This window comes from Colias eurytheme, chromosome 21, assembly GCF_061535395.1.
Source record: "Colias eurytheme isolate Ceu_HAF_F1 chromosome 21, ilColEury1 Martin Lab GWU primary, whole genome shotgun sequence".
NCBI classification, from domain to species: Eukaryota; Metazoa; Arthropoda; class Insecta; order Lepidoptera; family Pieridae; genus Colias; species Colias eurytheme.
Genome location: NC_143000.1, coordinates 1,729,052 through 1,801,140, shown reverse-complemented (window position 1 = coordinate 1,801,140; position 72,089 = coordinate 1,729,052). Strand labels below are relative to the sequence as shown.

At 33.4% G+C, this 72,089-nt stretch overlaps 2 protein-coding genes across 3 annotated transcripts; one reads left to right on the top strand and one right to left on the bottom strand.

Annotated features, from left to right (window-relative positions):
* Nucleotides 1-12,064: 12,064 nt before the first annotated feature.
* LOC149898921 (uncharacterized) lies at nucleotides 12,065-55,098 on the top strand. 2 transcript variants are annotated; one of them, XM_090114318.1, is made up of 13 exons: nucleotides 12,066-13,564; nucleotides 30,191-30,307; nucleotides 35,870-36,002; nucleotides 43,315-43,511; nucleotides 43,901-44,047; nucleotides 44,620-44,732; nucleotides 45,507-45,621; nucleotides 46,108-46,222; nucleotides 49,628-49,765; nucleotides 51,109-51,284; nucleotides 52,427-52,565; nucleotides 53,020-53,125; nucleotides 53,648-55,098. In XM_090114318.1, the coding sequence occupies exons 1-13, from the start codon at nucleotides 12,449-12,451 to the stop codon at nucleotides 53,847-53,849; spliced, it is 2,814 nt and encodes a 937-aa protein (XP_089970444.1). In that variant the 5' UTR covers nucleotides 12,066-12,448; the 3' UTR covers nucleotides 53,850-55,098. The 2 variants fall into 2 exon arrangements, with proteins under 2 accessions (XP_089970445.1, XP_089970444.1); XM_090114319.1 differs by lacking the exon at nucleotides 49,628-49,765 and having other exon boundaries at nucleotides 12,065-13,564.
* Nucleotides 55,099-56,671: 1,573 nt separating this feature from the next.
* LOC149898920 (uncharacterized) lies at nucleotides 56,672-59,834 on the bottom strand. Its single transcript, XM_090114315.1, has one exon. The coding sequence runs from the start codon at nucleotides 59,830-59,832 to the stop codon at nucleotides 59,305-59,307; it is 528 nt and encodes a 175-aa protein (XP_089970441.1). The 5' UTR covers nucleotides 59,833-59,834; the 3' UTR covers nucleotides 56,672-59,304.
* Nucleotides 59,835-72,089: the final 12,255 nt, after the last annotated feature.

Sequence of the window (72,089 nt, the reverse complement as noted above, 5' to 3'; positions counted from 1 at the left end):
AAGGTTTGTTAGGATGGATATTGGATATATTATGCAACGATGTATATTGTGTATGTGGATGTATATGTACGTTTGTTACTCTTATAGGATAGGTTCTATCCCAGAAAACCCACGGGAACGAGATCTATGCGGGTTTTTCTTTGAAAACGCGGGCGAAGCCGCGGGCGGAAAGCTATACAATAATAATGAGAATACCAATTTTAATATGGTTATATGTTAATAGATAGAAATAAATAATCTCAATGGGTTGCCTGGGAGTGATCACTGATAAGGCTGGCCTCTAGTTATAACTTTTAAAGGATATAATATTAGTTATACAATAAAGTGTAATAAATAATTAAATTTCATTTTTTTACAATTTCAATGTAAAGTAAGCAAGAAATTTTGATGTTTGTACGACTTTACTCTATATATCAGATATTCCATGTATTATATTATAAGCAAGTAAATGAATATATGTATTTGTATAATAATCAACATTTCTGGCAGGTATTTAGTGTATTGAAAAATTTTAATGTATTCAAAATGTAATAAATTTACACGCTTCATGAATATTTATTTTTCTATAAAACGGTAAGCTTCAAGGTTATTTTGTGCCTGCAATGAACTACAATAATTCCTTAGTATATTATAATTATTATGAAACTTGTAATAAAATCTAGATGGAAAAATAAATTTGTACATACCTACTTAAGTAATTAAAATAATAATATGTCGAGTAGGTACATACTTTAGGATTATTGAGAAAGATATTTACATTTTTCAATGATACTCATGATAGTAGTTACACATGTAGATATTATATACCTACTTACTTGAATAATAAATTACTATTAACTATAAAAGTAGATTATTGAGAGAGATTAGAGAGTTAAAATTTTAATAAAAGTTAAAGGTAGTTAGGTACAGTTTACATCATGATTCTTTTGCGAATTGTTTCCGTGCTCTTCCAAATTTCCAATCCCGCCAAAGTTTAAAATTTTTGCGTATTCTAAAATTGTAATATTTTCTTATTTCTTCATTTCGATTTACTGTTAATAACATATAGGTAATTCACAGAAGAGACAAATACTTAGCGCCATCTAGCGTAGCACTATAAATTACTCATAACTTTAATTTTTATTTATATTTATAGGTACTTAAAATTCTATCCAGGCACAAATTTCATTCGTTTTTTCTTGTATTAGAGATAAAATATTATGTAGTATCATCGTAGTATGAATCATGATTTTGTTATAAACTGTATTTTCTTAATTACTGCCATCTAGCGGATGTCGAGATAGACTCGACAAGACTTTAATGAGTTCATACCATTCATTAAGTAGTACTGGTTAGCGGTGACAGATGGCGTTAGTATGATTACTTGAAAATTTTTGCTCGAAATAAGTATTTATTATATTATTTTTGTTTATTGTGTTAGCAAAAAAATATTTATTACTGAGGACTAATGCCGTTCCTTTTTCATGACTATAAACCATTTCCAGTTTACAATATTTGTATTGTTTGTCTGTAAATTGAAACACTGAAAACTAGAATACTTTGCAGTATTTTAAATAAGAAAATCCGTAATTTTACTTATATTTATAAGAAACCTATAATTTGCATTATTTTTACTACCTATTTAATTTGAATAAATTGATCCCCCATTCCATTCAACAGTTATATTGGTGTCAATTGATATGCATACGGGCAATTCTACGCATAAATTATTTGTAATTGACTGATATCAAAGCATTTTAATTGAATGCATTAGATTTTGATAATATTTATTGGTCCATTGAAAAGTTACATTTGGGGTCGCATTTTTTAGAGGACGCAATTTTATTTTTTTGATGTGTAGGGGGGGTCAGTGTGAAGCTATCACCAAGTTTGTGGGGTCGCCACCCTTGTCCCACGGCCACCATCTTGAAAATAGCGGTTGAAATCATGTTGAAATGGTTTTTACGATATATCTCTTAAACTATTTATCTGATAATAAAACAATGTTAACATTATTCGTTGCAAATTAAATTTTCTACAACTTAGGTTCAGTAACTTTTTGTCGTAGAACTATAAACAAAAAAGTTATAAGCGAAAATGTTCAGAAATTAGAGATGTTTATATTTTTCAATAAAACTTTTTTTTATAAGTTTACGAAGAAATTATATCAGACCATTTTTGTAGATTGTTTTTCGTAGAACAACTTTTATTTACAACATTTTTTCATTAAGTAAATAGCCCCCTACACATCAAAAAAATAAAATTGCGTCCTCTAAAAAACTCAAGGTCAGGCCTAAAAAATGTAACATTTCAATGAATCATAATATGAGCTTTTCAATGTGTGACATAAAATATCGTCAGTCGTCACTATTATCTTAGTAAGTATTATTTTCAGGTATAAAAATCCTGTAATTATTATTAACAGTGTCACAGAATAATAACTAGTAGACTAACAGTGTTCAGAGCTTATTACTAATCGATTGAATAAAATCAGGCCCTTTTTTGTTATCAAAACATTAGGTACTTAGAATTTGAAATGTCCTATGAAAATACATTACCTATCCTGTGGTTACTTCATAATAATTTTTAGTACATATTATAAAATTTACTTGAGCCATCAAGAATCATTTCAATGTTTTATTGCACGCGAATAAATGGAACCTTCAAAAATACTATTTCAATCTTATTTTTATTAAAGTTTTTACGTAGTTAGTACACTTTTTAGTTTGTATTATTAACCCTAGAACCACAACATTGGGTCATGGGTGACCCCACGCACACGTATTTTTATTTTAATTTAGCGATTTTTTCACCTACAACATTGTGCATCTAGGTACCTTCCGTAATTGGTAATCAGTGGCCCATGACCAATGGCGGGGTGCCCACGCCCATTAGGTTCGGAGATATAGCAGTTTGGGGTCGCCCGCGACCCGTGTTGTGGTTATCGAAACTATTTTTTTGTGATTATTTTTGTGAGATTTCACGTTTATTTCACGAATAGTCTTTCAATATGGCCTCAACGTCACGAGCCCTTGAAAGTAATGAAATTGAGCAACTTTTGGAGGAATATGAAGGTGAAACCTCCAGTTTTTCGGACGAAGATGGATCTGAAACTGCAAAAAATGAACACTCCGATGAAGATGATTTGTTTGATGTTGAATCTGGATCAGATGATGATGATGTTCTTCTGTCTGATTTCTGTATGGGCAAAAATGGTTATACTTGACGAAGAACTCCGTTCACTGTTCCTAATACACGCACTGCAAGTAGAAACATCGTGATAAATCAACCAGGTCCTAAAGGTATCGCACGCGACGCAAATACCGAGTTAGAAGCGTGGAAGCTTTTTTTTTCCAGACTAAATATTGGTTATTATTGTGATGCATACCAATGCACAAATTGGCAGACTTTCTGAAACCATAAAAGAAAGTCATTCTAAGACAACAGTAAGAAAAACACGAAGGTGGCCGCCAAGATTTTACTACGGCATGCTTGATGCTGGAGGTGTAAATTCCTATGTAATACTCAAGGCAAACATTCGCAGGAGTAAACTGAAAAGGAACTACTTTCTAAGAAACCTAATCCTTCAATTAGTACAGCCCTACGTGAAACGCTGCCTTGATGAGGTCAAAAATTTGCCCCAATTTCTTAAAGTGATAATGCTTCATGTTTTGGGAGTAGATGACTAAAACAGTGCTCAGGTAGCCCAAGCTCGATCAACTTCAAGTTCCCACTGCTATTTATGCACTAGAGCCAAAGATAGGAAGGGCAGAGAGAAATGTGTAAAGTGCTCCAAAAAAAATATGTGCACAACACAGGTTACCTATTCGTCACTATTGTATCTAGATTTTCAGATTTGTACTAAATTTTTTTTCCTTAAACATTCCATTAATATCCAAAAAACCTTGTAATAATTATTTAAATTTATTAAAGTTTAATATTTTGTAAGTAATCATTTTTTTATTTTGGGGTCACCCAGGACCCATGTTGTGGTTCATTTAATTAAATTTGGATGTTGTAGTTCTAGGGTTAAAAGAATGCGTTTCTGTTTATATTTTAGTAGGTACCTAATCCCATATAAAACCTTTGAAATCTTTTGACAAAATCCCATTTCAAACATTCGCAAAAAATACCTAATCCTAAGAACACTAAAAAGCTTTATCTCTGTAATGCGATAACATTTTCATTGAAACTAAAGTTATTTGTTAATTACGTTCTGAGAATAAAAACAAAGCCTATTGTTATAATATATCTTCATAATTGCAATTATGTAATTTTTGTTATATTATCTGTGATATTATTATAGAATTAATGTGATCGAAGGAAATTAAATTAAATCTTCACTAATATTGTAAAGAGATTTGTTTTTTTGTTTTCCTTGAAAAAAAACCGACTTTGATGAAATTTGAAATAAAAAAAAAATGGAGACAGTTGCAAATAAAATAACACCCACTATCGGAAATCTAATTATTATCTATATTTTAAAAGCTGAAGAAATTGTTTGCTTGAACGCGCTAATCTCAGGAACAACGGGTCCGATTTGAATAATTACTTCACTGTAGTTAGAAGGCTAAAGGCACAATAAGACTAATAGGAGCGGAGCAACCGCGGGGCGCAGCTAGTAGTCATATATTTTTAAATGTAACAACATTTGCAGACATAATCGCGGTCAAGTGGTTGTCGTGTTAAGTTTTTTTATCTCTTCCATACAACTTGGAGATCAATCAGTATTCGCCTGACGTTCCAATAACCAATGATTAGCATATGAACTATATTGTTATGATAGGGTTGTCAAATTTTATTTAAAAATATATTTATTGAGCTTCTGCAGAAGCCAATGTTTTGTTTGGAATTTGATACTCTCACTTTATTCCTGAAAGAACACGGGGAGTTTTAAGAAATGCGCCTATTCGTTTCTAAGGCCAGTAATACATACCTACTCTTTTACTATTTTATGAGAGCCTAGCGGTTCTTCCCGGCTTCGCCCGTGGTACATATTTACGTTTTCTGGGACAAAATATAGCCTATTCGGATTCGGAAGAATCCATCTAAGTAATGGTAAAAGAAATTTTGAAATCGGTCCAGTAGTTTTTGAGTCTATTCAATACAAACATACAAATATACAAAGGTGTCCTCTTTATAACATTATAGTATAGATTATAGGGACTGGAAAACGTTCATATTACCTAGTTATTATCGCAGCCAATCAGGTAACGCGAAAGCTCGCGTTAGCTGACCATTATTATTTTAATCATATCAATTCCTAAACTAAAATCATGTGAACAATATTACAAAACAGGCTTATAGTTTAGTTGTTTTAATAATGTATGTACTGCATGGAGTTCCGACAACTCTACATTTTATTCTCTTTTATATCCTACTTCTTACCTAGAACATTATAATTGTGAATTTTCCGTGAGGATGTATAATGACTCTTTTTGCTGTTGATATGGATGAATTTGGAAATCCATGAGTGAAGTCAGGAGCTGGTATTAATAAAAGAAAAAAAAAATAGGTTACGAGGCAACCCTACCCCACATACATAGTCATACGCCACGCCTCGCCTATCGTCATGTTCCACTTCATAAGACGAATGATTTATAACAAACAAATGTATGTTTTGTGCGGGATATTTGAATAATATATACAATGACCACGATTGCAAATCTCAGATACGTAGCTGTACTAGTTTCTTTGTATTGTTTGAGTAATATTCAATTTGTAAATGAAATATCTACGTGTTAACTTTTTATTATGCAAATATAAATTACTGGAGCAGTAAAACGATATATTTGTTTTATTTCAAATACTCAAAAGAAAATTATTATTTTAACCAAAGAATCGGATGTAGCTAAAAAATCTACGATATCTTATGTAGGTATGTCATGTTAACATCTAACACTACTTTCTTCCTCTTCTTCTTAATAATAGGACCGCCCAACACAGAGACTTCTCTCATAATTTGGGAGAGTCAGGAATCAGGATTCAAGTTGTAGTCACCGGCTTTATGCAGACTATATTTTACCCTATATATATATACGTAACCTATCCTTCTAAACAAACTTTATAAAAGTCATAATTAGTGTTCAAAGTTTTTTTTTAATAAAATAAACCTTTATTTCACCTTTTGATTGTACAAAATTGAATATGAGGCTCTGGCTCTCTTGCTAGGCATAACCTGTGTTAAAAGAGTCAGTCTCTTCCCTTAATACTTTATTATATTATAATTAGTTTGAATTATCTGTTCGTTTAAAGTGAGTTAAAATCGATTCTAAAGGAGTCGGTTACACGTACATACATACAAACATAGATGATAGAAGTGAAACTAATAAAACCGTGCTAATAATAAAATAATATAGTAACAAAATTGTTTACGGTTACAAGAAATCATACGTCAATATGCCAGAGACAACGGTCTCCGAGATCCGGTGAGCAAATCAAAGAGATAAAAATAGTCACGTTAAATTACTTATTACTTCCGTACCGTGGGTTATTGCAATGTACCGGTTTGTTACGGCTTACGTCAATATTATAATGGCACAGATAATGAAATAATCGCTGTTTATAAGATACAGATAAAATAAACTATAGATGTTTATTTTTTTTTTATAAAAAGGCACTGTCTTGAAGGAGATTATTTTTTATGTTCTGTGAATCATAATTTTTGTAAGTAGTAATTTTTATTACTATTAATAATTTATAAAATGGTACCTACTTAGGTAGGCCGTACATATTTTACATACTAGCTGTGCCCGCGACTTCGTCCGCGTGGAATAGTGACTGCATAGTAATTATCAGTTACTTACTACTTAAAACACAATTATTGAGTAAACACGTCTTGAAACACGTACTACCATAAACAACTAAATTATAAGTACTTACAGATTATTTTACAGTTAAGAAATAAAAAAAATAATACAAAATAACTGTTAGTAAAATTAAAACTAAACTGAGCTATAAAACTTTGTTACAGAAGAGTTCAAAATTTCCAGGGTGTGGCTATCCTCTCGCTCCCATGTCCCCCTCTTCTTTCACAGCCTTTCAACCCTTCCCTTTCCATCCCTAGTAAATGGCAGAACCGATTTTGATGTAAATAATATTATCTAATTGTACCTATATGTACACGTCATATCCTATCGTTTGATGCTCCATTTGGTTTATTTATCTAACCACTGTCACCCCTAAAGTGCCCTATATGTAATAAACGGATGAACCGATTTCGATAAAACATTACTAATTGTAATTCACCCGTTATGCACATTCATTTGATATATCACTTAGGTAGGTACTATCACAATATTTGACAACATTCGTTTCTTTCATTCCCACTTATACCTATACAGTAAAGTAAAAAAAGTAGTCAAATTTTATCAAGATCGGTTCATCCATTTATTTGATATAGAAGGTATAAAAGTGGTAGATAATAAAAAAAGTGAATTTTGACTCAAGTGACATACTTATGAAATGACAGAATGAAATGAAACGTGTAAAGTATAATTAGACATATTTAATCAAAATCGGTTCATCCATTTACTATACCTATATACAGGGTGTAATGGTTAAGTGTGCACAGGCGATTTTTCCGTAAGTATTACAGATAACAAAAAACTTTAAACTGATATCGAAAGTACTTAACCTAATGAGTAAAATGGCCGTAATAAATTTTTAAAAATAAATCGAGAAATATCAAAAAAATTATCTTTAAACCCTCCCATACATTAAGTCTTAACTCTTAAGTATGAAATATGAATATCCCGTATACATTTAATATGAAAGATTTTTAGCTTTCTTTTTATTTTTTGGTTTTCTGCTTTAATTACTTCGCAAATTTGAAGTGGCATTTTCCACGCTTTTTCCGGACATTTTCACGCATTTTCCGGATATTTTCCGGGGATTTTCCGAGCATTTTCCGGGCATTTTCCAGGCATTTTCCACGCATTTTCCGGACATTTCCACGCATTTTCCGGATATTTTCCAGACATTTCCCTGGCATTTTCCGGTTATTTTCCGGGATTTTCCAGACATTTTCCGGGAATTTCCCAGGCATTTTCCGGGGATTTTCCAGGCATTTTCCGGATATTTTCCGGGAATTTTCCAGGCATTTTCCGGACATTTCCCTGACATAGCCTGTAAATGTCTGGAAAATCCCCGGGAAATGCTCGGAAAATCCCCGGAAAATGTATGGAAAACCCCCGGAAAACGCCAGGGAAATGTCCAAAAAATGTCTGGAAAACATCCGGAAAATCCCCGGGAAATGCTCGGAAAATCCCCGGAAAAAGCCTGGGAAATTCCCGGAAAATAACCGGAAAATGCCTGGGAAATGCTCGGAAAATGCGTGGAAAAATCCGGAAAAACCGTGGAAAATCCCAGGAAAATGTCAGGAAAATATCCGGAAAATGCGTGAAAATGTCCGGAAAATATCCGGAAAATGCGTGGAAATGTCCGGAAAATGCGTGGAAAATGCCTGGAAAATGCCCGGAAAATCCCCGGAAAATGCCAGGGAAATGTCCAGAAAATGTCTGGGAAACATCCGGAAAATCCCCGGGAAATGCTTGGAAAATCCCCGGAAAATGCCTGGGAAATTCCCGGAAAATGTCTGGAAAATCCCGGAAAATAACCAGAAAATGCCAGGGAAATGTCTGGAAAATATCCGGAAAATGCGTGGAAATGTCCGGAAAAAGCCTGGAAAATGTCGAGAAAATGCTCGGAAAATCCCCGGAAAATATCCGGAAAATGCGTGAAAATGTCCGGAAAAAGCGTGGAAAATGCCACTTCAAATTTGCGAAGTAATTAAAGCAGAAAACCAAAAAAGAAAAAGAAAGCTAAAAATCTTTCATATTAAATGTATACGGGATATTCATATTTCATAAACTTAAAGATAATTTTTTTATATTTCTGGATTTATTTTTAAAAATTTATTACGGCCATTTTACTCATTAGGTTAAGTACTTTCGATATCAGTTTAAAGTTTTTTGTTATCTGTAATACTTACGGAAAAATCGCCTGTGCACACTTAACGATTACACCCTGTATATAGGTATAGTAAATGGATGAACCGATTTTGATTAAATATGTCTAATTATACTTTACACGTTTCATTTCATTCTGTCATTTCATATGTCACTTGAGTCCAAATTCACTTTTTTATTATCTACCACTTTTATAACTATATCAAATAAATGGATGAACCGATTTTGGTAAAATTTGACTTATTTTTACTGATACGTCGTTCACTTTCATTTAATATATCACTAAAGTATATTCGACAACTTTAGTTATTTTCATTCCCACTTTTACCCCTATATACCTAGTTACAATAAATGGATGAACCGATTTTGAAACAGTTTATTTAAGAACCAGCGTCGGAAAATATGCTGCCTAACAAAAAAACATCATCTAATTCGGATTACCTGCTAGCGAGCTACGGTGGCACAAACACACACACACACACAGCGGTCAAACACTTATCACCCATATTTTTGCATCGGGGGTTAAAAATATAATATAATACGACATAATTTAAAGGACATTTTATGTATAAAATTTACCTAGAAATAAGTATAATTTTAATTTGACCCCTCCCCCTACTACCTCAGCTTACCCCTCCCCCTACTACCTCAGCTTACCCCCCCACCCTTGGGGACTTTCGATATGATCACTTGGACATAACTGTAGCGTATAACAGATAACTTACGTTTTATCGTACACTGTATGTGTACCATATGCCTAAGCAAATGTTCGCCGTGAGTACTTAAATGGTCATAACTTTTTTATTTATGAACCGATTGACATGAAATAAACACTAAATGTTAAATGAAGATTACCACAATATATTAGTGAAAACTGCATCGAAATCGGATAAGCCGTTTCTGAGATTAGCGTGTTCAAACATACAGACAAACAGACAAACAGACAAACAGACAAACAGACAAAAAAAATTTTAACTACAGTTTTGGGTTTGGGATCGATTTAATAATAACCCCTGCTAATTTTTTTTTACATATTATCATTGTACAGACACCACTTTTCTAGAATTTTATTATATGTATTGATTATGTATTATTATACTAGTATAGAACTATAGATATATTTTATTGATGTGGTAATAAATAATTATAGGGGGAAATTATCATATTTTATAGATATTATATTTTTAGGGTCAATTAATGTCATCATTAAACATGCGGGTTGACAGCTGGTTTTTTATCAATCCACATCGATATTAATGATTTTAATATTTTGTATGAGGGACCGTATTATAGGTTTTACTGACATGTACCTAAAGTGGTCTTTGACCCATCTTATTTATATGTATTGAATGGTACCTAAATATTAAAAATATTATGACGATTCAAAAGTGCTTCTAGAAGAAGTCTTATTGAATAAGTAAATGTTTAAGTTTGAGTTTGATTCAGGTACCTCTGAACTTCCCAGAAAGTTCGCTCGCAGCTCACCTTATGTTGCGACAGCCCTTTTACAAATTTACATGCCGTATTTCACCACCTTTTTCCTCGAAAAAAACTAAGTAGCTTGATTCCTGAAGATTGCTTACATCTATTTATACAAAATAATTACAATGAAGATATTACTCTACCATTATTTTTTATGTTAGTAAAACTTAATTTATACTTTATAGTAGGTATGTTCTAATTATGACGATATAGAAGTCTGATAGCCGAAATGTTTGAGTAAGTATATAGAACATAAATTAATTTTCACACATAATTAAATATTTTAATGAATTTGGCGAAATTTTCTAGAACTATATATGTCAGCTATCAATAATTGTTATAATATCATGTCTACGTCAAAGTTAGAGCCGAAAACGTCAGTCGTTTAATAAATTGGAGTCCATTGGGTGCAATTAATAATTTAAGTCGGCTGCCTGTAAATTGGCTAAATTGGTACTCATCATCCTAATCATTTTTATATCACATAAGAACAGAAGTAGAAAGAATGTATTTCATGTTCATATGTTCATACAAATGTAAGAAAAACCTTTAAATAGAATGAAACAGCGTTGGGATACTTACCTTATGTCTTTATACCAGCTACATGATGTTTGTATAATTATTGAATATCAATCAAATAAAAGTAACTATTTCAAATTCAAGAAAAAACTTTTAAAAAGAAATCTCATGAGGTAGAGTTTGCTCTATCAGTAGGTTTTAAATAATAGTTAGAATATGCGAGAATATTCTACGTACACAGTAAATAATGGAATGTATTTTCAGACAGTAGCCATTGAGGTTCCCGCCAAAACTGAAATGTCATATCTTCCCGCGCATAGATTCACAGAATTTAAATGCAAAAGCATAGAGTACAAATTGCAACGTGTCTTTGGTGTGTTGAAAGTAGAATAATTTTATGAATGAAAGCGTTGTGCGTACTTTGGTTTCATTCATTAGTAGGTTTATACCTTAGGGCCTATACCGCAAATTGGAATGGTCTATTTCTTTGTAGCCGTATCAGAGGAGTGTCGAAACAGTAATGGGAGCGAAAATAAATGCTTTTAAATATGCGTGTTGTAATTTTAATGGAACTACCAGAGGTTAGAGTTACGTTTTTGAACGTTATACAAAAGTTTTTATAAGTTTATTTTCGATAATTGTTCTCAACATTTAACATTATTATTTACATAAATTGAGTCATAATAATGCGCCAGTAAGTTCTGAACAAAGCAAACCACAAGTTCACTAGAGTAGGTAGGTATTATTAATTATTTACTTAGCAGAGACACGATAATGCTATTTTCCTTGATCATTCATTTGAATATAATTAGTTTCACAAATTATAACAACACTTTAACGGGTTACAAAATACCGAACAACATCACAAATATGCGGGCATAGATTACAAAATATTGGAATGCATTAATGTTTGAACTACGACTTAAACTCGCGCGCATATTTATGTACATAGATCACACAATATGATCTGCTTTATCTAATGCACATTGCATTTGCTTTAAGTATGTAGTGCGATTACGCCACGCCTCGTCCTACAGAAATAACATAGAATATCGGTCACAGACTCCGTGGAGAATGAACGCATCGCATTAATTGATGCTCTGTACATCACTATCGCGCTGGTCGGCCCGCGCGCGGACGTTTCCGTTCGATTTTTAAAAGAAAAAAAAGCGCGAAGCGTCGAACTTGACAGTTTAATTTTTTTCGATCTCTTGTTTTCATGTTGGCACAGATTCATAATAGCGAATTTTATCGGACCATATCAGAGAGGTTAACAATGGGTCTGCGGACGAGGTTTTGTAACGTTTATGTTAGGAAGAAAATGTCACGATAAGCAATCGCGGCCGAGTGCAAATGTCGCCGATATCGCTAAACAGACACTAAATGCGTTCAATTGGAATACAGTTACGGTGTGCGGAGACGTATTGAGGCTTGTCCTTTCGCGGAATCCCGATCGTTGAATCATACACCGGTTATCGTGTTTTGAAACGAGCGGCAGAATGGTTGAGGTCACAAGTTGGATTCCGCACGCCGTAGTAGAAACACTGCGCGATCGCTCTGCGCAGCCGGTCATCGCGTGGCTCACGGCTATCCGGGGCTCCATAGAAGAGTACGATCCGCTCGTGCTGGTCCGCCCGGCTTCTGTGGTCTCACACGCATCAGAATCGGATGGCGCGTTCGATGAGATCCTATCGCAACTAGGCAAGGAGATCTACAAACTGGATGAATACCAAAGACACCTATCCCCGCAGCAACCAAACGTATCTCACAGTATTTTGAACATTTTCGACGAATGCCTCGAAAGCATAAACGTCCGCGACAAGGAAACAATGCCAAATATTCAACCAAAACAAAACAGTGTAAACAGTGACAGTACATTGACGCAATCGGATGTCCCTTTCGCGACTAGCACGCCGTCCAAAAGTGCAAGCGCGATGGAGAATAGAGTTGTAGAAATAGTGCCGCCGATACCGTCGCGGAGGAAAATAAAAGCGGCTTCAATAACATCATCCAATTACGACAACGTGGACTTCAAGGACACGATCATAAAAATGGAATCAGACAGCGATTCGGAGAGCACCTGTTGGAGTTACAAGGAGTGCAATCCCGGGGAGGTGAACAAGGATACATACGCTGTGGTGTGGTCGCACTCGAGCGGCTACCACAACTCGGATGAGATTCTGCTGCGGGTGCTGTCGCAGGTCGAGCAGCACGCGACGATATCTCGGCTGTCGTTCGACACGGCGAGCGACTTCACACCTCCGCCGTTCTCCGTGTACGCGCTGCACGAGGTGGAAGACAGGTGCGCCTCAGTCGCCGCCATGACGCCGGACAAGCCGTGCGACGACGGCTACGAGCCGGTGCGAGACGCGTTGACAGATGAAAATATTTACGAGGAAATCGAGTACGGTTATAGTTACACGGACGAGGGGTGCTCCTGTGGAGGCAGTGTGGACGTGGAAAGTTTAGTCAGTGCTAGTTCTGAGGGTGTGGGTCGCGACAGTCCCTTATATGCGAATTTAAGGGATAACGACGCGTATGCGATACCACCTGATGTGATATTTTGGAAGAATCAGCTTCTTGATCCCTTTTGTAATGAGGATGAAGAGGATGAGGTGAGTTTTAAGTCATAAAAATTATTTTAAATGGTTTAATTGGTACCGATTGCCAAACATAACGTATCTTTATTAAAAGTATCAAGTTTGACATTGGTTTTCAACATGTAGAGACGTTCAATATTATGGAAAGATTATTATTTGATGAATATTCACTTATATTAATTAATGTTTGTAAAATCGTCTTAGTACTTAGTTCCAAGATTACTAAGAAACATCAGGTACAAATGCCGTAAACCAATACAGTCTACGTTACTCGCTGATAATTTAGCTTTACATAAGATAGAGTTATTAGAATCGGTCCAGTAAATGGGTGTATACTGTATACGTAACAAACGCACATCCAATTAATTCTAATATAAGTTATGCCTTTTCCATTCTACAATGGCTTGATAAAAAGTTAATACTAAAGCGAAAAACAGTATTTTTGCGACGAGTAAAGCGCATATATTTTGTAATGCCACAGATAATATCAACGTAATGGGTTTGGCGCCATTTTTATCTCATTTATTTAACAAAGGATTGAATTATTGCGTCTGAATAATTGCAAGAAACATATCTAAATGATAACGCGGTGTTGGTTAGAGACATGATTGCTTGTTTTGCTTGTAATTCAATAATGTTCAATTATTTAATTGTTATCGTTAATGTTAATGAATAGATAAGTACATAGTGGGTATAATTGTCTCCTAGTTAGTAAAACCCTAAACATGTTTTAACTTGTTAAAATTATTGATAATCCTTAAATAATGTTCTTAATAGTGCTCTTAGTTAATGTCGTTATAGGAGAACTAGCTGACCAGAAAATAATTGATCTATCAGGACATTGGACACCCAAAAAATTTGTTTACGAACTATATGCAATCCTTATCACCGAAAAATTTCATAAAAATCTGTCAAGTCGCTTCAGAAGAGTCAGGCTACAAACATTATGGCACGAAAATGTTTAAATAGATTTTAAAATATCAGGAGCCGTGTATGACAAATTCATATAATAACCATAATAAACCATGACTGGTTATTGCGATCATGATATGAATTCGGCAGTCAGTTTATTCAAAATATCTGTCTGGAAATAAGAGGTCCTAATACGGCCCCAGTAGACACTTCAAACAAAATTGATGTAATGTTGACATCATTCTAATGGTCCAATAATGGGATTGCGACACCCGTTATGTACAACAAATTAATATTCTAACAAAATACATTACCATAAACAGTGTAACGAGGCTAGAGCCAATTATAATAAAAATATAGACGCTAAATTGAATTGTAGGTACTGAAATATGTCTTGTGGTTTTACAGTTTCGTGATAGATGGTCGCAAAAATATTTAAGTTATAGAGTTTTGTTGTGACTCTACATTATAGTACCCACGTGTAATTATAATATTTTAAACGAATCTTACTGAGAAATCTATACTTATATTGTGCAGCTGAAGAGGTTTTCGTTTGTTTGGTAGAATGCGCTAATCTCACTTCTTAGGCAGATCAGGATCAGGATTTGAAAAATTATTTTAGTGTTAGCCTCTGTGGTTAGCCTATTTAATGGGTAGGTAGGCAATAATATGTCATCACGCTTAACCCAATAGGACCGCGTAAAACAGTGAGGCACAGCTAGTGTAGAATAAATAGGTACATCTATTTTTTTCGCTTACACGTATTCAAATATAGCATTTCCAAGAGAATTATGTAAGTCGTAAAAAGTTCAAATATCAACCCATTGTTTTGTTACCTGTGTGAGGTAATTGTGATCGTCTTTTTCTTTCTCCATGCGTGTGAGAGGGATGGAAGAGAAATGCATTGTCTCAGGTTATCGTTTCTTGTAAAAGCGAGACGGCGATAGTAGAAAGTTTGAATGAACTTTATAGGCGCGGTAAAGCCCATTCATTTCTTGATATTATTTTACGAATTCCCGCAATATTAATAAAACTTAATATTAGTCTATATTGTCTGTTGTTTTAAATGGGATTAGGGATATTTCAATTTTTAATGCTTATTTAAAAAGTACTTGCTTTGATTTTCGTAATCTAGGATTACTCAACCCAGTTAAAATTTACTTAACAAAAATTTTTATATTAGTCCACAAGTTAATTATAACATGTGGCAATATATATTATGCGCATTGCAACAATTTCTGTTAATATTTTACCGGTTTCCTTTATTAGAAGGTCATTTCGTAACAAAATAATAGTTGATCGTAGCTGACAGTGTAAAATGTGACTAATTTTTGTTTGTAATCCAAACAATTATTTTGTAAACAATATTAGTCGTTATAAATAATAAGATGTTCACAAATGACTAATTTCTGATAATATTACATGTAATTTTAATGATTCATGATTATTATATAACAACCTTGCCTTTCAATGTATCTCTAACATTGAAGAATAGAACTCCTATAAGCTCAGAGACCTACTATTTCTCGAGACATTTGAACATTTAATTGTTTATAATTTTACTGGAAATTGAAATACAACGATGAAAATTCAGAACACAGATATTAATATTCAGTTTTACATAAGATCGCGTGAACACAAAAATGTTTACACAATAATAGTTTTTCAAAACGACGAAAAACCTTTTTAGTCCAATGCAATTACTTTTCGGTTCATTAAACACAAACATATCTGCTGATAATTGCGACATTCATGAAAAGTTTTTATTGCATGCTCATTGGAAACTTGTATTTCTTGTTATTACATCAATATTCCCTTGTATTCTGCGGATTCCATTGTTGACTTCTTTTTATAATTGCGGCCCGAGGACAGACCCCGGGTGAATTTCGGTCATAAGTGTTTATAAAATCATGTTTTACTGCAATATTTTTATAAATTTTGTTGTGGTTTGTGTCTATAGATATTATTAAAATAAAATACAACTTGAAACTGTAAATAAAGACTGTACATGTCATGGCAAGGAAGAATAATATATAAAACGTCTTAAGAAATATTATTATCTATTTTTTCTCCCTTTTGAAATAAAATAATTAATTATTATTTATCCCAATGAATTATTACTTATTACCGTAAATTACTTTTTTATCTGTCGAAGATAATGTAAGATGGATCGAATTGGGGTCAAATGTTCTTTTTTGAACTTCTTCATCATATTTATCGTTCTTTATGAGACAAATATTGATATCATTTGAAATAATTTAACGAAATTTAAAATTAAAATTTAAAATCCTCTTGATTTATTCATAAGATTATTATTTATTACCAAGTTTTGAAGTAACCAAAAATATTATTAATTAATTGTTATATGTGTATTGTGTAACTACCTAATACTCGTGTAAAAGTCGTAAATTAATCTTCTAAAGGCAAATAACTCGAGTCGAGTAAATTAGGGTTCACTTCAATCATTTGTGATTTCGATTAGATGTCCAATGAACCAAGACAAAAACATCTATTATATTTTGTATGGTTCTGTATGAAAATCGTAGCATTATCAGTAACTAATTTCGTCGATATCGTTCATAAATTTATGGCAGGTACCTATTTTGATTAGAAATGTCATCTTATTCCTACACATTTGTTGCAATGCACACTGCACACTACATAATATATTATTTATTTAAGATCTGTTCGATATTTTTTAAGTTTGTAGGTTTAGCATAACAGTATGTACTATGTACCTAGGTATATTAAACCGATTGAACCCACTATAATAATCTATATCTATTGTACTCGTAACATTATTGAGATAAATAAAGCATTTATTAATAAAAATAATAGGTACTTATTCCTGATTATTTTTCCGACCCGAATATGGACCAATAGAATTGCACCATTCGACGTCACGTGGTACAACCTACATGGTATTATACTGATAATTTTTTGAAAATTTTCTCTGGTCGTTGACGTCAAACTGACAGGTTGAATTCAATTGTGAAATTATTGGCCGACATTTGGGACGGAAAAATAATCTCCCGAATACAACACGAGCTTCAAAATTATCTGGCATTTTCCTCAAGGTTCCCTGCAAACAAATAAAGTCGTCAAGTTTTTCAGGAAAAATCACGAGCGCGAAGCGCGAGTGATTTTTTAACCTTGACTAAAAACTTGACTCCTTCATTTGTTTGCAACGAACCTATCGGAAAATACCCGATAATTTTGAAGCTCTTGTGGTATTATAAGTGAATATTTATTTACAAAGGTTTTATATGAAACCAATAAAACAATAATCAACAGATCCCTAACTAATGATTAACGACGTGACCAATTATATGAAGAACCAATTACTACGTGAAAAAACTGTTTATTCTGAACAATTATGCGTAACTGACTCAATTATAAACGATTACAAGATAATTCGATGCACTTTTTTAACAAAAAAGAGGTTCAAAAATCGTCGGAATCTCTATGTATTTACCACCATTGCTTACAGCTGCATATTAGCTTAACAATATTCATTTGAAATCAATTATTATTATGTTGTAAGAAATAACATAGGTATTTACTAGAATTTAACAAGGTTAGGGATCAAATTAAATCCATGGCATGCCAATCATGATGTACCTACCTCTTAAAATGTTTTAGGCTGAAGGAAGTTGGGTGTTCTATAATAAAGTTATCTGGTAGTTAATTAAATGAAAATGAAATGAAGCTTTTTGTATCTTTTGTTGCATTTTAAAAATAATGGGTCATTTGGGAAACATTGCCATGTTGATAAGGAATAAAATTCTGGATTGTAATCCATTTTTAATCGTAAAGCGGATTGTTAATTTCCAGAATCAGTTTATCGAACATTGTTTTATAGATTTGGATCGTAGTAATATGTAAAAAATGTGTGCGTGTACTAGTGTACCTACACACGTAAGAAGTGAAACTTTTTTATAACCTTATTTTTCAAAACATAATAATTCACTATATGAAACTTTACAGAAATACGTCAATCACGCGTGGTACGGATAAAAACAAGATGGCGCGTAACGGAAAAACGTTACACTAAATTTTTTTCCAACGCCGATAAGAAGTTTCACTTCAAAAATTCTAATTTATAGTACCTATTCGTTGGTAATTGGGATACTATAATAAAGATAATTAAACTATCAAAAAATATTGAAATAAAAAGTTTCTATAAGTGTTCTGGCCATCTGTTTAAGTGTTATTGACTATAAAAGCAATGTGTGGGAATCGATATAAAATCAATCAAATAATTGTTATGAAATTAATATAAAAAGCTAAACGATATATTCATGAGATTTTACTTTCACCTCTTATTGCGTGTCAATTTCATGATTTATTCGGATTGACAGTTTAAATTATTAATGTGTTGTTTACCTAAGTCTGCAATTACCATTATTAATTATAAGTTCAATAACCTCTTGTTATTGTGCTGTACACCTATCTATACGAATATCACATGTAAACAAAACACACACCCACCTACGCGTGTACAAAATTAACTTTTTAGGTTATTTAGGTTAGGTTGTAATGTCAATCGAATGTTATCGTTTTTATGAAAACAAAGTAGGTATCTCTTACCGATAAATTTTGCGGCTGGGAGTTTAAAAAACAATTTATTTTATTTAAATGCTTTAGCTTTACGTATACGAAAGAAAAAATCATAAGGATTATAAAAAAAAAACATTTTTATCTTATACAACGACGCGAACGGCAATAATACAATAGTCACGAAAAGTATGACGATTTTTACGGTTTCAAAATGACGTCAGAAATCGGAACTAAGACATATTTCACCTTTTTTCGTAATTGGTGACTAATGCATGTTTTACTATCTGTCGAATGGTCACATTTAAAATGAGCTATAAATTTTATTTGTACATCCACGCAGAAGTAGGAATGTTTGATTAGCGATTTAGATATATAATATGAATACAGTAATACAGTTCATTTTTTTACACATCTTCATGAAAAGTGAAAACTTTAAGGTATCACAGTCTACATATTATAAATATGGCCTGTTTTATAGTCTGTGGAGCAATCGCAATAAAAACAGTATATTTGAGCATAAAAAGTCTTAGATAAATATAATATGTACTACATATTACACTTATTATTTGCAATTTTTCAATATACGTTGTGACGTAAAAGTCCGTTCTATTGGACTTTGATGGCCATTTATCGTTAGCATACGTCATAATGTGACACATAGTTGTTATCTATTCCGTTACATAGATTATTACATTAGAACTAATATTATCTGTATCCTATCCCGCTAATTTTGTAAATCCTACTTGAATGTGAAAATGTTCTAAATATTGAGTTGATTTGGAGAAGGTATAGCACAATATACAGATACAACCAGTAGGGAATCTTCATACAAAACGTTCGAAATGGCTCACGCACACAAGCAAGCATATTTACGAGGAAGCGCTCGATTCTCGTATGTATTACCTAAAACCTAAGGTATCTTAGATCATTAAGTAATACTGGATTAGGTAGGTATCTATACTATATATTTTGTATTAACTATTAATTTATTAATATCCTTCCTCAATTATTTAATGTAAGATGTATTTCAGGACCGCTACTTAAATGTTATTTGTTATTATGATTAAAAATAACTTATGGATTTTCCCCTTCGTCAACCCAGTCCCACCCACAACATTGATTTTCCCTAAGATTGTGTTTTATCCGGTTTGACTCATTATGATCTCGATGAATTATACTTTTTGTCTGCAGAAATTTTATTGATGTTGCATCACGATAAAGGAGATTTTTAATTCGTTCATATGTCCATTTATATTATGATTTTCTACCCTAATTCTTTACTATAAGCGTAGTATATTATTATTAGTCTGTGCTTTAAGCTTTGTTAGTAACCTCATTGATTCTGCTAATTATTTATTTTAGGACAAATTTACCCGTTTTTTAAGGGCTGTCACTAAAACGCTTATGCGTATACTTCTTTTATTGCATTAAAAATATTCTGTTTGATTTAGAAGTGCAAAAAAATATAGTTGTACCTACATGTAGATACAGTGAGCACGTCGTGTTATTTATATCTAATTCGTAACATTCCTATCGCTAAAATAATAAAAACCTATGAGTTAGGTACATAATGGTAAGATATATAATATTGATAGTTTATACATGGTTCTACGTGTCGTCCGGAGTGCTATATATATATGAAACTAGCTTTCCACCCGCAGCTACGCCCGCGCAGTCAAAGAAAAACCCGCATAGTTCCCGTTCCCGTGGGATTTCCGGGATAAAACCTATCCTATTTCCCGGGATAAAAAGTAGCCTATGTCCTTTCTCGGATATCAAAATATCTCTATACCAAATTTCATGCAAATTGGTTCAGTAGTTAAGGCGTGATTGAGTAACAGACAGACAGACAGAGTTACTTTCGCATTTATAATATTAATAGTATGGATAATGATAAAATCGTTAATTTATTTACAATTTATTTAATGTAAATTACAATAAGAATAATAGAAAAATACGTACATATTGCATATATAAATTATTGTTTTATAGGTGTGTACATGTAGATTTTACACTCGTACATATTAATAATTAATAAAATTATCCATACTTCGCTTCAGTTATCAGTAATGTCAAAATAATATACATTTATGTTGATAATACAAATGTGTAAATTATTTTAGTGGCTGGCAACCTTGACATTTGTGCACCACATGCACCAATTCGCTGATTAGCGGTTCCAGGAATCTTTATTTTTTCCTCATTTTTGCACATGGCAATTATTTAAAATTTACGGGATATCACCAAAAACATTAATTAATATTGTTAAAATATGTGTGTAGAAATTAATGATGGTATTAAACTAATAATATAAGTGTACCTATTGTATGAATAATGAGGAAAATTTGATGAATTATAAATTAAATTTCACGCAAATAGATTCAATAGTTTTGCGTTAAATAAAACCAAACTTCCTTCTTTCCCCGCACAGACTATTCTTTTAACATCCTCCTTGATTCATAAATGAATTGAAAATATCATTGTACACACGTAATAATTAATTAAAAGATGACGTTAGACATACCGACGCGAACGCCCGCAACTGCGCGACCATAAATGGTAGTGTTGAGTTGAATCACACCTGATTATACAATTGAATATCAAATTACTTGCGCACTTGGTGAGTTGCGTATTGTAAGTATTATTAATACTGATTTTTTTTTTAATAATTGCTCAAAACAGGTTGTTGCACGCGACTTTGCATATGAATAAATATAATACACCGACAGAACATGAAGAATATTTATGTATAAATCGATACCAATTAATAATTCAAATGAGGAAAACTTTAATCAGGTCATAATTTCTATTTCTTTCTTCACATTATTTGAATACTGCTTTGTTAAACTACATAACATACCCTTTTAATTAATATATGCAGTATTACCACAGATAATATAAAACTATACTAGCTAATACTATTGTTTTTTAAATATCTAACAACTCCCGTAAGTCGTAACTAGAATGTTAAACAGTCCATCCTGTTTACATAAATAAGTGTAAAAATAACAACTTACTTCGTAGACCACATAGTAATCGAATATACATTTCAATGCATTGAACGAATACTCGTAAAAGTAACATAAACGTACGAATCTGGGTTAGTTTTATTGGCCCATTATTACACAACACCACTATCGATTTTATTGAGAGGGCAATTGTAAAGAACTCCATCGACCCGACGTGAAGTTTGTAAAAAAGCAACTGTCATGTCATGATGACATAAGTTTTGGCGGGAGATAATTTTCAATTAACATTTTTTCGTTTGTTCTATTAATTTTTTAATCGTTGTTATTGGGAAATTCCGGTGATATTTATGATTTTAGGGTTCATAATAACAACTTGTATAAAAAATAGATATATTTTTAATACGATCTTGCGTTCAAAGATTAACAATTTTCACAGATGATCGACTATTCCATTTTAGTTTGAAAATATACCTACCATTAAATGCCGATCGCTGTATTTCATCGTAAAAACTTTATCACCACACAAAAATGGAGAGTAAATCTATAGACGATTTCATAAATATTATCTTAAACGCGGCCGTCATATTCTTGTCTAATAAAAATAGAACTTCCTGCGTTGCAGCATAATATAAACTTACTATAGGAACTCGACTCAATATCCAAACTTATTTCTATTTATGCCATAAATTATTTGTTATCAAAGTGCATCTCTTATAAAGTATTAGCACGGATTACACAGATTATTAATATACTAATAGTACATATTACTAAACTACGTTCTAATTCTTGTGGTACGTATTGGTATAATAAATGGATTTTATAAACCATTCCATATTATCTCGGTGATTGTATATGTATATATTTGGAAAACGTTTCTATTTTAAGAAAATCTTGATACATCGCGTAGACTGATAAAGATGTAGGTTTTTACCTAGAACACATATATATCTTCTCATAACTAAGTGCTATACCTAATATAATATTAAACATGTAAAGTATTTAATATTTCTTACAAATACGAAGTTATTTACAAAAAGCAATATTCATAACTAAGAAGCTACATATTAACAATAAAAATGACTATAAGTCGATACGAACTCACCACAAATCTACTCGTATTCGAATTCCCATAGTAGTAAGGTCAGCAAAATAGGTTGTTGTACCGTGAACGTAAACAAATGAACAGCATTGACTCACTACACTATGGAACCGTTATCTCTTAGATAATTATTGTACGTGATAATGAAATTAGGAACGTATTTTGTATTTACTGTACGTAGTTTTGGTAATTGTACTAATTTTGAAAGTGGATACGTGGTTTAATCTGAAAATAACCTCTATTTTTATTTTTATAGCTTTTTAGTTTTTAGTACCTAATTTATATATATATATTTCAATTAAAAAAAACAAATTCGATTACAGATATAATAACTTTGTGATGAGTAATAAACAATGTATTCTACAGATAATTAATATCTATGCCTCTATGGATGGTGAGTAGGCATCTTTAAAGGTCATACATTCACAAATTTCGGTGGAATGACTAATGTTTTGACGTGATTAACCATGATCTGCTGCCACATCCTTTAATGATATAAATTGTGGTCTGTATTAACATGACGTCATTATCTCTTCCACTTAATTTATCTAAAAATACATTATATTCTGTTGCTATTATTTCTACGAAATTAATAAAACCACGAATAAATGTTGTCTATATTTACTTCGTGAAGTAGCAAGTTTCTTCAAATGATTTATTTTAATTTTTTTATAATTAATATAATTATTAACCGTGATTATTAATATATGAACATGTTTAAAAAATCCGTATGTCAAAGTCAAGGGCGCCTAATTGTTTAAAATAAAAATAAAAATACAGATTAAAAATCGATTACTTTAAAATTATCTACCGTGTATGTAGTAAAAATCATCAATAAATCTATGATAGATAATAGAATTTAGGATAGTGAAATATAGATAATATTTCTATACGTCTTGGCGCATTGTGTCGGCCATTTACGGAACTAATTTCCTAAGATCTTAATTTTGTCCTGTCTAATATTTAAATATTGAAATAATATACCACATAAAAATACCGCAATGGTTTACTAAGTTTCTATTTTTCTTATAAACCGACTGTTATCTTCGTGGTTAATATTTCTAAGAATGTATGTAGTAAGGAATGACGTGACAACTGACAACCCCTATTAATACTAACGATGTTCTTAACATTCTTCTAATAAATAAATTAAAATATTCCGGTATTTTTTAAATACTCTTCAATATAATTTATGTATCACAGGCAGTATAAGACACATAAAAAAACAGTTTCAGTTGATTTTGAGGAACCATTTTCACATCGTATAAAATTCCACAATAAAAATAGATATAACCTATATCAAAGCATTTTAGTTTCAGACATTTCACAACACAACACAGACAATCAATTTTCCATTCCTAAAATTAGTATAAAGAAAGCGAAATGCATAGTAAATTAACTCCTTTCTACGATTAATTTATTGTCACTAATTATTTGTAATTGTGCCCATATCCGGGGTGCTCTCTTTCGCACTTGTACACAACGCATATGTTAAAACGAGACAGCATGCCCATGAATGAGTCGTTCATTCACTTTGACTTTGAGGTCAAATGGTTGATTCACTGATAAATTGGGACCAACTGTAGTCTGTGGCCAATTGATGCATAGATGTGCAGTTACATTATCTGTATTGAAAAGTTTCAATATCGGGCTCAGATATCGGGACTATTGCATTTGACATCAAGATTAAGTATAATAAACGTAGTGATTATATCCTCTTTGATTATAATATATGGATGAAATGAATTATTCTATTTCTAATTCCCGATTATGAATTGAATTATTCGAATTTCGAACTTCCTTTTTAATATTCCATTTATTTTATGTTGTTTAAAAAAATAATTTAAACAAATGCACATTAGTTATAAAACCAATTAAAAAAATATTATTGCAATAAAAAACATAAGTCGTTTAAAAACACTGGCCACTACAGAACGTTTTAGAAAAAAAGTAAAGAAATATTCTAGAATCGTTCAGTGCATTTTTGAAATGAAATCATTCAAATGAATTCTATAAACTCAACGAAGATATTGCAGACAAAATGATGTAAGTTTTTACGCTATTATTATTCATATTTTTATACAAAATTGTATACGACATTTTTATTCAGTAGGTACTTACTGATTTGTTTCTTTTCTCTTATGGCGGTATAATCACAATGAAAGAGCATAACAATTTACAATCAAGCAATCAATATTGTTTTTGACTTTCCCTGTCAACGCAGTTATCTCTAGGAAGGCGGTAATTTCCGTAACAATTATATGTAAAATAATGGAAAACAAATTCCTATGTTAATTACCATAGCGGCTATCGAGCGTGACAAAGTAGGAAAACTAGCCATTTTAATTGTAAATAGCTAGAATTCGCACGAATACTGCTTGATGTTAGGTTTATAAACCTAGGTGTTGAATTATAAGGTTCAACACCTAGGTTTATAAACCTAACCTAACCTTACCTAAACCTAACCTTGATGTTAGGGTTAAATATACTCTATCCTAATATTATAAATCCATACTAATATTATAAATGCGAAAGTAACTCTGTCTGTCTGTCTGTTACTCAATCACGCCTTAACTACTGAACCAATTTGCATGAAATTTGGTATAGAGATATTTTGATACCCGAGAAAGGACATAGGCTACTTTTTACCCCGGGAAATAGGATAGGTTTTATCCCGGAAATCCCATGGGAACGGATGCGGGTTTTCCTTAGACTGCGCGGGCGAAGCTGCGGGTGGAAAGCTAGTTTACTATAATATTATGAGCTACCTAGTTATAGTCTACGCCCTACGGTTTCCATCGCGTAATTACTAAGCTTAAAATTAAAACTCAAGTAAACTTAGCCAAACTTTTCAAAAATCTTATTTATTTATTATGTAAGTATTTATTATTCACATTCATTCTTAAAGAATTTAGTTGAATACCTTATTTCCATTAGTCTAATCTTATATTTTATCACTTCATAAAGTTAGGTAAATAGCCTAATTATTTTTTGGATCGTCTTTATTCCTCACAAAATACATCAAAATCAGTTTAGCTGTTACGCCTAGACGTATTACATTGAAACAAAAGTCTATTTGAATGGAACCAACGACGATTATGGCCGCGCTATTGTAATGTTTATGACTGTTTGTTATCTTGATTTATCGATCGAATTACAATGTTAGACAGGATGGCTGTAGAAATACGTACTTTTTTTTAAAAACTGGTTTTTAATATAGAGAATATTAATATTTTCTGATAAAGAAAATTTTCATGAGCTTTGCAATAATTTAAACGTCTGATTTTTTTACAATTCTGTTTGGGAAACATTAAATATGTACCTAATGTAATATTGGACAAACGCGATTTTTTACAGCAAAATATAAATAGGAGAAAGAGTTTAATTTAAATTAGATCGTATTGAATAAATCAGTGTGACAATCTAAAATATTTACAATATTTTTAATTATAAAATATCCTTTTACTCAACAGAAACCTCTACAAAATATGCACAGATAAAATCTATACGAAAAACAAACTTTTTCTTCTATCTGAGAAATATGTATTGTTTTCACTACACACCAATGTTTTACAAATATTATTTGCATCATGGAATGAATCATTGAGACGTGACTGATCATTCTCCTTGACATCATTATGAAGGTAGATGCGTATTATTGTCGTGGTAAAGAAAATATGTTAGTTTTTATTTATATTTTCTGCGACAGGAGGAAGAATATTTTTATAGTGCTGACTGCTGACGTAAAAATGTTAACAGTGAAGAACAGAACTTAGAGACAAAATAGTTGCGGAGACAAAAGTTGCTCTTGTGCGCTAGCTCTAAGTCGGTTAATAATAGAATTCTCATAAACAAAGTGTATATATATCTTATATTATCTTAATCTATATTAAAAGGTTACAAATGATTTGCATAGAAATTGCAACATACTAATCACAATCGAACCCGGAACCATTCACTTAATAATCAGACAGCGTCACTGCGTCCGGAATTATATTGTTAAACGTCATTTGTATCCTGCTCACGAAATTATTTATTATCTATGTTGTAGTTTGAATACGCGGAGTCTTATTAACCTTTTGACCGCCAGAGCAAAAACGCATCGCCGTGCCCTCCACGCCAAGCCACAAATTCAATGAGATAACCTTGAAAATAGTAGGGATTCCAAAATGTTATCGATAAACATAATAATTCACGTCTGAATATTTGAATAAACAGCTTATAACACAAAAATAATATTTATTTAACCTCATCTCCTACTGTAAAAACTTAAGACCACATTAAATAGCAACTATCAACAAAAAAATCAACCTTTTGAGATACAAAAATACATATAAAATTGCAGCAAGTTACAGCACTATTCTCTATCAGTTACGCCCCATTGGCATGTATACATGCCAATGGCGCGGGCAACCATCCTTTTTTTTATAATCTCTCGCTTCTGATTAGGGATGTGTAGCTGTATATTATTATAACTTATCGAGTTTATTTATTAAGTTTATATGAACTATAGGTATTATTGTGGAGTGTTTATTTGTAAATATCAAAACAACTATTACCTTTAAATAAAGGGAATTGCATTATGAGCTATTACGCACTGTCGACCAGTCGCCGGCGACTGGACTTACTCCTGGACGACAGTGCGCAAGCCCCTATTTAAACTATAGTAAGTCACAGTCGCCGGCGACTTGTCGACAGTGCGTAATAGCTCTAAAACTACATATTTATTTTCCAATCATTTAGTTTAATACTTGAGTTATTACAAATACTAATTATATGTAGGTTACCATATTTTGATATGGCATAGCGACAATTTGTATCATAAGAATATTCTAATAAAGGCACTCACACTCTCGGCAATACTCGATAAAATATTTTTACAACTTTCCGCACTTAACAACACGGCACGCGCTTACGACGTCACCAGTCCGACATCTATTCATGTCAATGGCGCAGAAGGGATTGCATATCGATACCGTGCTAGGGATGCGCATGATTGGCGAAAAGGAAAATATTCAAATCAACAATATCCACAATATAGACAATATGGTATTATACCAAAGAATGTAGTTTTTTCTCAGTGACTAAGCTTATATATTTTTTTTGTAGTTATTACAAAAATTAAGCGAATTAGAGTAATTTCGCTGAAATTTTAATGAAGTTACTTGAATATTACACTACATCACTAGTAGGCACGTATACATGTCATTGGCGCGAGAGAACATGCTTTTTTAGCCATTAATTAAGTTATTTTTTGTCATCAAATATTTGAATAACTACTTGGCAATTTTGTTTACTGTGTACAATTATGTAATAACTGGGGATTCAGTTCATAAACTGTATAAATAAAACACGTAAAAGTAAAGGTTTAATATGTTTATTTTGTATTTATCTATGATCTGTTTCTTGGCATGTATAGGTGTCGTTGGCGCACAGGGCACGATTGCGCATGACATCTATAGATGTCATTGGCGTTCAAAAGGTTAAAAGGGCATCTATATATTGATGTATGAAAACTATAATCTTACATTGAGGTGGACAATCTTAGAAAACATTGTGCTTAAAAAAAGTGAATTATTTATAACGTTAATTACGAAAATTTATAGGTAACCAGCGGTTGAGAGGTTGAAAATCTTTTACGGGGACTCATGTTGATGGAATTTCACTTTTTCAATGACTTTTTAATAATTTTGAGAGCTTTAAGACGTCTGTAAAGCAAAATGGCCCACAGAAAGCGGCGACATATGTGTAAATCAACCATGAGAAAATAAGACTCTAAGGAGTAAGTACTGTTTTTATGAACCTTCATCACCTGATATTTGGAAATTGGCCCATTGACCAAGCTAGCGGGTAGACATACGATGGTAGCACATACTAACACTACCCGCAATCGTCCACATTTCATCCGTCAGAAAATAGGTGAGGTCTGGCGGCTCTGGGATCTTACTCTATAAGTCTATAACATTAATTAAATTAGCATTGCATTCCTTATTTACTACAATCCTAAACCTATATCTAGCAAACTGTAAAGACCAATAAACACGCGGAAATATGGTAATGTATCTGAACACAGACTATCATTGATGAAGGGATAAAGTTTCATCGCAAATTGACTTTCTTCACGGAGATCTCAGATTTCAGGCGCCGGAACATCCTACTGTGTTTAAATATATGTATAGAGAAATATCTTGAATTGTGGGTATGAACTATGAATGAATGAATGAATGAATGAATGAAAAATTCTTTATTGCACACACATACAGGATTTTTGTATTGTTAAAATAACTGCAATGAGTTTGAAGAAAATTAAAAAAAATGTTTTGTTTGGGCAATTAAAATCGAAAAAGTCGATTTTCACGAGACTAATGGTAGGTAGATGGCTGTTTATGGATAAAAAAACAAATTTTTGTTCAATCCATTGAATAAAGAGGGTTCTACGTGTTTGCGTTATAGGAATTGTATGATAATCAAATATCTGCAACCGATCTACTTACGTCTTCTAATTATTGCTATTGTTAAATTCTCCGTATTCTTGACAGCAAACGTATTCCAATTTTTAACCAGCTATTATTAGCTTCAAGTTTGTATGTAACCAACTCCTTTAAACTCGATTTAGGACCACTTATGGGCAAATTTGATTCAAACTTTGTACACTTATCAAAGATCATGTTGTGACTTGACTTGACTTATGTTCCTGTGTCCCCTAGCTGGGGCAGAGGGCATCCACAGTGCTCCGCCAGGTGTTTCTATCGAGAGTTTTCTTTGATCTCGCTCCATGTTTTCCCGATTTAAAGATCATGCAGTGACCATACAATAATTTAATGAGTTAAAGCGTATTTTGTAAATCAAAAACGTTATGACGTTGTTACGTTGAGCACTTTTTCTGTAATGGGTATAAAATCTTAAACTCGCGTCAGGACACGTGACCTGATCGAAAAAGCGTAATACGGATACCATTCCAAAATATCAAACATGCTCAACGTTAATAATCAAGTTTTTACTTCTGCCGGCACTCCCGGAGTGCAACCCGTCTTTTTTTTATTTGAAACAAGTGATATGTAAAAATACCTTAAATATATTTACGTATCGTTTCCTCCACAGTGGATAACCCCCGAGGAGTGCGAAGTGTACACGCGGGAGCGGAGGCCGCCCCTCGTGATACCGCGCATCACGCAGTACCGCCCGCCCCGGCGCGACCAGCGGATACACTATCCCGAGGTATGGCAACTTCTCTTAGGATGCTTTTCCACCAATTATGTGCGAGGATGTGTAGCGAGGAATGTGTTTGTAAATAATTAATAGTATTGCTTCAAACTTCAAACTGTGTGAAGCGATATGAAAAAGCACATCTCTTTGATAAAGCTCCACCCGGTCTCCGCCCGCGCCAGTATCGTGTAAGCATGGTGTGGCAACATAAATTTGTGAAAAAAGTGAATCTGTCAATGTCAATGTCAGATGATGGTTTTGATTGTATTATCTGTTGAGATTGACTGTGAATTTACGAACATTTCACTGTTTTAAAGTTTTCAATTACTAACGTTCCAGTATAATCGAATTCAATAAATTACTAATGCATAATATTCTGACGAAGCAAAATACTTTCTCAGCCATCTATTGTTTAGTGAATTAAATCAAAGAACACTATGTTGAATTCTTACATTCCAAAAGAAGAAGCTCTTACTACTCTAGAAAGTTATAAATCATGGATACCATCACACTGAACTATAATCCAGTCGATCTTAATACCTATTATACAACTTAAAATACAACAATTATAAACAATATCCAGCCTACGTGCATCCACACTCATCCAACCCGCGAAACAAGAACGGCAGTCATTTGAAAACTATAGTCGAATGATTCAATTTTTCGCGCCAAAACCGTGTGTTAATACAGGCTAATTATTCGCGACTACAATGTGCGTTCCAAGATGGCGGCCGCGCATCCGGCGAATCGTTCAATGGATGAGAATTTTAATGTGAGAAACGCTCATTGAAATTTGTGTGTGGTCATTTTGTTTAGTAATTAACTGATTAATTAAATATTAAGGTTGAGAGGAAGGAAGTACAAATATTTGTTTGTCTGGCTGCTGGCAATGGTAGATTGATTTTAATGATTACTGCTAAAGAAAATGGATCAGTGAAGTCGTGAAATGCATTAATATTTGCATACCCCACTTGGGACTTCAAGAATTCTAGTTTCTCTTTGTCGTAAAGTAGCTTAGTATATCAAGGTTATGAAGTGAGACAATTCAAATCCTTGTGCTGTCTCTTATAAATTATAATTATAAATCTATGTGTAATTAATCGCGACTATATAAATTTATAATCAAAATACCAATTTTGATGAATTTTAGCATGAAGATAACTAGAACATCTACGAACTCAAGCTTGCTTGAATTAGAGGGTAGACAATTTTGTACGGTACTGCCTTCGATCCAATACGTAGTTTGGGTCAACACATACAATCACGTTAAGTCCTTACAAGCAAAGCCATAGCCACGAAGTTAAATGTAGCTAATAATATAAAATATATACCTAAAGCAAATATTGTCAAGAAACTAAACATTCAACATTCGTTCCCAATACTCATTTAAATAGATAAGACACGCGTGAGTCAATGCTGATTACAGTATTTTGCACCCATTTACCTTTACCGCAAACGCTGTTATAATATTATATTGTGACAATAATAATAACTAGCGATGACCCGCGAATTTGTTTGCGTTTCGGCTGGATTTTAACTCATATAACTTTCTGGAGAGTACAATTATTATACCATTCGTTTTAAGTAGGTATTGCCCCTAACGCAAAAACTCAACCCTTTTTCAACCGAATTGGCATAAATTTTGCTTGTAGATAAGAATTCTACAATATTAAGTATTCTAAAATTCCTATGGCTATAGATATTCCATGGCTAAAACTTTGATTTTTAGCCGCGTATTCATATATTAGACCTGATACAAGACCTGACTCATGACTGAGATGTAAAACTGTGATGCTTTCTGAATTATGGAGAAAAAATATGTGATAGGAAAGAAATGGCAAAAAATAAGTTAAGAAAAAAGTTCATGGTTCCAAACCAACAGATTAAAACAAGTGCATTTCCAGAAAAACACTCATAGCCTAAAATAACCTACAAATATATTCACATGGTACCTACATCAGTAATTTTTATGGAACATACTAGCGGTCCGCCCCGGCTTCGCCCGTGGTACATATGAAAAATAGATGTTGGCCGATTCTCAGACTTACCCGATATGCACAGAAAATTTCATGAGAATCGGTCCACCCGTTTCGGAGGAGTATGCAGACTAACATTGTGACACGAGAATTTTATATATAAGATTAGCTTGATATATAAGCTAATAGCTTGATTCTTGCAGTTACTTAATCCTACTGATTTTTTTTCTGTAATGAAGTAAATAATACTGTCAAGGCATAAAATTAATATTAGCATCCCAGTTCTATGACCACACTTGTTCTTTTTTTTGAAGTGAAAACTTCTTTAGCGGCGTTGAGCACTTTTTCTGTAATGGGTATAAAATCTTAAACTCGCGTCAGGACACGTGACCTGATCGAAAAAGCGTAAGACGGATACCATTCCAAAATATCAAACATGCTCAACGTTAATAATCAAGTTTTCACTTCTGCCGGCACTCCCGGAGTGCAACCCGTCTTTTTTTTTTGTGTGGTGTTTTTCATTGTTAGGCTTCTACATTTTAACGCGGACGCGTGGGTGAACTGAAGGTTCACCCTGGTAGCGACATGCGCAAGGGCGTCCCCTCTTGACGGGGATCTCGAACCTCGGCTTGGGCTGTCGCTTGAGTGGAGGAGGCCGGAAGGGCCCTAGTCGGACGGGACACTTGATCTGAAGTGTCACCATGATAATATGACGAATCAATCCTGTTTTAAATCCGTTTAACGACCATAATGCCTAAATATTGGTGCAATATTGAATATTGAATTAAATCACAATAATTGCAATGCTTTCATTGAATTGCGGCAGTAATCAGCGCACATAAAGCAAAGATAAGAACGAGCGTTTCCTAACAGCGAATCGACCGCTGATAAAGTTAATAGGGATGTGTTATCGATGTCGATAAAGTAGAATCGAGTTAATCGATTAATTCACGATACATTTGAAAATGATTGTGAACTAATATTGAGTTTTTCTTATTGATAAGTGATAAAATAGACAGTTCTTCAAAGAAAGATCATAAAGCTGAACTAACTGAGAAAGGTCAAAATCCCTCTCCTGTAAGATACATTATCTTATCATTATTTCATGTAAAAATAGATGTAATAGATAAGTACCTACTTACAATAAGAGTCCGCGTAAATAAATAATATAAGATATGTGTGTGCGTGTGGCTTTTCAGCTTTTATGGCATCTTAGGTTAGCCGTTAAGTGATTATCTTTTAAACTCAGATGAATCTGGATGTTCTGAGGTTTTATTCTACTTTCATGTTTAAGAAGACGAGAAAAGTAAACCGTTGTTTTAAAAGTATTATGAGAAACGTATGGATGTCGATATGTGGACCGTACATATCGACTCAACAAAAAAGTATGTTGGTCAGCCACTAAGCACTGTGTCTATTAAGTATCAGCGCGTGCAATGAAAAAATTGTAACGAATAAATCAAAATTACCACACTAGAGCGTGCCAATTATTCATCGATTGCTCGTTACAAAACATCGATGTTAGCAACTGTTACAACACTATGCCATATCATTATGCGTCTACACGCCACTAAAATGTCCGTGTGTCATGTTAAATAATAAATTTATATTTTCCTTTATTATATTCAGTGTCAATATGTAGGTAGTGTTGTGGAATTGAATATGGTGGTTAAAAAGTGATTATGTTTAAGTTAAAACGTGGCAAGACTTGGTTTCGGGAGGTAGGTCATAGATATAGGCATAGATAATAGAGGGAAGTAGGTTTATGTGGTAACTTATGGTAATGCGCGTTATTTATTAATATGCAGGAATCTGTTATTGTAATTTCAATAATATTGTATATATGAAAAATGAGATATGTATATTCCTATTAATACCATCTGTACGCCCCTCTTTGATAATTGTTAACCTTGCTATATAAGTATTTATTTCAAATGTTATGTACATTCTTTAGTCTGTGTAATTCGTCGAAATATGGCGCCGAATTTACATTGAGAAATAAAAATGCGGAAGTTGATAAAGATTGTTACTTTCGTTATCAATTTCTGGCTTAATTAAAAGGAAATTTCTGATATTGATATCAAAAAACGTAGCGAAAACTAAGTTTGAGAGAATATTTAATGAAATATTAATAAATTGTATTTAGAATGTTTGTAATGTACCAATGTGACATAAAATTCTTGTGGGTTTGATTAGAGTTTTACTTGTTAAATTTGAACCTTATTGTTTGGTAATAGAGCTCACTTTTACAACAATATTTGTGTTGGAACACAAAACCACAAAGTACATATACAATATACATAATAACCATTTAGTTATATATTTGAAATTGTTAATAGCATTCGTACTTTGTGACTATAATTAAAAACTAAATTAATATGAAAAGTTTATGACACGAGTCAAGCAAGTAGATATTACACACGTATTCATTATATTAATTCTTGTAGTAATCATGACTTCCAATCTCCATGTAATGAAGGTCAGTTGACTGCTCAGGAGACATACTAGACAATTTACAACTTTTTTCCCATGAAATAATATTAGGTAGTTTCGCATGAAATAGTAGAAATAGTTGTACTAATAATCCGGTAGATATAAGGGTCAAAAGGTAGGGTAGAGATGGTGTACCATATTCTCACACAATAACTAATAACTCTGGATTGCTGAACTTTTTATTTAACAATTCTCTCATTCAAATATGCAAAACCATGTAAACTATTGAGCTTGATATAACGCCATAATATTACATATACACAGCTGATTTACTTCCGATCCATAATGGGAAACGCCCAATGAACTTACAGCAAGATATACTCACTAAAGTCCTTCAACAATAAAACGGCGTTTCTTTACTTCCGCCACTTTATGCAAAAAAAGGACGTGTGGCACTCGGGTACTGCCGCGGTAAAGCTATTGCATGTTATGCCTTCAAGCCACACCTCCGTGCCCGTCGGAGTGGGGAGCGTGAGGTTTTTTCGTTACGGAATCTCTCGATTCGGTCCCCGCGCTCAAGGCCCGCGATAGAAGCTATGCAATAGCTTAATAGTGGAAATGAATTATGAACATCGTTATTTACACATAATATTATGTATACTGAAACTACTCTTATCATCACAGAGAGCAACTAAATAAACACAATAGCTGTCCTGGATCGTACTTTAATACACTTAGTTGCTCACTGTGTGTGTTTTCGTTAATTTCATAAGGATCAGTAGGTACTAATAATTAAATTGTGATTGTTATGCTACTTTTTCGTTAAGTACAACATTAATGTCTGGTCCAACTCAGGATAAAACCTCATTACCCTTTATACAAAACTAGCAAACCGGGCGAACTCCGTTTCGCCACCAGAGACACCTTTTCTTTGCTATAAACCTCACGGAGCCCGAGACATTTCCAACGAATGCAAAACCGTGGAAATCGGTTCGTGCGTTCTGGAGTTATAGCGTCAGGAAGGAAAACCCGGCTTATTTTTATATAGTAGATTGTGGTAAAATATCAGACATGAAAAGGAAATGATAAGAAAGAATATCATACCAAAACTGCATATAACACAAAGAGCTGGAGCACAACTCAAATACCAGATACCTTGTTACAGGAGAGTCTAAAAGACGTACCAGCCAAGTCGTGGAACTGGTCTCCGACGTCAGAGCGCAGCCGTCTCGACTTGGAGAGGAGTTTTAGCAAAGCGAACAGTGATAGCCCGCCGCTATGGGTCAGCAAACGACTGGGTAAGTGACTCTTTACTGAAAAAATCTAATTTAAAATTTCGCAGTCTTGAGATGTAAGAGCTAGCGCGCACGAGCAACTTTGTCTCCGCAACTATTTTGTCTCTCCCATCAATTTGTATGGGGAGTTGCGTCGCTACGTGCGCGCACTTTCATACTAGCCCATGGATGGAGAGACAAAATAGTTGCGGAGACAAAGTTGCTCGTGCGCGCTAGCTCTTATGCAGAAAATAGAATGTTAATATTTTATGTCATAGTCTTAAGAAAAAATGCAAGAAATCGTGTGCTTATTTTAATGCAACGTGTTCTTTTTTTAATAATTTTGCACTACATATTCGATGAATGTAATAAAATACAGGTAAATTAGCTTGGAGAAATTTTTGCATATGTAGTGGTGTGTATATTACTCAGATCTTAGAGCGCGTTTCCACTATATCGTTCTGGCCTATACAAAAATGTTTCGATATCCTAACATTACTATTTAATTTTATACTTATTCCTAGCAACACTTTTGTTTTCAATAAAAACAAGTTTTTATTTGAAAGAAAATGGTTTTGACTTTATAAAAAAAAATATATCATTCAATTTTACGTCCTTGAGCAAACGACAAGGCGACTACCGTGAAACAATAAAATATCGTGTCCATAATAATTTGTTTCATAATTAATATTTGACCATAATAATTACGAAACAAAACAAATAAATAAATCGTCACTTGATAGTGGAAAGTGGAAACACGCACAAAACCAGAATAAACCAGTTTACGCTGTCTGCAGGTGCCACGTGCAGTCGTTTGGTACCATTAGAACATAAAGCACATTTCATTCAAAAATTATAATTATTATGTACGTACTCAAATTTCGACGGACCGAAGGACGATTTTTAAAAACACAAGATTTAATTTACACGTCTTTAATTAGTGCTTTCTACATTCAGAATGAATTAAACTAAAACTTAAACTAATAAACTTATCTCTAAACAAAAATGCAGCGTTTGAAGAAATACAATATGTATGCATTAAGGCGATGCAGGGTGGCCATAGTTTGCTGCGTTAACAAATATGACATCGCTCGCATGTACTGCGGGTGGCCCCGATATAACTCCTCCATCCTCAGTTTCAAGAAAATCTGAAGGGTTTTCTTGAATACATATTTTTCTTAATTTAGACTTAATAACTATGGCGATTACAATTATAATTACGATTAATACAAAAGTTATAATGTTAATCACTCCAACGGCACTATTCACTGTACTATTAAACTGGTTTTCACTATTTTCACTATTTTCAATTAAATGCCTAAGCATATTTATGTCAGTTAAATTTGCACCCTTCAGGTTAACAGGCTTCCTGTCGGTCTGGGAGTTCATCAAATTTGCTAATATATTTTTTGGTAAACTTGGGTATATAATATCATTTCCATTCGCTTCATATTTCTTTAGTGTTATATCTCCGATTTTCACGTAGCAGCCAATCTCGTCTAACGCCAATAAATAAATACCACGAAGAAATTCTTGGGTTACCTCATTTTCACAGACCTTAGTAAGTACTGTTTCCACATTTACGTAAAGTATCCATCTATTGGGTAGAACATTGTCGATCTTCACGTCATCTATGGAAATGGGAATCTGCTGACAACTGGAAACATTTGTGGATAGCCGCAGAAGATCGGTTAAACAATCATCTTTATATAATGTTGATGTCAGTATTTCCGGGCATAGGAACCGGTCTTCATCAATTTCTTTGCATGGTTGTGAAAGTGGCATCGTTTTCAACCCCTTCACAAGGACATATGGGTATTTGGGAAGGATAAGGGAAGTCTGACCTTTTTCTTCGTTAAATATAGGTAAAGGTATTATTTTAAAATATGAGTAAATATCATCAGTAATTAATGGAATAGTCATTACGAATTTTATTTGACTTTGTTTTACATAAGTTTGTACTTCTATTAATTGTTCGATTTTAAGAACATTATCTAAATTTACTGAAAATGGTAACTTAGAGCTAGTTTCAATATTTTTTAATAAAAGCATTAATTCCTTCGTATCTACAACGGATTGGTGTAAAAGTTTAATTTTACTAAAAGCTACAGCAGTTTCAATTTCACTTAATCTAACGTAAATAGACATAAAATTATGTAAAAATGCAGAATATGTATGTATAATTTCATTAATCCTTTGATGTAAATTTGTGTCATTTAAAAGCGAATCAATTACATTTAGCTTATTCTGGATTGCAATGAAATTGTTATTAGATATTTCAGCTACATTTAATAACGAACCCACCATCTCAGTAACGATCGTCATCTTATGTATTATAGAGTCTTGTTTAGTCTTTAATTTTTCAATAGTGTTTTCAAATTGTATAGCATCTTCGTTGTCGAGGTTACCGGTGATAATTTTTATAACTGAACCAAGTGGATTTAATAAACCACGTTTAGATCTAGAAGACGGAATTAATTGTTCAAATTTATCAATAGTATAATTCATATGATAATCTGTTTGTATTTCTGTTGTAATAAAATCGGAACCTAACGCTTTTACATCAATACAACTATGAACCTGATTTCTAAATGATAGATAACTATTTATATTAAATTCTAAATCGTCATATATTAACTTTAAATCTAACACCTTAATAACTCTCCATGTGTCATTGCTGACGACTGCATAGCCTTCACGGAGGGGTAGTATTCCGGGATTCCGTTTAATCTGGTGCAGTTGAAGGCCCTGGTTTTGGATCACATGGATCGTCAGAAGCAGTAACCTGCGGAGGACGCTTAATGTATTTAAATGGAACTTTAGTCTCACGATTGTGTGTCGTTACTGGCACAATATTTCTATGGTTTGGTCCCGTGATCTGATATGTAGGCCTATCTTTAGCACGTCTCGTGTTAAATCCTTTAATGTAAACTGAATCTCCTATGTCTATGTTAAAATCATTTTCACCGCCATGCTTATCCTTAATAACCTGTTTCTTATGAATAATTTCGTCTGTAAGATATTTGTATAAGAATTTTGTGCGTTTGTGGTGATCTTTTACAAATTGTTGAGTTAATTGTTTATTAAAATCTACAGCTTGATCTAGAATCAGCATGCCTTCCGTATCAAGATCGCGAGCTGAATGAACCGTATCTGTATTTTCGCTATTATTGCTAGACGCAGTCAAGGTGCTGCTTTCCATGGTTATTGTACTACTATCAGGTGACGGAATCGAATATGGGGACCTTGGGCGATTATTTTTAGTGATAGGCACTGTTCGGTTTGAATCAGACGAAATTGTAATCGGCGTCAGGGGTCGGTCACATTTTCCCGCCTGATCGTTACTAACTTTTACTATTTCATCGGTTAAGTGTTTTTGAAGATTTCGCTCCTTTTCATTTACATTAACTTTCATTGACACGTCGATTATTGCTGCTGGCATACGAACGCTTTCACGAAAAGTCTGAAAATCTAATATAGCGTCACCGTTCTGAAGGTTAGTTGGAATTGATACTCTAGTTTCTGATCGAGGCTCTAAGGTGATTCTTAACGGAGGGTTATATATAATCGGTATTTTGGCGTTAAATGTTTCTAAAACTTGGTGCTTCATATCGATATTTGCATCTAGTTTCTTAAGTAAATCAGATCCGATTAATCCATCAAACTTACTGTCTACATTGTATACATAAAATTTGTGGGAAAGTGAGGTTCTAAAAGTTTTTAATAATGGAATTTCTATAACCTCATCATGAGTGCTTTGCGCATGGGTACTAACAACTGTAAATTGTTCATACTGTTTATGATCTCTAAAATATTCTTCTGCTTTGGCCGGACTTATAAAGGAACGACTACTTCCTGTATCTATGAGAAACTTTGCTTTTATTTCGGGAACTATAATATGTGGTAATTTTAAGAAGCTGTCACAATAATTTAAATTAATTATTTCACTGTCTCGTCGGAGGCCTGTAACAGGAAATTCATTATTGTCAATAAAATTGCTTTCAATTACTTCCGGATCGGTATACTCGTATAACTCGTTCGCGGCGTTTTCTTTATAATCTAAGGGTGAGTTATCGTAATTTTCATAATTTGGTTCATCGCAGTAATATATGTTATGAGTTACGTTTTGCCTCATAGGTGCCGTACGCATTGATACATCGCTATTTAAGCCGGGGTTCGGTACCTGGGCATGCTGTATGCCAAATTTAAAACGAGGTTGGTCTGTTTGTTGATTTGGGATTCCTAATTGATAACCGGTATTTTGAAAAGGTCGCAATTGGTGGTTATTATTAGATTGTGTGCCAAATTTATAGCCTTGGGCTTGTGGTGTTTGCCTTAACTGTTGAATAAAATTTGGTCGAGGTGGTTGCATTAAATTTGGTCGAGATTGTTGAGCGAAATTCGGTCTATAACCAATTGGCTGTTGAGGACTGCCGTATTTAAAGTTTTGATTTAAAGGCATCGTACTAAAATTAGGTTTTAATGAATTTTGGAAAGTGTTTTGAGTTATAGGTTTTGGCTTACTAATCTTCGCGTTATATTGTTGTATAAAATTTACTTCTTCCGTAACTACGCTAAGTGCATTTTCTAAGTTTTTACAACCCCTTAATCTAACAATCCGGATCATGTCCTCCGGGAGGTTGTACAGAAAAACATTTAACGCAGTATTATTGTATATGATCATTTTCGCGGCTTTGACCCCTTCATCAGTGAAGCGGTTCACCTTTGAAAATAGGGAACTTTTTACGTTTTGTATTCTGTGGCAAAACTGTATGTAACTTTCACCTTGTTTTATTTTTAACCCTTCTAACTCTAATGCTATACACTCTTCCGATCGCGGGTCTCCGAAATGTTGGGTAAGTATTTCTTTCAATTCAGTCCATGAAGTTATATTTTGGTAATCACTAAGCAGTGAAGCTGCCTTACCGATAAGCCTGCTCGTTATGGCATGGTATACATATAAGTTTTGTGCGTTATTACTCGCATCTTGGAATGACCTTATAATATATCCACTTTTATTGATAAATAGGTTTAACAGTTTTTCATCCCCATCAAATTTGGGAATGATACATAGTATTTCTCTAGGAATGAGTTTAATCTCTTCCATTTTGCGTAGTTTTATCGATTAAAACACGAAATTAATGAAAGTACCTAACACTTAAAATCACTAACTAATAACTAACAATTAAAATTAAACACTAAAAATTACGACTTATCACGATAATTGTAATGAACAAAATCAAATAAACGTAATGATTAGGCCGACTATTTTGGGTCGGGGATTTCGTGAAAAACAGGGACTATGAAAAACAGGAGTGAAGAGGTCTACTCACGGTCTGCTCGCTCCCATGTCCTTCACTTATGATTCTGAATGCTCGTCCTTGAAGTCTCCGTACGCGTTTCACTGCAGCGATTCAGTTTTTTACGCGTACGCGTCGCGGGAGTTATTTATTTAGTTCGAGGATACTCGTCTGTACCGCACTATCACAGGTCCTTAATTATGGCTTTACTGATAGCTCGGCAGCAGGATATTATCGAGTATCCTACCGGCTGCGCCACTCAAATTTCGACGGACCGAAGGACGATTTTTAAAAACACAAGATTTAATTTACACGTCTTTAATTAGTGCTTTCTACATTCAGAATGAATTAAACTAAAACTTAAACTAATAAACTTATCTCTAAACAAAAATGCAGCGTTTGAAGAAATACAATATGTATGCATTAAGGCGATGCAGGGTGGCCATAGTTTGCTGCGTTAACAAATATGACATCGCTCGCATGTACTGCGGGTGGCCCCGATATAACTACGTAGTTTAATTGATAAATTTTGTATTTGTTGATTGTTGTTATTATTTGTTATTATTGTTATAATATTTGTTGAAGTGAATTACATGTCCCGCAGCCGGAGGCCCCAAATGAAAACTCAGATGTACTTAAAAACTACATTTAATAGCTAAAATGAGACTTTTACACCCATGTCTGCACGATGCAGACCGGAGTTAAAGAATGAATTTATACAGTTTAATAATTATAAAGACGTAAGCTTGGATGCTAACTAAGGGAAATCGCATCCACATTCTATTCCCGTGCGAACGGCGTATTCAGCAGTTTTGTATGAAGGCAGGGCCATAACTAGTGTTTAATTTGTGTGTAAGTGTTGTAACTTTATATTGTTAATTCAATATGGCTCCAGTGTTAAAACATGGTCGAGGCAAGCCTTTGACTTCTCAAACTAAAGAATTAAACTTTAAATGTCGTTTCTTTTTCAGGTTAGTAAATTTTTCATTTTAGTAACATTGTTAATGTAAAAGTTATATGTATGTTAAATGTGCAAATATTAAAATAAAGTCTCATCTTTTTCAGAGGAGAAACACATATAGTTTAATTTAAAATCCCTTATATATACAGGGTTACTTGTAAAACACCGGCAACCTCGCAGGACAAGATAGCTAACATCATATTAAGTAACAACATTTCGACTTTTGATAATTTGTTAGATTTTATTTTCATACAAAAATAAATATTCATTTAATTTTCCGTCTGAATATTATAAACTCTACGCCTCCCAAAAATTACGTAAACAAAAAGCGAACGAGAGGGGGAAGGGGGCGTCGCGTCGTCCATCCGATAATTAATAGAACATAGACTTACAAATGTAAGGAGAGTACAATAAAAGTTTAAAAAATCATTTAAAAATAATTTATTGCGTTATGCCAAAAGTCGTAGAACAAATGTTGTTACTTATGATGTTAGCTATCTTGTCCTGCGAGGTTGCTGGTGTTTTACAAGTAACCCTGTATAAAATAAAAACTAAAAATAAAATGTTGTTTTATTTTATTTGCTGACCATACACTACTACAAACGCAAAAATTTCTCCAAGCTAATTTACCTGTAAAATATTGGAAAATACGAACGGTTTTTCATAGCATTTAAAGTTTTCTTGGACTGCGTTAATAAAAGATTGGATGTGTACGACAGCTTGTCTGAATTCGTAAAAAATGATCAAGTGACTAAACTGTCAGGCAACTATTATCCAACATTTTTACGAACATCTACACAATTCAATAATATTATTGTTTCATACCTATACATCTTTAAACGCTTAATTAGATAGTGCAAAATATGTGTGTTTACTTGATTGCATTTCTACGTCGCAACTGATATTTTTTTGCTTTTTGTCTAGATTTAGTTCGGAAGCTAGATAATGACATAGGCTATTTGTCGCGGTTAAACTTCTTAATTTCAGTATTTGCCAACGACGAGTATATTCATAATTATCTCTTCCCTTCGCATTGAAGATCTAGCTTTATATAATTTACCCATTTCCCTCTCAGGCGGTTCCACAGAGAACCTTCTAGCGCGTCGTCCCAATCACCTCCAACTCCCCCCCTCCTCCTCCGGCGACAGCCTGGACGTGGAGGTCCGGGAACGAGCGCCTGGCAAGAAGGAGAGGAAGTCCAGGTCCATGGTCGCGCCCAAACAGAAGAGGGCCCCTGTGTCCTCGCCACGACTCATGCATGTGCCTATTGAGGTAAGAAATGGTAAAATTGTCCTATTTTGATGAGGCTATAGACTATCTGTACATTGTGCTACGGTTCTATATTTTTAGGTGATGAAATTGTCCCTTTAATTGGAGAAAATCGTCCACTCGTGGTGAGAAAATGGTCACTTATAATGATAATTCTTCTGTGGGATTGACTGTGTTAGGAAATTCCTGCAATTTTTTTTCACGATGTATATTATGTAATAGAGGATGATTTTATGATAAAATGTTTGAATTTAAATTTACTATGATAGCTTGGACGTACAACATACGAGAGCACCAATTTTTTACTTTTTTCAATAGCACACCCGCATAATTTGACTTATTTTTTAAAGGTGAAATACTTTGAAATCTAAAACATTCGACATTGTTTACAGGCAACAGTACTATACGAAGGGCCAGTAAAACGTACGAAGTTCTTCGAGGGCGGCAAGAAAAGCAAGAAGAATTGGACGGACTGCTACATGATACTCACACCCACGGCTCTTGTGTTTTATAAGGACCAGAGGACGTATTATGCTACAGTAAGTTAAAAATAGTGAATGATTTTAATAAAATTCGATAAGGTTAAGATTTATCTAATAAAATCTGTTTATAGTTAACAAATTTAAACATTTATAGCATCTCATTTAAAACCTAACCATTCGGTTCAGATTATATTATCCAATGTCTACTATGCCATTTCAAAAATAAGCCACAGTTCTAGTACAGTTAATTGAAATATTTTTTTTATAACTAAATATTTCATTTACAAAGGTTCAATAAACAACTTGAATTATAGTCACGTTAAAAAACTGTCCGATGATAACTCTGCCTACACCTCAGCAGAGTTTTCTATTAAGCAATCACAAGAGACTTTGAACATTACTACTACGAAATAGGGTCTTCTTTTGAATCCTTTATACAAAATAGCTTGAACATTTTTGACAACTTGATTGTGAGTCAAGTAAAATTTTAGGTTTTATTGTACGTTAATGTTTTCAATAACAATTATTTATGAGTCTAGTTGTACATAACAACATCATTATTATTTGTATCATTTTAAAGTTTTCCATGAAGATTTTTATACAAAAATGTATGTATGTTTGTCCTCCAGAAGCTACCAAAACCAATGAACGCTCCTCCAAGTCCAACCGCACCACGCGCTGAGCTCGTTCTTCCACTGCTCAACGCGCATGTTGTGCAGTGCATACAGATGCATACAAGACGGTATGTATACAGACATACACACAAACTGACATAAAGACAGGGGGACTTGTAACACAATATACAGATACAACCAGTGGGGAAACTTCATACAACACGTTCGGAATGGCTCACGCACACAAGCAAGCGTGTTAGTAAATCGTAAGAGTATTTTCACAATTAGTGACAGATATAAGAATACTCTTACGATTCTCGTATACACTCTTGCTTGCGTGAGCCGGACAGTGTGACGTGTAATACACGGACAGTGAGACATGTAATACACGGATAGTGAGACGTGTAATACACGGACAGTGAGATGTGTAATACACGGATAGTGAGACGTGTAATACACGGACAGTGAGATGTGTAATACACGGATAGTGAGACGTGTAATACACGGACAGTGAGATGTGTAATACACGGATAGTGAGACGTGTAATACACGGACAGTGAGATGTGTAATACACGGATAGTGAGACGTGTAATACACGGACAGTGAGATGTGTAATACACGGATAGTGAGACGTGTAATACACGGACAGTGAGACGTGTAATACACGGACAGTGAGACGTGTAATACACGGACAGTGAGACGTGTAATACACGGACAGTGAGACGTGTAATACACGGACAGTGAGACGTGTAATACACGGAGACAACGAGGCGTGTTATGTGTATGGAATACACTAAACACCCAAACATAAACATGATTTCTCTCAAATTCTTTTAATACTAAATATCGTATACATATTTTTTTTTTCACATACAAAATTCTATAAAACCTCTCTATTCCAGACACACCCGTTCCCTAGTACTAACTGTGGAACATGACCAGTATCTCATCCAGGATGAAAGTGAAGATAGCGCTAAACGTCTGTTAAAGTGTATACAGAATGTTATTTATAAATTGGTGAGTAGAATTAAATAGTCTTTATATTAGTGCATTTTTTTCTAAATAATTAATAATAATAATAGGATCTGTTTTACCACTTGCAAAAAACTTTCACTGAAGACAGGACACAAGAATGTATCCAGAAGTGATACTGGCCAATGGTCAATGTTTTAGTCATTACTCAATAGCTCGATAGTTATCTTGTGTGTGTTAATAACAAAAAACGTCGTAATTATGTGGGTTTAATGTATCTGTAGTTATGTAAAAGCGTAGAATATCTTTTACCACAAAAAAAATTTTCTAGAAATCTGGCAAAAGTCTGTTTGTTCCACTCTGCATTCGTTTTCTAATTTTTAACCACTATACCCGAAATTCCTTGGAATTTTTTTTCGTATTTCGTATTTCGTATGTTTACCATATAATGTATACCATAAAATAAGATAAATAACGTTTGTATAATATGTTTAGATCATAAAATAAATAATATACAACATAAATTTCCAGGGTCCCCCCGTACTCGACGACAGACCAAGCCCTCAATACCAAAGCAGTAACACGGATCTAGAGAGTCTGGGACGAACTCCGCCTGTATCTAGACATGCTACTAGAAAACAGAAAGGTTAGTTATATTGTATTTTTGGGATTTTTTGGTTTTTTTTTTAGGTCAAGTGGACGCAGAAAGAACTTGTGCTATTTATGTTTTTTTAAAGGTCTTGAGAAGGTGGGTATGGCTTTTTTTAGGTTATGTTTTAGGTAGGATTGGATTAAGTAGTTTTCAGGGATATTTGCTATTGATATCTTTGTAAATGAACTTTACGGGAATAAGTTTAGGATTTAATTTAGAATTTATTGGTATAGTAATCTACTTATCTTGAAGTATGGAAGGTCCCTTTGCTCAACATACAGATATTTATTTGAGATAGCTGTAGAAGTTTTGAACACTTTTCGAAAGAATTGAGTTATTTCTATAGGACATATAAACTGAAATCAGAAATTATATATAACATATATAAACATAGATAGTATTATTGGACGTTTTTTAATTCACGAAAAAAAGGAATAGCAGATTAATTACAATTACATTTAATTCCAAATAAAACCACGTTCAAAGTGTAGAACAACTATTTACTGTGGGAAGTTCCGAGAAATATTATTATTATTAAGAATGTGAACTTTGCTTGGTTCAACGTGTTAGTCATAATTCGCTACAGATTGTGTTGTTTCCTTTAACTTCATGACCTAACCCATCAAATGGGATATGTTTATCTGTTTTCTGTATGATTTATACTAACATTCAAGTTATATTTGAAGTTTAACCTCTTTAGCCGCGTTGAGAGTAAAATTTCAAAGTCGCGTCTTGGCAATACCGTCACGTCATGGAGTAAGGCGACGATCTTGGTTTTTTATCTTTGAATCTTGAAAGAAGTTTCACTTCTGACACGTGTGCTCGGCACACAACTCTTCATGCACAACTATAGAATACGTAAAAATTTCTGAACATAGATTTTATAAATACAGATAATAAATCAAGGTTTTAGCGCCATTTACGTCATCGAAATTGTTTACTTAGAAAAGTTGGGCTTACTTCATTATGACATACCTACTAAAGCATCTACATTCTCTTTACCTGTGTTAAAATATAGACGTCAGTAAAATGTTGACGTTAATACTAAATAATTAAAACGAACGAAACATTATTCTGTATTATCTTCTTGGGTTTAATGAATCAGCTTTCTGGTTAACTCCCAGTTACATCTTTTCCTCATTTACTATGTTAGGTCGCGCGTGGATGGTATATTCTTAACGCGTCATAGTCATATAATAACGTTCGAAATTCAAATGCATTAATTAATTAATGATAGAACACTTTTTTAAATCGTATGGTTGCCAGTGTTATTTTCCCTTATTTAAACGTTTGTCCGCCGTTCTATTTTTGAAATTGTGCTTTTTTTTTATCCAAGAATTGCGTTTAGTTGCCAGTGTACTTTTATTACTTTTTGAAGTTATCGGTAGTTCTATATTTGAATTAGTATTCTTTTTAATTCATGAATTGCGTTTATTAGCCAGTGTCATTTTATTTCTTTTATCGATTGCCCCTGAATCAGTGTTTTGTTTAAAAGTGCGGTAATAATGGTGACATAGTGATGATACAAATGATGATGACTTGCGGCTGTGTGGACGGGTTCCGTCGTCTGCATTCGTGTAAGATAATCGTAATTAAAAATGTAATAATAAATTAAATGATAAAACATATCGGACATCTACATTGACGTAAACTGGACCTACTCATGAATTCGTATCAGTTTGACTCCATATCTAAATAGGTTTTTCTATTTTTAATGTTGTATTTCAAAATTATAACTGACCTAGTATTAATAAAAGTAGGGCATTATGACCATCTTAGTTTTTCTATAGACAACATCCACCTTGACCACGTCGGGTTTCAAAATAATCTATATCTGCCTGATAAGCATTTATTCTGCAATATGGTATTATCAGATAATTTGTTACTGATACCATATTTATTAGTGATGGTGTGTTCATACGGAAGGCACTCCTTCGTGTAACGTCTTTGTTTGAATTTACTGTTTATTTTAATTTTATAAATATTTTAAATGTTAGGTCAATAGTCTATACAAGTTTGATACATAGTGATGTTCATATTTCAATGCATGGTTACGTGAAGTGTTTTGTGACATGAATTTCAATAATGAATATTTAGCAATGGACTACTTTATAGTTAATTCGTTTGTTGAAGTCGGAAAGTCCGAATTGAAAGTGAAGATGGAGAAGAAGCCGAAAAGCCCTAAAAGTCCAAAAAGCCCAGATAAGAACAAGGATAGTAATAGCCATTCTAAGAATGTACCAAACAAGAGTCTTCCCATGAAATCACAGAGTACTCCAGATATTTCAAAACTTGCTTCTAAGAACATTCCCAATATATCAAAACACTTTGCTGAGAAAGAGAGCGGTTACTTGAAAAGCCCCACCAGTCCGAAACACAGTCCCAAGGAAAAGGCTCATCATTCTAAACTGAAAAGTCTTTTTGGATCTCAGCATTTCACATACGATCTCCACCGTACGCATTAAGATGTGATCTAAGTGCTTGTTTAGGCTTATAGTAAACTAGCTTTCCGCCCGCGGCTTCGCCCGCTCAGTCAAAGAAAAACCCGCATAGTTCCCGTTCCCGTGGGAATTCCGGGATTTCGTCATTTTCCCGGGATAAGAAGTAGCCTATGTCCTTTCTCGGGTATCAAAATATCTCAATACCAAATTTCATGCAAATTGGTTCAGTAGTTTAGACGTGATTGAGTAACAGACAGACAGACAGAGTTACTTTCGCATTTATAATATTAGTATGGATTACACTAAACTATTCGATGATTCACCATCCACCATAGAGACATTAGTTAAGAATGACTATTTAAAACCTTAAGACGTGTTCTAGCGTTGTTTTCTAAAGATTTAAAAGCGGAATATTTATCGTAATTTGTCCGTAATCGGTAACTTCAATTACATACAATTTCCTGCTTATCTTTTGATATCGACGATACCGTTATCGGCTTTATTTCTAGTTGATTACATTTATATTATATTGAATATATATGGTAGTGAAGTTTGATCAAAATTGTTTGTACTTCAGAGGCGTTTTCGTCATTGATTGGATGAAAAAGGTGACGAGGATAGTGACAAGGTAAATTCGAAGATTTACCCTGAATTGTGTATGTCTCAATGAATCTAACCAGTGTCGTGATCTATTACATGTTACTTTAAGTCGTATACAGCAGTTTTATTATATGTTACTTAATGACGTTGATCGTTAAATAAATCAATCAATTTGTAAATAAGCCTTCAATCTTTTCTTTTTTAATATGACTATATCTATGGGGGTGTATGGTTATTTCTTAAACAGCACACGCTTCCTTCTCAAATGTATCTTCGGCTTGGTCCTCTAAATTTCTTGCTTCTAACCCTCTATCTGTGCAAATAATATTTAAATTATTCCGAATATCGATGATTTCAGCGGGCGGCAGTAGCAATGAAGATCTCAGTGATTCTACTGAAGTTTCCATTCAGAAGTCGCACGTGCGCAGTAGATTACGGAAATTCTTCGCAAAACGGCCGGCTATGGAGGTACTTGTGAAGAAAGGCATCTACAAAGGTTCGATATGCAATATTTAAGTTGGTGTGGAGTTTTGCCATTCAGTTTTGATGCACATGTAGTTTTAAGATTGTATAGCGATCTGGCTTTGCACGTAATGTAGTTATTGCTTTTTTTTGGTAAATTAATCGAAATTTTAAGTGTGTTTTGGATGAAATAGTGATAAGGTAAGTGTAGTGATTTGAGGTGTGAAATTATAGATTTTAAGTAATGTAGATGGTGTTTCATTTAATACAAACCTAGAATAATCCTCTCCCTCTAACGGTGGATGGTTGTAATATTGAGCCTAAGATGACTTCTTTTGGGTTCTTATCTGGTGAGTTTTGTAGTGATAAGAAATTTAATTAAGTACCTATACTAAAACAAGCACTTAGAACACATGTAGATTATTAGATTGTAGAAAAAGTATGGAGTCATTTCTGTATTATAGTTTTTAAGTTTTAGTGGTTAAGTTTTGTATATAACTGTTATATTCAAATTATCACAGATAACGTAGACCCACAGAGAACCCACGTAGACTTTACATTGACTTCAATTTGTTTTACCTTGTGAATTTAAACAACAGATTGGCACTAATGTTTAAATGGTCTTTAATTAGTGATAATTTATTACTTCCCATTCGATAATTTGTTCAGTTGGATACAGAATATCATTATTAATATTGATAATGATAATCGTTCAACATATAAAACTTTTTAATTTATTCTCAGGAACTCGGTAATATATTGACTCAACTTTATCGAGTTTGGGCTCGTTTGATTCGTGTTGAAAAATACACTAAAAAGTATTAAATAAAAATAACTACGTTAAAAACAACCGACTTCAATAACGGAAAAGTGAAAAATAACATCTATATGTTGAGATAGTTAGTTTTTGTCCTAGTTACCTAGATGATACCACTACAAAGTGGACAATCATATAAACTTAACTTTTTTGTAAATAATAACAATAGTTCATCAATGTATAAATACATTTTGTAGCGACTAACAGACTTCACAAACGTTGTTCCGCCATAATACATTGACATTGTACAAAAAAATTGTTTACGAAATGTATATTGTATAACATTTTAATTATCAACACATATTATATAATTTTTGAAGTGAAACATCTTTATCGGGGTTGGAAAAAAATTTAGTGTAACATTTTTTCGTTACGCGTGACATTTTTCCGATACGCGCCATCTTTTTCTTATCCCTACCACGCGTGATTCGACGTATTTCTGTAAAGTTGCGTATAGTAAATTATTTAAAGTATAAAGGTCATAAAGAAGTTTCACTTCTTACGTGTGTACACTAGAACACGCACACATATTTTTAAATATAAACATTTAAATATTACAGATGAGCCAGTATTCGGCCGCAAGTTAGAAGAAGTGTGTCCATCAACAAGTCCACGAGTACCAGATTTCGTTCGAGCGTGTGTTAAGGAGATAGAGAGCAGTGAAGAGAACATGTGCACGGACGGCTTGTATCGAGCGAGTGGGAATCTGAGCCAAGTGCAGAAGATTAGGCTTGAGGTGAGTTCATCATCATCATCATCACCGCCATCATCATTCCCACTGCTGGGACACGGGCCTCCCATTAGTAGGGGAGCCCAGGATGCTAAATGTGGATTTACTCGAGCGTCACGGGAACCTATTAGAATTGGTAGATTAGACCCTAGCGAGAAAAAAAGGTCCTATAATGTTTTCACTTTTAGCGGTGGGGAAGGGTTTTTTGATTTTTTTTAATTTAAAAAAGAAAAAAATTGGCTTGGAAATACTCAAGCGCGTTAGATATTGATATTTTGCATGCTCCAGGACGTCACTGAAAAAAAGTATATGTTAATCTGACGATTTAAGTGGCGATTTAATCGCTATGAAGAAAGGGTAAAAAATTTAAGTAATATTATTCGAGTGCGTCAGATTAATATATGGGGGGGTTAATTACAATATAAGAAGTCCCCATTTCGCTAATCTGACGATTCGAGCTCAACCATAGGGAATTATGGATTATTCAAATTTTCCAGCGGGGCCCCTGAGCGCACCCACCAACCATAACTGCTCATATTGACTAGAGGTACTAATGAATAGCTAAGGTACCGTCCCTTATAGTAATCTGACGCGCTCGAGTAAATCCGAAAATCCCCTCTTGGGCTCCCCTACTACATAAGGGATTGAGGAAATGTTTGATTATTTGAAGTGAAACCTTTTTAGGCACGTTGAGAGTAAATTTTCAAGGTCGCGTCATGTCAATACCGTCACGTCATTGAGTTGAAGTTTCATTTCTGACACGTGTGCTCGGCACACTCTCTTTTTTCTAATGATGAATATTTTAAGTTGTAAAGTCTTAGTGTTATTTTTTTGATGTCAGTCAGAGTTAAAGGCAAACTGAGATCTCATAAGATAATGATGGGTGGATTTAGTGCGATAATCATACTGGAAATATTTCGCAGAGATTATCTTAGATAAATAGAAAATTTCCACGCATTTTAACGAGTACAAAAAAAAACAATCACAAGTGCAGTGCAAGCATTAATCGGTGAAATCGAACCCGCGTTTTCACCGATTAATGCATTTAAAAGAATGGAATGATATATGTAGCTTTAAAACTAAAAATTATATAAAGCTGCTTTTTTCTTTTGTCTCTCTTTAAAACAAACATTTATTAATAATTCCAGATCGACCAAAACAATCTATCAGTTATAGAAAACAACACAGATATCCACGTGCTCACGGGATCTTTGAAACTGTTCTTCCGCGAACTGAAGGAGCCTCTCATACCCTGCACCATGTTCGATAGAGTTCTGGCTGCTTGTTGTGAGTATTACTTAATATTAAACCTATTTAAATATTATATAATATATAATTTCATATATTTTTATTTTTAAATACTTTATTTGGGTCGATAAGCCCTTGATTAGAAAAAATCTTATAAAAGAAAGAAAAAAGACATGAATTGTAGGTATATTTATGATTTGGTTATCGATCGATTTGGTTAAATAGATAAATCTATATAGTATGTATTTCTACTAAGTTCCTTTAAGTTCGTTAATTAAATTAAGTTATGAAGGAATACGAACTAAAACTTATCCTGCTTGTGTCCTTAACAGACTGATTACTTATAGCATCCATTCTCTTTTAATATCTCCATATTTTTATCAACACAAAGTATAATTAAAACATTTCTTCTAAAAATTGTCAATTAAATGACACTGAAGTTTATATATAAATGAAGGCTTTATTTATTAAATTATGATAATTAATTTTCCAGCAATCAAACCAAGGGAGGCCAGGGTCAAAGAGTTCAGAGACATTGTGCAGTCTCTACCTCAATGCAATAGAGATACTTTAAAATTCCTCCTCGAACATTTATTAAAGTGAGTTTATTTTTAAGCTATTTTCATAATTTACACCTTTTCTCAACCTTCTCCATTGGAATTACATTGCCTTCTTCGTAAATCTAAGTCCAAATTACTGTGTTCACTTTCTAACCGAATCGTCTATCCTCATTGATTAAGAAATTATTACAATCAAATCAAATCCATTTATTATTAGAGCATCATAGGTCCACTTGTTATTACTAAAGTATTTATCAAAATAGGGAATATAGGAAATAAATATAGCAATTGTCATATAAATGACACACTTTTAGGTTTCAAACTATTTTTGTTTATTCAAATCAGTTCTGTTGTTTAAGCGTGAAAAACAGACACACAGAATTAGTTTCGCATTTATAATATTATGAATTAAATTATAATTTGGATTTACAATAATTATAAGGATTACCTCGATTCAAGCCTGCCAATTAAACCTCATATATTAACATATACAATTTTATTATAATACTAATAATATTAATCTTTTAAATTAATACAACTATAATAAAATATTACTTTCAGAGTGACCCAATACAGCGAGCGCAACAGAATGCACACAGCAAACCTCGCCATTGTATTCGGTCCCACATTACTCTGGGCCCCAGAAGAACAAGCCCATCGAATAGCCATCGACTGCATACAACAGAACAACGTGGTCGATATACTACTCAACGAATATAAAGATATATTCGCCGAAGATACTAAGGGAAAGAAAAAGGCGTGATTTGTGAAGATGAAATATTGTAAAAGTGATTGACTTTGATAACGGGTTCCAGCAAGTTCTAGTGGAGAAGGCTTTGTGGGTGAAAATCGTCAAGTAATGTTGTTTTGTTACGTGGATGGTGTTGTTTTTATCTGTGACGTCGAAATTAACTTATTTTAAAGCATTTGAAAGATGAATATTTAATAATTATGAATAAAAATTATATGTCTACGTATATCGATGATTTTATCATAGTCATGTTAGTGTAAAATTTATCTGTATGCGTGATCTCTATTCGAAGGTTCGATTTAATATCATGACATCATTGAAATTCCTTTAAATGCCAAAGTAGCTGTCGAAAATATAAAATAAAAAATTCCAAAATGTATATGCGTTGTGATTTATGCAATTTATCGAAGACTGTCTGAGGCTCTAGAAGTAATATTAAAGCGTTGAATTCTACGTGCGATATTTATTTACCGACGTTATTTTGGGGCCAACATTGTATATATCCTTATAGAGTAGGCTTGAAGCCAGCTATTTTGTGCCTTAAGCTTATTATTTGTAAATATAGTTGACCAGTTATGTGATAACGTTAGTGAATCGAGTCCGTTTCAATATCTAGGTCTAGTCCTTATTTTATGTCTGATGGACTTCAATCGTACATAACTAGCAATGAGTGAATTGCTTTGTACAGCGTGTTGAATACTTTCATTTTTCCCTATTAACACAGTATACAGATACAACCAGTAAGGAAACTTCATACAAACGTTCGAAATGGCTCACGCACACAAGCAAGCGTGTTGACGAGAATCGTAAGGGTATTCTTATATCTGTCAATTGTGAGCCATTTCGAACGTGTTGTTTGAAGTTTCCCTACTGGTTCTGGTTGTATTTGTATACTGTGCGTTATTTATACAGGTGAAATTTAAGCAATATATTTTGTCTTTACATAAATTCCGTGTTGTGTCAAATTAAAAATGTATTCTTAGTGTAAAAAATGCAATAACGTTGTTATAACTTATAATGTATTATAATCTTTAGGTTTTTTAATGTTTAAAATATTTTTAAGTACATGTTATTTGATACGCTGTATAAATCATGTATATATTGTATGCAACACCAATATCAAGCTAGAAACCAAAGTTTTGTATTTTCGGCCGATAGTGTATCTATCAATATAATTTGTTGTGTAGTTTATGTTAAGTATTTTAATGAAATATCGCTTGAAATAGACGAGGTTAAATAAATAAAATACAATTATACGGTATTCGGTTATTTTATTTTATCAATCCTGGAAAATTAATCAATTATTTCATTTCTGGACTATTTTTAATTTTAACAAAACCAGCTGACCACGGCTGTAAACGTAAATCCCCTTTTTCAAACCTTCATGGGTTGAATTGTGAACTAATAGTAGCTTATTTTTCACTCTCGATCTTGCAGTTATAATTCTTATATTTTAATTCAAATCGGCTCAGTAAATTAGCTACTGAAATATTACAGACAGACTATTGCATTTACATCATTAAGAATGAATGTCAAAAGATAGATTTAAATTATATTAAATATAAATGCAGCCTCTTTATGACTAAAGTTTACATACTGAATAAGTGTGGGTTCGATTCCCATTAAGTTCTAGATAAATATCTAAAATATAAACATTATTTATGGACTAGTTTACAAAGAGGATATTTATTATACAACCTGTGATACAACAATAGTATAGCTTTACTCAGTTTTCAACTAGATGGCGTTTTGTGAAATGTTCAACTAACTGCCTTGGCTCCGCACGGCTACTTATAAATATAGGATTTCAAATAGGTACTATCATAATAAAAGTGGATACATATATTATATGTACATCAAAGCAAAATCAAAGATATCCGTTCAGCAGTTCAAGTAAGTGTCCTTCATCTTCATAGTTTTGCAATATTTTGGTGCCATAAAGAACGGAAGTGGTGACTTTCCAACAGTTGCCTGATCTTATAAATTGCGTAAACTAGGACCTATAAATGACAATAAAAACTATTTCTACGTTACAAAAGCTAATTACATTACTAAGTGTACCAGTAAATCTATCATCATTAGATAGAGTACTGCTATAAATACACGTGCCTCCATTAGCAATTAAGTAATGTAAACAATATTGCCAGGGTGAAAAATTGGACGTGACAACCTTGCCACTTAATTAAATTAAATAATCGCATGGTAAACAGACACAAATATATATATTTCTAATTACCTTGACATTGCTTCACACCTCGACGGGAACATGCTATAATTTGATGATAAGATTCGTTAATATTTGTGATTTTGTTGATTATAACTAACTTGCTGTGCTCCGCGGTTTTACCCGCAGTGCTCCGCTCTTGTTTGTCTTAGCGAGATGATATTATAGAGCCTATAACACAGAAAGAATTTTTCAAATCGGACCAGTAGTTCCCGAGATTAGCGCGTTCTCAAACAAACAAACTCTTCAGTTTTATAATATTAGTACGGTCTATCGATTTTTCATCGATAGCCAGTGAAAAAACTATTGTAGGATTATAAATTAACGTACATCAAACGAGTATAGTGAAAATAAAAGTTGTTGTTATGAATTGTCAAGAATGAATATGAACTACAGACTTTTTGAACTAAATAACACAATAATGTAAATTATATATCCAATAACAATAAAAAATTAAGAAGATTAATCAAAATTCCAGTTTCTATCTATCTACATTACTACAGAGGAGTAGAGAAAGTGCTGTAACAAACTACAAAGCCATGCCTCGTTACTCGTAGAACCTGTAAACCTTTTTTACCTTAGGAATTAAATAAAACGAATGACATATTGTTAAAAACAGTTTATTCATACAAACGGATACTGTTAGTATTTTACACGGATGTATTTTTTTTTTTGTTTATTTTTCAAATTTAACAGTCTTTTTGCGATACAACTATCGAATATTGTGACGTAACGATAGGCGATTTATAAAATAGGAATGTTATGTTAACTTAAAAAATAATATAATGATTACTACCACTAATTATTAACATATAAACATTTTTTACCTATATATATTACATTATGAATAACGTATTTTGGGCTTGCATAAGGAAGGTTCGGTTAGTAAACTAGGTAGGGACACTAAAATAATGAAGAAACTAGCTACATAGAAAATAACCTAATAAATAAATCTTAAAATGGTTCTATGTACTCATAAAAAGGCTTTGAATGAAACCAATTGATTTTGTAATAATAGTTCCTAGACTGAAGTGGCTGTTTTTCACACTATAAACCCTAAGAACACCACTTTATTTTTATCAAAGGGTGCATAATAAATTAGACCAGTTTGTTGCCCTATACCGTGCCCTGAGTTAAAATCACACTCAACACTTAAATTATTCATACTGAAAGAACTATTGACGGTAACAAACAGAATGTGTTCTGAAAGTATTTGACCTATATTTTAGAATGAGTACGGTCATGGGCATTTATGCACGCTTTTTTTAAGGAAGTTTGGATAAAGTGTGATATTTCTTTAATTTTAGATACTATTTAAACTGTTTTATTGAAGCTAGTAAACGATTTTTTAAATAAACGATGGTAACACAGATAGTGAATTAATTTCTTAATTAATACAAAATATATTTGCAATTTGTTTTGTTCAAGTACCTTATGCAAGCTCATAAAATACGTTTATTATGTAAAATTACCATTTCTCACTCAGTGACCACAAGTTTTCCTGAAACATCAATAAAGGGAGAGACAAAATCACACGAAACAAAAAATAGATATATTGTGATCGTCATTTGATTGATAAAACTCTGTTTACTTTATATTTTTTACATTATATTCATCATGATATATCAAACAGACATAACTAGAAAAAAAATCTTTAAAAAATGTCTCTCTCTTTATTTATTTCACATTTTTCCATATCAGTTATTCCACGCATTCTTAAATACTTTTTTACAAAAAAAAATGATTTTTTGGTATTCTATGTTATACAAAAAATGTATCCCAACACAACTGTATTACTTATTTAATGACATCGCTAAAGAATATGGCCGATTGCCTAGAAATAAAAAATATTACCTCTCTATTACAAAGCTAACTATGCTATTCAGAAAGCTCATGTTTTACATTATGTTTAACATTTCATTTATAATTTCCATAACAAGTTGCATACTTTTTTATTAATTTTTTGGCAGTCGAAAAAGTATTGAGCTTAAATTTAACTGAATTCAACCAATCATCCAACTTATTTTATCCTGTAAAATTATTTACATGTGTAACGAAAAAAGTATTAATTAGCTTATGATATAATTACAAAAATTACGTTACATATTTTCAATTACAAAATTTCCTTTCTTACTATTCACAACAGCACAAATACAAAAAATCTTGATTATAAATATATAAAAAGTGCATAAAATGTTCCAAAAATGTGTCAACAATCTATTTTTCTACGTATGTATGTTTCTTTTTTGCAAACGCGAAATTAAAACAAATAGCTATTATTTATATTTATAGCAACACCGACTACTTCAAAAATGGAACGCAATTATGTTTGACAATATTGTTGATAATCTGGTGTTACTATCAATAAAAATAGATTCTTATATACGTTTATTCTAATTTAAGCTCAATGAAATGGCATACTCTAATTTTCCGTAATACCCTACTATGAAAAGCATAATGATTAACATTTAAATGAAAATAGGACCACACCGATTTTATTTTTATTATATTAAATTATTTGGTCAATTGTGAAAAAAAATGGTATGTAAATTGGACTTTTACCACAGGTTCTTTCTTAACCAATATTCATATTTACAATATTTCCTCCAACAACAAATAATCTGCTTTAGTAACATTCATTCTAATAGCATAATAAATTGTAAAATAATGTACACACACATTTGTTATCTTTTTCCCGCCAAAACTTATCTCTTGTATATGGAAATGACAGAAAGGAGGTCAGCTGTCAATAAAAAAAATAAAGCACGTGTTGTGACTTGGTTGTGACCACAACACGATATCGCATTTTTTAAAGTCAAGGTAACTGGGAATACGATAAGCGTGTCCTTGAATTGCTAAGGTCACGCGATACTGTAATACTACTTACTTCCAATCATCATGTCGCATTACTTTTTTCAAATTCCCAAACTTGGTTTATAGGTCAATACATTAAATCTCATTATGGAACGAGGTCATCTTACTACATTATTTAAGACTTTTCTAACGTCCTATTTGGTTCTATTGTTGACTTTAAATCGATCTTTATTACGAGCGGGTCCTAACAAACAATAAAACACTTCCAAACTAATTAGGAACATTTTAATACAAAACAATCGTTACAAATTATTAATCTAACAACATCATTCACTATAACTATAGAATAACATTAAAAAGCATTGCAGTCTGTCGCATCACCAACGTATATTATATTATATATTATGTGCTAAACTAACTAATTAACTGCTATATCTCATCTGATTCCGATCTAATGGAGTCGTAATTGGACGTTTTGCTTCTTAGCATTCTAAGGAACGAGCCGACGGCGAAAATCGTCCGTCTGTGTCTATGGAAGATACCCTGATATAAAGCCTCGCGCAGCGCCTTCCTGTCGTCCGACATGGAGGGCTGCGTGCTCAGTGTGATGTCCGAGTGCGCCACGATCGACTTCTGGTGGCGAAGACTACTGTGTTTCTTCTCCAAAGACTTCTGATTTGGCAAACTCATTGTTGACTCGATCGACGAGTTCTTAGTCTTTCGCAAGTTCAATATTTTCTTGCCCGACGATTGAGAATCTGAAGCCGACCTCACGGGCGCCAGCTTCGATCGATGCAGAGGATTATTGGAACTCTCCGGGTGAACTATAATGTCGACAGATTTCTGGCTTATCGCGCTCGAGCGGGTTAAGGTCCTCTGTGAACTGGATGCCTCTATTTTCGGCACCCTTTCCTCCGTCGGTCTCGGTTGCTCCGGTTCTAACGCGATCATCGTCATTAATGAACGAGCGACCACAGCACAAATCACCTATTAATTTGTAAAATTGATCCTTAATGAAGGTCACATCATTGGCGGGCGGGATTCATCAGAGTTTTCAATTGCGGGCACGGCTAGATGGATGACGACGTCTGTATTGTTAGGTATGTCGGCTCGCGAACGACCTTCACAACAATTACTAAACGTTATTGTTGGCACATTGGTATCGCAATCAATCTGAACCGTATTTAGGTTTTGAGCCAGACAATCGACGCTCGAGCCGATGTTGTCTCTAGAATTTTCTCGATCATCGGAGTTCGAGTTCATAATCGGATCGAGCCATTCCTTCTCGTCGCAGGTTTCGTTTGTTTCTGTTGCTGGCGATGGGCCTAAGTCTTCCCTGTGAGTTGGAGACACGCCGTCTCCGTTTACGTGAAGACCAAATAGCTCAGCTAAATTAACATTAAAATTACTACGAGTCGATGCTTGTTCACCTTCACTTGTCCGAACTTCTTCTGCGATAATTCGGTCAGTTATACTTTCGATTTCCTTTTGTAACGCTGGATCGTCTTCATAAAATTCGGACAAATCCTGAAGATTTTCGTACCAATTGTTTTCTAATAAGCTCACGGATGGATTTTTATGGTCGTTGACATTATCTTGGCGGTATTTGTCTATAAGAGGCTGCAGAGATTCTTCGTGCTGCCGAAAGAGATAGTGATAAGCTTGACTTACAGCTCGGAGCGAATAAGAGGAGCGAGGTCGCGACGGAAGCAGAGACGTAGGGGTGTGTGTAGCGACGTGTTTGTGCCACACGTGACCGTGAGCGCGCTCCCACAGTATTGCATTAGAATTAAGAATCCTTTCAAAGTCGGACACTTGCTCGGCTTCACTGATCTGCAGTAGTAACTTATTCTCCGTCTCTTTTCCGCCGACCGTCTGACACAGCCTCTTGACGTCGGTGACCTGTTTGGAATTAAAAGATCTATTATCAGAACGTATGTTGCATGTATTTTGGCGTTTGGAGGTCGAATGGGTCGTTCTAGGTTCATCAGCGTAAGCCATAGGTATCGATAGATTTTGAATGGCGACAGAGCATGGTATTTTTTCGACGACTTTTCTCTTTTGTTGCCTGACAAAAACATTGTTCGGTTTAGCTTGTCGTTTGGTATTTTTAATCGGTTTATGTATGAATTGTTTTTCAGAGTATCGTATATTATGTTTAGAATCGGCGCTCAGAACGTTACGCTCATACCGGGAACGGGGGCGCTCCGCTAGGCACACGCTCTTGGCCCTGAGGGGGGCCTCGAAGCGAGGGGCTCTAGGGATATCCGCCAGTTTGAAACCGATAATGTATGGAAAGAATCGCGAGCGAGCGCCGGCAGCGGCCCCGTGTGACTGCCTCTAAATCATGCACCGCTTCGTACGAAAAGTATGGAGTGAACGTAAAAAGTAATTTATCGTGTAGCGTGTTGCGGTCGATCGATTGTCTCAGACAATATCGCTTGACTATATAAAGATGAGCATAAAATCCGCCGATGCACGGTCTTTACTTACGAGTTTATGGCAGAGACTGTCGGCAAACAACTCCACGACTTTTATTTACATGGCGTATTTACGTTATGTATCAAGAATGCATTGTCAGTTATATTATCAGTGTAAATAAGGTTTTATATATATTACGATAAATTAATTTTACCTATATTATTTCTGGACTAGGTATATTGTTGAAATAGAAATTTAACAAAGTAATAATAGTATTTTTTAACTTTATTTTTAGTTTAATGTTTGTATTGAAGTTTTATTGTGTTATAATTAAAATAAGGTATTAAACCGATCGATACTTAAATATACTAAAATTGCATACAGATATAGACTACATGTTGGAGATTCAATTTCGCTTGAATGGCGAATATAATGATACAAGAATGATACGTAGATAATATTTAAATCACATTCATTAACAGAACAATAAAAGTTTCAAACGGAATACAAGAGTCATTATATAAATCTAATTAACCGACGCCACATGCGTTTATAAATAAGTTATACAACGGATCCCAAAAGCATAATGAAACCCTTTAGAAAATTTTATAGATAACATCTAAGCTAATACATGATTATATTTAAGTAATTAAAAAGCTACTGATAGCAATATATATTTGCTTACTTTGGTGAAAAGTAGCCGGGCCTATTATTATGCTGGTTGTTTACTTTTATTTCTAACTAGTGTGCCCTGCGGTTTTACCAGCAGTGTACTCCTGTTGGTCTTAGCGTGATGATATATAGCCTATAGCCTATAACAACGAAAGATTTTTTCAAAACGGACCGTTAGTTCCTGAGATTAGCGCGTTCAAACAAACTCTTCAGCTTTATAATATAAGTAGATATAATTTGTTTTGTAAACTTTTATAAGTTTTACTTATTTTATCGCTACGCTACCTACTTGTCTATTCTCGACATCGAAACGCAAAATAATTAATATCGTTTTCTCTTCTTATTCGCTTTTTTCAGTATTCAATTAGAACGTAACTAGTAGTAAAATCTCATGTTTTTGCGAGCCAATTTTTTAACTGTTACATAGTTCAAAATTCAAATTGTTCAATTAATAAAAAATCACTCAATCAATATAACACATTGCAACCCATATCACAGATTAGATATTAATTTTGTCTAGGAGCTATATCACAATTACTATTGAGTATTGACTAACCGGTTGGCTTAGTTGGTAGTGACCCTGCCTTCCAAGTCAGAGGTCGTGGGTTCGATTCCCACCCAGGGCCAATATTTGTGTGATGAACATTGATGTTTGCTCTGTGTCTGAGTGTTATTTATCTTTATAGGTAAGTATTCATTTACTTAATATTATATAATACTAGCTTACCGCCCGCGGCTTCGCCCGCGTTTTCGAAGAAAAACCCGTTCCCGTAGGATTTCCGGGATAAAACCTATCCTATGTCCTTTCTCGGGTATCAAAATATCTCTATAACAAATTTCACGCAAATTGGTTCAGTAGTTAAGGCGTGATTGAGTAACAGACAGACAGACAGAGTTACTTTCGCATTTATAATATTAGTATGGATGTATGTTTATCAACCATCTGGTTTCCATAACTCAAGCGAAAAGCTTAGTATGAGATCAGATCGTGCCGTGTGTGAAAATTGTCCTGAAAAATATTTATTTATTATCCTAAAAAAACTAACCAGATTAGTTCGAGGATATACGAAAAATTTTTCATCAGTTATCAGTTATTATTTTATCAGTGCGGGGCTTTTTGACATCTGGGACGCATTTCCCGCTACACGAGGGTCTCTCCGTCAATCTAGGTTACTGCAGTCTGTCAGACACAACTGGCGTGCCGCCAGATAATAAATTAAAACTTGTACATAATTCGATAGTGATTTGATAGTGATTAGTTCCTCATTTTGTATGGGTAATTAGATGTTTACTGATTTTCTTCAGACTAATTATGCAAATGTAGGTCTTGATTAATATTTATGTAGAACGAATGTATGGAAACGCATATATAATGGTATTTTATATCACATGCCTCATTCTAGTAAAAAATACTATATCTAAAATAACAATATTAATAAAAATTATCAAATACCGCTAATATTAAAAGGCTTTTTACGATCATATTAGACACTTTGTTTAAAGAAAGTACAGAAATAACGAAGTCAACATAGATATAACATTACTTGACAAAAAGAACAAAGAAATTCATGACGTTTGCAGTTCTCCTGTTCAATAAAATTCATGTTGCGGTACATACCAACTTCATGTATATCCATACTAATATTATAAATGCGAAAGTAACTCTGTCTGTTACTCAATCACGCCTAAACTACTGAACCAATTTGCATGAAATTTGGTATGGAGATATTTTGATACCCGAGAAAGGACATAGGCTACCTTTTATTGCGAAATATGTACCACGGGCGAAGCCGGGGCGGACCTCTAGTTAAAAATAAACTTGGAATATGACATGTAAAACTCCTAGCTCGTATAAACCACACCCTCGTAGATGGTCGACAAATTGTTAACACAATATCATAAGACGATGAGTAATGGAGGTAAATCACTAGCTCATCGTCTCCTTGTGCTGAAATTGATATATGACTATATAGAAGATCAGCTTGCTACAGGTTCCATGAAAATAATTATCAGGCTCCTTGAAACACAGTTCTTACTATCTTAGGAGAATGGGTCACTTTTAGTTGTAAAATTTTTATCTATACTAATATTATAAAGCTGAAGAGTTTGTTTGTTTATTTGTTTGAACGCGCTAATCTCGGGAACTACTGGTCCGATTTGAAAAATTCTTTCAGTGTTAGATAGCCCATTTATCGAGGAAGGTTATAGGCGCTACTACATATATCATCACGCTACGACCAACAGGAGTGGAGCCACGGGGGTGAAACCGCGCGGAGCAGCTAGTGTGAACAGAGAGACACATATAACGTTGGGGACAAAACAAAACGAAAGATCAGTAATATTGTCTTGAATACAACAGAATGTATTTTCTAGTAGCAAACAGTATATGAGTATGCTAATTACTTAATAATCTACTCGAAGAGAATTCAAGGACATTCGAGAAAAAGCCTGGTCCTTTAACAAACAGAGGTGACGAAAGTTCCTCCTCCATGACGCAGAGCATTGTGCAATTAAGTACTTAAGAAGATTACTGATAAAGCATATATGCCTAACGTCTATTCTAAGCCATATTGACGCAAGTACCAATGATAATTAATAATTGCCGTTTGCTTTGCTCTTACATAGGAGCAGCTGTTTGTATCTGTAGGAATAATCTTATTGCTTGGTAAATATTTACTTCGATTACGCCCACGGTAGGCGTTTGCAATATTAGGTTATTTTCAATCTTTATCCTTTATTGAATATGTAAGAGTATTTTTAGGATTAAGATGGATAATACCCGCCCACTTGCATAAGAGGAAGATAGAGCTCTACAAGGAAGGATTGTAATGATAAAGTAAGATTGATTTTTTATTTTGACCCCAAAAATTGACTCCTTGATACAATTATATACATTGTGCTGAAATAGCTCCTTGTTATGATCCTGATTTATACATAATTTCCTGATTTTTAATAGCATGGGCATTTTGCACGCCTCATAAGCGAAGCGTTGAGGTGGGTACTACTGTCACTTCGCGCAAAACATCTGATTTTTCAAACTTAAAATGTCTTTATGTATCATACATTGCACTTGTAAGATAATACATACACACACATATCAAGAAAAAACACTATTTTTAACGTTCATGATATTTTTGATGTCATTTTTGTTATTTAAACTAGTTAAAAAACAGTTTAAAAAAGTTCTGTCTTGGACGTCCGTGTGTCTGTATGTGCGGATCCTTTTTCTTGTTAACACGATAGCGACCGAAATACTTTACTAATCGAGTCTTTTTTTTTCTCTTACGCTTGAGTATGCTCAGGAATAGAACCCTTTCATTTTTCAGTGTCTGATTCGATGTGGTTTAATTGTTATTAAATAAACAAAAATAATAATTAATAAATATTTATTAAAAAAAATTATGAGGCGTGCACTTTTGGATTTTCCAAATTATTTAATATAGATAGATAGATAGATAGATAAAACGTTTATTCATAGAACACAATCACACTTACAAATAAAGCACAAAAGACAAAAAGCAGTAAAACAATACAGAAAACACTCATACACACAGAAAAATTAAAAGTATAACAACTTAACCAATGTGCACAGCGTTCTACGAACAGGCCTTGGCTCAGCATAAATGTCAGAGTTTTTAAAGAGACCCCGACGCTGATATTCTGCCAATGCCTCTTGAGGGCAGAAAATTAAAATAAACTTAAATAAATAGATAATGCAAAGGAGATAAAGGTTAAATATTCATAAAATTATAGTATATCAATAATATCAATAAACATATAGGTACACAAATGAAAGGGCAATACACAATATAAGAAATAATAATAAACTTCAGGAACCAACAAGCATAATATTATAATTCGAAAAACTTTAAATTGTAATCAAGCTATCCTCTGAAGTAGACTTCACGTTTTCAAATTCGAAATACCCTTTTGCACAATGTAAACAACATATTCTAACAGTACATAAATAATAAGTAAAATATTATAAATATAACACGAAATTACGTGCATTTTCTTGCAAAACACAGCTCTCAAACTCGCGTAGTAGATTCCTTCTTAAATATAGATTATTATTTTGATTGCCGTAACCTTGAAATATCAAACGCACATTTGAAAGCGAAATTATATTAGTGCTGGAAGTTAATACGGTCTATCTGATAATATCATTTGCTACCAAACTTTGTATATTTAGCGAATTTGATTGCTAACCAACGAGGTTATCAAATCAAGATAGGTAGGTACGCAAAAGCTCTAAAGAAGTAGGTACAATAGATGATTTTGAATTTGAAAATTTATAGGTACTTTGAGAAATGGAGTGTGTTACAAGCAGGTTTTATGATGGTGAATCTATTGAGAAGGATTGCTCAAAAAGGTGTTAATGTTTGATATGAAAAATGATGTGCCTAAAGGTGTATGTCGGTATGATGACTGGTAGAATACAATAGAGAAGAATATTAAAAACTAGCTGCGCCCCGCAGTTTTACTCGCATTGCTCCGCTCCTATTAGTCCTAGCGTGATGATATATTTTATACTAGCTTTCCACCCGCGGCATTGCCCGCGCAGTCAAAGAAAAACCCGCATAGTTCCCGTTCCCGTGGGATTTCCGGGATAAAACCTATCCTATGTCCTTTCTTGGGTATCAAAATATCTCTATACCAAATTTCATGAAAATTGGTTCAGTAGTTAAGGCGTGATTGAGTAACAGACAGACAGACAGAGTTACTTTCCCATTTATAATATTGGTATGGATATAGCCTTATAGTCTTCCTCGATAAATAGATTATCTAACGCCTAACACTGAAATAATTTTTCAAATCGGACCCATAATTCCTGAGATTAGCGAGTTCAAGCAAACAAATAAACTCTCGGCTTTATTATATTAGTGTAGATGATCAAAACAAACATGTGTCCGGAAATCCTGTAAGTCATAGCAATGTTTACATACATTTTTCATTAGGTTGATGACTTCTAAATAAACTGTTTCAACACAGAGGTAAAAGCAGTGCAAATATGCAGTGAAATAAGAACCCTTGGGTCAACCTTTGCGCTTTGAGCGGTGGAAATGTAAAATTTATGTAATTCCAAGGTATTTTAATTTCTGGCAAAGAGAAATTTTGATCTACAATGTACTATCCTATTAGTATGACCCTCTACCTGACCCAAAGGGATCTAGTTACGGATTAAATAATGTAATTATTATAAAAAATAGATCATAAATAATTGTGTACAATCATATAATTCATACAATACTTTACTAATGTAGCGAATAAAATAGTACATACAGTCAAATACTGTGTTTTCGTAGTATTAATAAGTAATTCCACGAATTAATCTTATCAACAAGCGAAGAAGATAGAATTGTAGAAATTCTAATGAAATCTGAGAATACAGAAAAAGATAAACTTGTGTTCGCATAATGTAGGACTTTATTTACATTTGGATTTTCCGAAAACTTTTTACTGAATTCCTACAATTTGCGTAATCCGGATTTATGGAGAAAAATTTCAAGAGCTATAAAAATAATAATAATGATGTCCCACAACACAGTAAAGTTCTCTAAAGGGCCTCTGCGTGTTGGATCTGTGTCCCCACGTAAGCCTTCCAAAAGACCGGGTACCTTCGTTATGATGGTACCCGAGTATTATGGAAGTGAGTACACATAATGTAAAATAATAAAAACAAAAAATGAGTTCAATTTAGTTCCTAAGCAATTTTGTGATGAATGACATAACTTTATTTCAATTATTATTAGAAGATAAAATAGACAGTCTTATTGATAAAGAGCAACTTATTCATGCCCAAGTAGGTATACTAACATACCCTAGGTACCCAACAATACTCAAGCAAGCATGCAAAAGAATGAGTCATAAAATGAAATGTATTTTAAGTAAAAACATAAAGTAGGTACACACTTTCTGACAAGAAAAATAGTGTAAACTGTATTTTCTCTACTACCTACTATAATAACTTCTTCTAGAGCTTTCTACAAGTAGATCTGAATAGTTTTTGATGACCTTCCGCTAAGAAGCTGACAAAAACTACTGTTTCGACTTTTGGTCTTTACAACTTTGCAAGTTCTTAGCACATGGCTTAAACCTGACTTGAATATAAGTAACTTAAGTAAATAAAAACCTCATTTTCTCTGGGCATTCGAAGCACGTGCCTAGAAATGTACTATCGATGTTCTAAATTGAGCTAGATCAAAACCTAAGTAGTAAACTGAAGATAATATTTTATCCTGCTTAGATGGAAATTTTTTCCCTGATAAATTTGTAGATTTTTATCAGAAACGTGTAATATAAGTTTTTTTCGCTTACAAGAACACTAACACACAAACTAGCGAACCATATGTTTAAATACCAAATGAACATAAGGCGCTGTATGTGAAAAATGATTTTCCCGGTTTTCCCGCTTTTCTGTTAAAATGTTTCCTGAATTTTCTTTGCTACAAAACCTCACGGAGCCAGAGACCTTTCCAACGAATGCAAATCCGTGGAAATCGGTTCGTGCGTTCTGGAGTTATAGCATCAGGAAGGAAAACCTGACTTATTTTTATATAGTAGATAAATTACACCATCTGAAGTTCGCAAAACGGCCTAAACACGTAATTTAAGTACCTAATGAATGGAGTTTGTCAAGTTAGGGCTTGTAGAGTTAAGACGTGTAGAGTTAGACGCTTGGCTCTACATTAGATCTCTTAACTTTTTCAGAGTGCAAGATTTTACGTGGAAATGTTTTGGTGGGATGTTATTTTCCACGCATTTCTCAGGGTCTATTATTCGGTATGTGACCTTTTTTATCTGGTCAAATAATGCTCAATTTTAAGAAACAGACCGTGTCATTTAAACTGCTTCAGCGGTTTATGGGATATAGACCTAAATGCTCTATGAATACAGTTGTTTTTTGTCCGATAATAGTCGTCTTCATCAATTTGTCTTTATTAAAAGGTCAACACGCACAAATTACGAGCAAACCAAATCACGCTACGTTGCTTGGGTTAAATTAGATTTTTTTACAATTATCAAATATCCCACAATAGCTATTTCATAGAAGCTATACTACAGATAATATAATAGCAAATTATATGTACTTTACTAAGAAATAAAAAAATGTTACTTCTATGTTTGGAATTTTACATAGCATTCTTTATGTGTTATCAATTAAGAAAATGGCATTTATCTACGTTATGAAAAGAATAAAAGCTGTAGAGACAATTTGGGTAGAAAACTTTACGAATCCTCCTAAAGCACCATTTGCCAGTAATTAGTAGGAATATGTAGACAAACAGAGAAACAGATGTAGAGTTTATTCACTGTTGTTTAGATTCCAATTGCACATAACTATCATGCAGAAATATTATACAAGCAGTGAAAAATTTACATTTTATATCATATGGAGAATACGAATGAAAGGTCAAAGGAAGAAAATAAACACGTGCAAGCTGGATTCAATGAAGGACACCGATGTCAACTTTTACCAATGTAAACAAAATGCTAATATTTTGTAGATCTATCTTTGTAAGTGTTGTACATAATAAAAAATATTTCCGAAGTCTGACTTCATTTCTTGAATTGTATTTTGAGCTTTGCATATTTTTTGAGCAATTTTTAAGCATAAATTCACTAGAAATTGCCTCGAATTTTGCTTGTTTTTGTTTAGATAGAGATAAAAAATGAAAAAGCTTAAGTATTGCGTTGGATTTGAAAATTATCTCCTTATTTAATTGTAAAAATAAAATGGGATGAGCAAAATACTCGAAAACTATAATCCATTTTGATTTCTTTCCTTATGAGTGGTAAAAGTTCTTCCGTGAATTCAGGATCTTACGTATCCTTGCTCTTGCTCTAGGGAGTGCAGTGGTATAAAGTTGCGATAACAGTTTGTTATGGACAATAATGACCTATGCAGTTGACTAGGCTCTAGGGAAATTTGCTGGCATGACTGAAATTATTTCAGCACTATTAATTATTGTTATAAAGATCGAAGTTATCATTAGGCCAATTAGGTTGGTTGTTTGAGCTTTCTCTTATAATAATGTATCTCTTCCGAGTTACACCAGAAGAAAGAAACCCGGTGCTTGGAAGTTGGAAGGCTTATTGGGGACACAGGTTCAACACGCAGGGGGGACCCACAACGGGACACCATTAGTATTAGTATAATTTATTGCTTTGAAAGTCGCTTTATATATAAACTTGGACTAACAAAGAGATAAAATAATATTCCTCGAAGACCTTGAAAGCACTATCAAGAGCGGAAGTATGGTATGAGTTGCGCCGGCGCCGGTTCCGAAATTATATACCTATATCAATAAAACATTTTTAGATTTTGGCGCGTGACGGCCATATTCTCATTCTTTTATCTACTTTTTATTTAATACTAGCTGAGCTCCGCGGTTTCACCCGCATTGCTTCGCTCCTGTTGTTCTTAGCGAGATGATAATATGTAGCCTATAGCCTTCCTCGATAAATGGGCTATCCAACACCGATAGAATTTTTCAAATCAAGTTCTTGAGATTAGCGCGTTCAAACAAACAAACAAACTCTTCAGCTTTATAATATTAGTCTATACTAATATTATAAAGAGGAAAGGTTTTTAATTATGTATGTATGTATGGTTTTCACGCATAAACTACTGGACCGATTTTGATGAAATTTGGCACAGACAATCTTTAGACCCTGAGAAAGAACATAGGCTACCTTTTATTGCGAAATAAAATTAAAAATTAATAATTGCCACGGGCGAAGCCGGGGCGGACCGCTAGTATATTATAATGCTGAAGAGTTTGTTTGTTTGTTGTTTGTTGTTGCGTTTGATTGCGCGGGAATTTATTGATATGATATTTTTTTTCTTTTATGACGTTATTTGTCTGAACTAATTTACCGGTAATATGTTGTGAATTTGTCATTTGTTTTCAAAAACACTTGCTTTGATTATTATTTACATTCTGATTACTGTGTTATATACGCAAATAACTACGTTATAAAACTCTTACGGTTTGTTTACATACGTAATATTAAAAATCTTTTAATATAGAGTTTTGTGGGAAAACAAAACAAGTAGAAAAAATAACAGTTTTATGAATAAACCGAAAAAAATATTCATAAAACTGAAAACTTCCTTTATTGTGCTCATTCTAGCCTCTCAGTTGTCAGCAGTATGTTTTACGCAGTAAAAATAAGCCTTTACGTCTCTATGTGTAGGTACCTCTAATTATTATTTGCCCTTTAAGTTTCCCTATTTCGTTTTCACGGGACATGTAAATCTTGAATTCATACTCCTAACAATATGTTTAAAAATCAAGTTTCTAATTTCACTCAAGGTAAAGAAATATTATAAATAGTTAAATACAAACATAAATATGTTTGTGAGAGTGTGATTTTTTATTTTTATTTTTTTTTGTTCGATATCTATAAAATAAAATTGAATAGCAAAATGTGTTGGTAAGCGAATAACTGGAGAACGGCTGAACCGATTCCGTTAATTCTTTTGTTAAATATAACTTGAAGTACGAGGATGCTTCTTAAGGAGAGAAAACGCTAACATGTACCACGGTCCACGGGAGAAGCCGGGGCAGACCGCTAGTTTAATATATAAATTTATAGTTTAGAACCGCATTCACAACACAATAGAAAGGAAACATGAAAAAAACTTTTCGTAATATAACAATAGGAATAATTTTACATATCAACGTTCGCGTTACTTCGCATCAATTACATAAATCACCAAAGGACAGATAAATGTAAACAGTATTAACACAATGTAAGAAGCCTTTTAATTAAACGACTTTTAAAAGCATGCTTAGTATAGTATAGATGCATGTTAAGTATAGATAATTAAACAAGGGCTAGTACAGAATATTATAGTTATATAAAACGATTTATTATTCAATTATATACTTACATAAAAATCGACCCCATACTAATATTTTAAAGCGACCCCATACTAATGTTTTATTTGAAGAGTTTGTTTACTTGAACGCGCTAATCTCTGAAACCATGAGTCCGATGTGAAAAATTATTTCAGTGTTAGATAGCTCATTTATTGTGGAAGGCTGGCTCTATAATAGCATCACGATTCACGCTAAGACTAATAAGACGGGAGCAATGCAGGTAAAACCGCG

What these genes read in the sequence shown, in the direction of transcription:
- LOC149898921 (XM_090114318.1), top strand. Translation starts at nt 12,449, where the DNA reads ATGGTTGAGGTCACAAGTTGGATTCCGCACGCCGTAGTAGAAACACTG. An exon ending in GAAGAAAGGCATCTACAAAG is followed by an intron (nt 49,766 to 51,108) that starts GTTCGATATGCA and finishes TAAATATTACAG; the next exon opens with ATGAGCCAGTATTCGGCCGC. An exon ending in TGCAGAAGATTAGGCTTGAG is followed by an intron (nt 51,285 to 52,426) that starts GTGAGTTCATCA and finishes TAATAATTCCAG; the next exon opens with ATCGACCAAAACAATCTATC.
- LOC149898920 (XM_090114315.1), bottom strand. Translation starts at nt 59,832, where the DNA reads ATGACGATGATCGCGTTAGAACCGGAGCAACCGAGACCGACGGAGGAA.